Source organism: Phalaenopsis equestris, unplaced genomic scaffold (genome assembly GCF_001263595.1).
Source record: "Phalaenopsis equestris unplaced genomic scaffold, ASM126359v1 Scaffold000504, whole genome shotgun sequence".
Taxonomy (NCBI): Eukaryota; Viridiplantae; Streptophyta; class Magnoliopsida; order Asparagales; family Orchidaceae; genus Phalaenopsis; species Phalaenopsis equestris.
Window position 1 is genome coordinate 921,991 of NW_018164944.1, and position 72,089 is coordinate 994,079.

A 72,089-nucleotide genomic window follows, 5' to 3' on the forward strand; every position below is an offset into this window, starting at 1 on the left:
TCTCGAAGGTTATCAACAACTATAGCATAGGCATCAAGGATGTCAAATGATTCAATGGTGATGGTGGGAGTCATGCAACTTGCAATATTTTGAACTTTCTTCTCGAAGTGTCAACTACAACATTTGATCATGCCAAGTGATATTGTATATCTAAATCATAATCTATACAAAAATCCGAGCTAACATTTCCATTTTAAATTTAACTCCTTTGTATAAATATGTACTTTAAACTAGAAAGCTAGACATGCATACCACTCAATTCCTATATATTTATGTATCGAAGGCCTAAACTTTAATTTTTGCATACATATCACCTTACCTAGGCATAAAAAGTTGTATTTTCCCTTTTAAAAGTTAAAATGAAAGTATTTTTTTGGCGATACAAATCATATGTGTTGTATAAAAATTAAAAAAAAAACAAAGTTTAGGTGTTACATTTATAAATGAGTAAAAGCTCAAAATAGTCCCCCGCTATTACGAAGTATCAATCTCAGAATTTTAGGATACTCCAAATCAATCTGTGACTATTAAAAGTTGCTCGAAATAGTGTTAAATCATATTTTCTGTTAAATTTAAAGGCGGCCTACAAGAATTGAAGGATGTTTTTATCATTTATGTACGTATTTTTAAATATATCCAGCATAACTAGATTTAGGCTAAATTTTGCTTAATACCTAATTAATTGCTGCTCAAATATGATTAAAGCCAAATATCACAAAATCTGAAATCTCATTTCTCTATCATTTTTTGCTTTTAAATCTGATTAAATAATTTATTTTGCCTCATATATTATATTTTTCTTCTTCGATGAATTACTCTTTTCCGCAAACTTACTGTGTCGTATTTACCTCGCTGGACTTGAGCTTCTCTGGGCCAAACCGTCACAGTTCGAAGCCACCTCTCTTTCCAATGAACGATCACTAATGGGGATCTACAAGCACTCGGATGGAGATGAAGCCTTGTCGCCGACGCAAGCAACGCGGATGGAGCTGGAGACAAAGAATGTTCTGTTGACTGGAGAAGCGGTGAATGAGTACTCGCCTAGAGTTGCTTGCTTTGTCGATGATAAAACAGAAGGGGAGAAGCAAGGCTAGGATGGAGACAAAGCCTTGTCGTCGACGCAAGCAACACGGATGAAGACAGGGACAAAAACTGCTTCGTCTAGTGGAGAAGCAGTGAATGAGTATGCTCATTGAGTTTCTTGCTTCGTCAATGGTAAAATAGAAGGGTAGAAGCCGCACGAGTAGAAGAGCAACGAAGATTTAGGTTTAAGGCGAAACTCTTGCGTGTATGAATCCTCCAGTGAGAATCGACGAACCCTCCTTATGTTTAATTCATGAATTTTATAAATAGACGGAATTATCCTTCAATATGTGAAAGGAGCCGTTAAATGAAAAGAAAAAAATTATTTAGGAACAATTCAGAACAATTTTTAATAACAGAAACTAAATTGGAGAATTTTCAAACTCAACGGCTAAATTAAACACTTCTTAATAGTTGGTTGACTACTCTAAGCTCCGTCTAATGTCTAATGATACAAATGATTTGTGTCGTATAAATACAAAGGAATTTAGTGGTATGTACGTAAATGTCTCTTTACAGTATTGATTAGTGAACCTTTCACATTTCACCCCATACAAGTGCCATCTCTAAATTCTTAAAGCAATTGCTCTAGCTATCAATTTAAAGTCATTATTCAGATAATTTCTTGGTAGATTTCAACCCCCTTAATGCATAACTCTTTATTTCATATTAAAAGACATCTTAATCCTTTCAATGATGCATTTTTGTGCAATTAGAAATCACACAATTCCTAATGGAATAACTAATGATGATGCAATTGTTATATATCTTTTCAAATTTTGAAAAATGTTCTTAAATTCTTTTTCAATTAAAATTTAATATCTTTTTCTCATCAACTTAATAAAGACAAGGCCATTTGTAAGTATTTCTTTACAAATCTCTTATAATATTGAGCTAAATAAAAAAAAATTAAGAGCTTCTATGATATTGTTTGGTGGAAGTCATTGTAATATCACTATATATATATATATATATATTTCTTTTATTGTTAGATTGATCCGCTGGAATCGCCGATCAACTCCTTTGCACTAACCACCACTAGGTCTAGGTGCCGATGCGGTGTGTAAATAATTCGAGTACTACACCCTACACACGGGGGGATTCAAACCCGAGACATGAGGGGAACTTACGACCTTTAAAGAGGCTGCTCTGCCAACAGACATATATATATCCTCACCACTTATTATATAACCTAAGAAGATAACATTTTTCATATTGAAAGAAGATTTTAAAAATCTTAAAAATAATGAATTCTCTCTCAACAGTTCTAAAATTATTCGCAAATATTCAACATGATCTTCATCAACCTTAAATAGATCAAAATATCATCAATGAATATAATCATTAAATGATTAATATATAACTTAAAAATTTTGATTCATTAAATTAATAAAAAACTACATGTGTGTTTATTAATCTAAATGTAATTATTAAATCAGATCTGAAAAAGAACATAATAACACATTCCAATTGATAAAATAAATCAATATTTATTGGTAATAAATATTTAATTTTAATTTTCACTTTATTCAACTCTCATACATTCATCTTTATTCTCAATAAAATAAAATGCAGTTGCAGTATTAATTAAATTACTTTCACAGGCTGTGATGCGGTCCAAAAATTAAAAAAAAATCAATTTGTATCCATGTCGGGAAAGTCTGCCATGGAAGCTATATATTTATTGAGAAGTTTTATGAAGAAGTATAGAGAAAGGAGGATCAACATATGAATTTTGTTGATTTAAAAAACAATTATGATAAGATTCCAAGATACTTTGGAATGTTCTAAACAAAAAATGTGTTGATATTGCTTATATTCAAGTCATTAAAGATAAGTATACAAGGACAATTATTTGTGTTCGAACACAAGGAGAATTGATTAAGTATTTTTTTCTGTCTCAGTTGGATTACACCAGGGTCTACTTTAAGCTTATATCTTTTCCTTTTGTTATGGATGTTTTTAATGGATATTTATAGGACAATGTTTCTTAGTGGATAATTTTCGCTAGAGAGAGTTCATAAATAACTTGAATTATGGAGGTTAACTTTAGATACTAAAATTTTATAAGATGTAGTTTTAGTTTGAGTATATCTAGAAATGAATACATGGAATGTATATTCAGTATAAGTAAATCCAATAATGGGATTGCAATAATAAGTGATTAAATCATTAAAAAGAATGAATATTTCAGACATGTCAGGTCTATTATTCAAAGTGATGGTAATATAGATGGGGAAGTCATTAGTCGAATTCAAGTTAGATTGTTGAGGTGGACGAATGCATTGGGCCTATTGTGTGATATAAAAGTACCGCTTATTGGAAAATTTTATAAGATAGCGAAACCTGCAATTCTTTATGGTGCAGAATGTTGGCTTATAAAAGAGGTAAGTGTTTTTGAGATGAGAACGCTCAGGTGGATGAGTGGCTTTATACTTGAGAGACAAAATGAAAAAAATGAATATATTTGTGAAGAGTTGGAGTAGCTTCTGTAGTAGATAAGACTAGAGAGAGTTGCTTTAGATGGTTTGGTCACATTAAACATCAACCATCTCATGACCCGGTTAGGAGAATATATATTTTATATTCGACTTATAATAAGAAAAGTAGAGATAAACCTATAAAGACTTGGGCATGTTGTATAAAAAAATGATGTTAATTTATTAGAATTACATGAACATATGGCAATAGGGTAAAAAGAAAAAGGAATCATCTAGCTGACCCCACTTAGTGGGATGACAACTTCTTCTTGTTTTTTTGTTAATCTTGTTGAGAAAGAAGACAACATTCTTATCATAGAAAAAATAAAATGATTTCATAACTCTCTTCATCACATATCAAATAGTAGCAAATTATTGAGCAAACCACATTATTCTAAAAATTATAAAAAAATCATATTAAAAATCATATATGTATTATAATTAATCCTAACAATAATTTCTTACTTTAAATATCATGTCAATAACAATGTTTTTACAAATATCTTATCTCTAGAAAGCATTCTAAGATATATATAAAGTGAAATAAATGTAAAATTTATGAATGATCTTTAGTTTAAAATTAAAATTAAAAAAAAATACTTTTAAGATTAAAATTAAAAAAAATGTAAAATTTATGAATGATTTGCATACATACAACTTAATTCTTATGTATTTACGTATCTAACACCAAAACTTTTATTTTTCTCATGTATGCCGCCTTACTTATGTATAAAAATTAAAAAGAAGTATTTCATTTGATCTGATTTATATATTTAGGTGAAATAAATGTAAAAATAAAATTTTAGGGGTAAGATTATGTAAATACATAAGAGTTCGATGGTTTGTACGTAAATACCCCAAAATTTAGAGTAAATACCACTTATCCTCATTAAAATACAGGATGCATTATTAATTTATTACTTGTTTATTAGGCTTTATGTTTTAGCTTTTAAGATGCGGGTTGTTGCAGGAGATGGATTTAAGACCCTCAGAGAAATTTGGAGATTGTAAAGCTCTCTTAATGAGCAAGAGTTTGAAATCTCTGATATTTAATGATAATCATAGTTGACGCGAACTATGAAATAGAAGTACATGTCAAAGAAGCTAGCTATTCTTTATTTTTTTTTTTAATGAATTAAGGAAATTAAATTTTGATGTAAAACAAGATAATTTAAATTATTATGCTTGCATTTTGTACGTCATAAATTAAAGATATATCTATGACATCTTAGCTTTTAAAAGTTAATGTTATGAACTCAAATATCCGTATCCTATATTTTCAATAATAGACATGTCTCGTGCCCGTACCGTGCCATGTCCGTCCCCCAAGCAACAAAGTCATACATCACCCTATTTCACATAATATGACCTCTCATAGACTTTTCCTTATTTATGATAATATTATTAACATAAGCCGACAAAAATATCAAACATTACTATACTTTATTATGAATTACCTTACAATAACACATCTCCAAATGAGATGAGTAAGGGCCCGTTTGGGGCAGCTTATAAGTGCGGCTGCGCTTTTGAAAACACAGCCTAACCATTTGGTTTGCGCGTTTTTGAAAACGCTGTCTGCCGCATTTGGATTTTTTATGCGTTTGGATTTTTTACACTAAACGCAAGTCGTGGGTCGACCCCCGTAGTTGACCTGCGGGCCGCATTTCAGGATAAGTTGTTTATCCTGAAACGCACAAGCTGCCCCAGACAGACCCTAAGTCCACTTCAAAATAAACATAATATTATACAATCTTAAGATTTCATTAACATAAATATCATGAAATTATTTAAAATATGTGATTGCATAACAATATGGTAATTTCATCAGCAATATAAAATACTAATGACATGCTTAACATAGAGAAATTCTATAAACATTAAACCCAAGAATTATTTGCATCCTGTAACAAGCATTAAACCAAAACTATAAAATTAAAAGGTACATCAATAACAAAACAGCAAAATAACGTTTTAAGTAGAAACTTTGGAATGGAACTAACTGGAACAGCAGCATTTAGAAATAAAACACAGCTAAAGTACAAATATAAGGCAAAAAAGAGCCATTTATTTGCATTTAGTCACAGCCAAAACTCCACAAATGCTAACAGTTTTGATCCTTATTATGGGTTAACTTTCTCTATCTGCCAAGCATTATTAGACTGATCACTGCTACGACTTGAAGTGAATAGGAACCTCACATTTCTTTTCAAGTTCACATAATCAACCTGAATCAATTGCACAGGGAACCTAAGATTGTACTCAATAATTGTAAACTTGTAAAAGCTCGGATTGATGGTAAAAGCTACTTTAAAAAAAATATTTTCTTAGAAATCAAAACTCTATTTTTGCATTGTCATCAAGCCATCCTGAAAACGGACAAGAAGGGGCAAATGAACTAAAGTGGTTTAGAAGAGTTTATTAGGGGTCTGGGGCAGAAAACAATGGTAAGTGATTAAAGAGATGCAAAACTAATTCTACAGCAATAAATTAAGAAGGCAATGAAAAGATTAGTAGTGAAGGAAAGCTAACCTGCTCTGGGTTAAAAACCAGAAGACAAAATGAATCAAGTGGCCCGATAGAGGGATCAAGTTGATAATCTTCGCTAGATTCCTCGAGAACTGGAAGACGAGGAACAGGCCTCAAGTACTGCAACCTTGACTTGAGAGAGCTTGCAAACCAAGATTCCTTTCTTTGCTGCGTAAACAATGATGGTTTAAATATATAACTACTGGTGACTGAAGAACAGTCTGCAGATAAATAATAACTTTCTATATCAGCAGAGAAGTGGGAGATCAATGAATTGGATGGCATCCTGAGGACGGCAAGGGAGCATGAACAAAATATTCAGCTGTATAAAGAAATTTCAAACTGCAGTTCACAACAATAACTACAAGCCTTTATCCCATTAAGTGAGTCCGACTACATGAATCCTTTTCTTCATTGTCTTATTGAGTGTCATATTTTCATTTAATTCTAATAAATTAAGATCATTTTTTATACAATATGTCGAAGTTTTTTTAGGTCTACCTCTGCCTTTCTTAACTTAAGTTGAATCTAAAACAATTACTCTCCTGACCGGATCATTAGATGATCATTGCTTAATGTGACCAAACCATCTAAGCAACTCTCTCTAATCTTTTATGCCACTGAAGCTACTCCAACACTTTCACAGAAACATTCCGTTCGCATTTTGTCTCTAACTGTCAAGCCACTAATCCACCTAAGCATTCTCATCGCAGCAACACTTAACTTCGTTTTATGCTTCTCCTTTAAAGACCAACATTCAGCGTCATAAAGCATTGCAGAACTCACCACCATTTGATATTGGAGTTAACCCAAATCACAACCAAATGCCAAATCAAAGAAAGTACAAGACGACTCTTCAACCAAAAACAATACAAGAACATACAAACAGTAAGCAACAATGACGACTGTCAAATAAGAAAAAGAATACATCATAAAAGACAGAACGAGCCCCTCTAAAAGAGGGCAGCAGATCCGAAAGGCTGAAAGGAAGCTGCTATAAAGCTGGTCGGTAGCGAGAGCAAGTGGCCGTGGTGCTGGAGGAGCAACAGGTGGCGGCGATGTTGGAGGAGCAACAAGTGGTTGGCGGCCTGTAGGAAGGCCAAGCATGATTGTCGGCCTGCTGGAGGGAGCACGGAAGATGGATGGCCTGCTAGGAGGTGCAAGGTACGATGGACAACGATCTGGAAGAGGCTGATGGTGATCGGGACAATGCCCAGAAGAGGGAACAACAACCTGGAAGAAGTCAGTGGTGGTCAAGATAGCACCCGACAAAGTGGATAGCAACCTGGAAATAGTAGGATGGGTTGACGGTAGTAGGATAGCTGCTGGAGGTGGCGAACAGCAGCAGGGAAGGTGAACAAGGGGGATGGCGGTGATGAGACTGTGGCTAGATGGCAGGCGACAACAAGGAAGAGGAAGGACAATATAGGTAGTTGGGGGAAGATAAGTATCCCATGAGATCGAGTTACAATCAGAGCACCTCTGGAACCATTAGAAATGATCATCACCTCGGATGAGTTACAGTAGGAGCACCTTCTCGTTATTGGATACAACCCTTCAAAAGAAAGAACACTACAAAAGCAGCAAATTGAAATCTGAAATGATAAAAAACTATCCCTAAAGCACTCAAACAACACATATATAATAGTTGCTAGTAGTTAGGAAAGGAAGGAATAGGAATTGGAAAGAAATAAAAAATATAAATAGGAAAAGGGATAGAAGAGGCAAGCAATAGAATAGGAAGGAGATCCTCCCTTTGGAAGGGAGTGAAATAGGAAGGTGGGAGTGCGGAGGGGCGGTAATTCCCGCCATAATAGAAGGCTCGCCGGTCCAGCCTCTCTGTTGGGCCGATACCCATACGCTGGACGAACCGGTCCAGCTACAACTCCACATCACCATCTTATAAAATTTTCCTTTAAGTTTAAGTGGTACTTTTCTATCGCACGCACAATAGGCCTAATGCATTCCTGCATTCCTCCACTTCAACCAACCAACTTCAATTCTACTAATAACATCCCCATCTATATAGCCATCACTTGAACAATAGACCCTAAAATATCTAAAGTGTTCACACCATTTAATGATTTGATCACCTATAGTTATAACTCTGTCACTAAATCTACTACCACTAAAGTTACATTCCATGTATTCAATTTTAGATCTACTCAAACCAAGTCCTTTAGACTCCCATGTAGACCTCCATAATTCAAGTTTTTCTTGAACTCTTTCTTTATTCTCATCCACAATAAGGATATCGTCAAGGAAAAACATACACCGAAGTACATCCTCCTGAAAATGTCGAGTAAGAGCATTCATAACTAGAGCAAAAAGATATAGTCTTAAAGTCAATCCCTGATATAATTCAACTAGAATACAAAAATACTAGGTCAATCCTCCTTCTGTAAAACACAAGTAACAGTTCTAGTATAAATATCTTTATTGACTTGAATATAAGTCATATCAACCCCTTTTGTTTTTCTAGAACTTTCCAAAGAATTTCTCCTAGAACCCTCTTCTAAGCTTTTTCCAAAAAACTCATCTTGGAACCACAGTTCAAATAATAGGCAAAATTTCATGCTGATAACTGACAGAGGCATAAAATAGTAATGACTTCTGAACAAACAAACTAATTGAATACTAGTTATCTAAAATAAAAAGCCAAATCTTTAGATAAACCACACATTTTCCCTAAGGGGATAATCTAGGATGGTTGCTGCACCACCAAAGAAGAGGAAGATTTCCACTATAAAAATTTAGAGAATAGAAACAGCAGAACAAGATCTCCAACTTAACCTCAAAGTCATGTACTGCTTATGTATGTCTGCTGCTATCTTGGCTACAGTTGTACCGACTACGGATACTGATACCTTGAAGTTCTGCATACGAGATTATTCCTACATCTTAAATTTAGAGATTTTTCATGAAGGTTTCACTTTTGTTGGATATTTAGTGAACATTTACAACCATAAGCTCGCCTTACAGCCATACTTTTGCCTAAATCAGAGCATAGTTGATTTCCAGAAAAAAACACTTACTAGCTTTTGCATTTTAAATATATTAAGGTAAAATAACAAATTTCGGATTGTTAAGACAACAGTTCAACGCATGAATGGCACGAGCAACTTCCACACAAATTTTACAACCACAAAGAAATAACGATTACTACAAAGTATGTGATTAGCCATGAAAGGCAATTTATTTCTAATGTCTCCAAAGAACTTTTAAACTAGCTATAATCTTTCAAGAGTTCAAAGATAACAAAATCCCGATAGGGTATCAGCAATAACGAGGAAGGAGGTAATAAGAAGTTAGTTTAATGGTCACCTGTTGTTTGGCAAGATCTCTAGTAGAAGAGTCAATTACATCAATCCTCCCATTTATCCGAAACTGCTCCCATGACTCAGTAAAATACCAACATATCTGCAATATCCAAAGAAAAAAAAAGGAGAACCCTTCATCATCCTATCATCATCATTAGTATCATGTCACTATTTGGGGTCAGTTTGATGAATTTTTGCTTCTCATCCATTCCAATTGAGTGTGGTATAAAGCATTAAAACTATTTTGTAGAAACCTTTTTCATAATTCTGTCCATATTACCTTTGGTTTACATTTTCCTTCAACTCACCATTTTAAATTTATTTATCCTTCTTATGGGATATTTTATACACTTCAATATACATATGTAAATCACCTGATTACATTTTCCATAAACTTATCTTTAATTGATGTTATTCCTACAATTTCTCTAAAATAACCATATATTAATCCATAATTTCTTTTTGCTAATTTATCTAAATATTTTCATTTATTTCATAATTTGGCTATTAGTGATTCAATGACTTATTTATTAAAACAATCAAATGCTTACAACATAGATGAACTAATTATAGTTTATAGAATAAGGCATAAGGCTCCTTGATATTATCATTTACATATGATTCCTACTAAATCACTCTATTTTAACCAAGCAGACTTAATTGATTACAACAACAACAAGAAGCCTTTATCCAACTAAGTGGGGTCGGCTAACAATACTTAATTGCTTAATTAAAGTTAATTCATTATTTATCTCCCTAGTCTTCTATAAAAAACACTCAAGTATTTCAACAGATTAGATTATGCATAAATATCATTTTACCTTTTAATAATATTTATTGATAAAATTTAGTATCAAATCAAAAAAAAATATGTATCATATAGCAAACATTTGTTCCATTAATCCCAAGCCATTTATCTCCTGCAATGTTCACCATTTAAATTATTTCAACAGATGTCGCATTGAATAGCAATATGCCTTTTTGCAAAAAAAAAAAAAAAAAAAAAAAAAAATTAGAAAAACAATACAATAAAGTATTGACTACATCACTTTAAACATCGATTATAAGCATCTTTAAAACGAATAAAAAAAGTTACAAAGAGATTATTCTCAATTGCAGAAAATAGAGCATTTTATCACTCATAGCATCACGAGTTCTAGAAATCCTTGATGTATATGCTTGCACAACTATCAAAGCTTGTTGACCTTGGTAAATCAATTCATGCTTATGCAACTTTTGAATATCATTATGAGTTAGAGAAAAAAGATTAAACCTAAATATAATAAAAGAATTTTCTCAGTTCCTTTCAATTTAAAATAAATAATCTTTCTCGCCCGACAAATGACCTAACCCTGCATAAGGATTAAAATGTACGACCAACTTAGTTTGTTGGATGGGTGTTTTATATCTAACCACCAAATCTTGAGTTCAAGGCTTAGCATATACCTACATGTTGAGAAATTAGGACAAAGAAAAACAGTAACCGACACAAATCCAGAAGAACACCAAGATTCAAGATTTAACGAATTTAACGAGGTTCGGCAAAGATGCCTACGTCCTCGGGAGCAGAGCAGCAATTCCTTTCAATATTCAGAAAATGGTTACAGAATTCAGAGATACTTCATGAGTTTACAAACAGGTCTATTTATAGCCTCAAGAGTAAACCCTAAGTACAATATGTAATTATAACATTACCCATGTACCGTACCGCAGGGCGTTGCCCCCGCACCCCCAACCCACATAACGTAACTTCCCGATTTGGACAAATTCTTCCTCTCAGATCCGCTTCGTCCTCTCAGATCCGCTTCGTTCCAGCGTCTATCCCTATATGGTATATAAGTCATACCATAACAAATCTCCACCTTAGCGAATATCCAGCCCCTTAGGAGAAAAAGATACCTGAGAGTTACACTTGCACCGTTGTGGGTCGGGCCACCATGCTTCTCTAGCAATTGCACACATTCAACACGTCCAAACAATGCAAGAACTTGTTGATAGTAACTGGTTTGGTCAATATATCAGCTGCATTTTCATCAATATGAACATTCTGGAACAATATCTCACCAAAAACAATCAATTCTTTGATCTTGTGATATCTGACATAAATGTGTTTGGTTCTCGCATGGTATATCTGCTTCTTAGCCAGATAAATAACACTCTGACTGTCACAATGCAACTGAATTCCACCTTGTTCAACGTCCAGTTCCTTTACTAGCCCAGTAAGCCATAAGACTTCTTTAGCAGCTTCAGCTACTGCCATGTACTCAGCTTTAGTTGTAGATAATGTCACAATAGACTGAATTGTTGATTTCCAACATATATGACCTTCACCAAGAGTAAACACATACCCAGTTGTAGACCTTCTGTCATCCAAATCACCTGTATAGTCAAAATCAACATACCCCACAATTGAAGGATCATTCTGCTGACTGTCAAAAATAATATTATGTCCTACAGTACCCTTCAGATACCTGAAAATTCACTTAACTGCTCCCAATGTCGCCTTCCAGGTTCAGCCATGTATTTGCAGACTTGACTAACAACATGAGCCAAATCAGGACGAGTACATACCATTGCATATATCAAGCAACATATACCATTGCATATATCAAGCAACCAACTGCACTGACATATGGAACCTTTGCCATGTTTTTGATTTCTGTATCTGTTTTAGGACACTGTTCTGAAGAAAACTTAAAATGATTTGCCAAAGGAGTGCTTACAGGCTTTGCTTCGCTCCTCTCAAACTTGTCCAGCACTTTCTCAACATAGTCTCGTTGAGATAGACTTAATTGTCTTCAGCCTCTGTCTCGATGAATCTTTATTCCAAGAATCTTTTTCGTATGCCCCAAGTCTTTCATGTCAAATTCCTGACCCAATAAGCTTTCAAACCACCGACATCATTCAAATTTTTCGCAGCAATCAGTATATCATCAACATACAGTAACAGAAAAATAATAGAACGATCATCAAGGCTCTTCACATAAACACAACAATCATTCTCGCATCTCTTGTAGTCAATCTGAATCATGTAGGAGTCAAACCGCTTGTACCATTGTCTTGGAGACTGTTTCAACCCATACAGCGATTTCTCTAACCTGCAAACCAGATGCTCCTGTCCAGGTTGAGTGAACCCTTCTAGTTGTTTTATCTAAATCTGCTCCTCCAAATCACCATGCAAGAAAACAGTTTTAATATCCATCTACTGTAAATGCAAATCTCAAATCACTAATAATGCAAGCACTGTCCTGATTAAAGTATGTCTGACCACAAAAAAAAAGATTTCATCATACTATATCCCCTTCTGCTGTGAAAATCACTTTGCTACCAGTTGAGCCTTGAACTTTTCCCCTTCTTTTTCTGATATTGCTAGTTTCCTTTTGTACACTCACTTGCACCCAATAGTATTCTTTCCCTCAGGAAGCTGAACTAGCTCCCTTGTTCGATTTTTCTGCAAAGACTCCATCTCCTCAACCATTGCACTCATTCATTTCTCTTTCTCCTGACAAGTGATAACTCCTTGAAAAGTGGTTGGATCATCGTTCCTGATGAGAAGTGCACAAGAGACTAAGTTTTCATAACTTAATTTGCTAGGAGGTCTTATATCGATGCGTCTCTGTCTATCTATTGCTAGATTATAATTCTGTAAACATCCTCGGGAAAGATGCCTACGTCCTCGGGAGCAGAGCAACGATTCCTTTCAATATTCAGAAAAGAATTACAAAATTCAGGGATACCTCATGGGGTTACAAACAGGCCTATTTATAACCCATAAGTAAACCCTAAGTATAATATGTAATTACAACATTTTGTACCGTGCCGCAGGGCGTTGCCCCCACACCCCCAACCCACATAACGTAATTTGCCGATTTGGACAGATTCTTCCGCTCCGCTTTGCTCCGCTTCGTTCCAACGTCTGTCTCAATATGAATGAGTCATACCATAACAATATGCGTGTGTGAGTTCACAAAAAAAAAGGTAAAGAATTATGCATGCCATTACTTGGCCAAGCTTAGCTTAAGCCGAACAAAACACACCCTTAATATCACCGGTATATAGCACTAATATATAACTTCTTAATAAGATGTCACATAGCCAAATCTCTTCATAAAAATTCAAACTTGGATAAAATAAGATAGCTAATCCTATATGTTAGGCCCGTGCGTATTCTAGAGAAGTCAAACAAACATTCTTTGAATAAGCTAAAGATATGGCATGGCCGAGTCGATAACCTATAGAAGCACCACCAACAGTGCTCCCACATCAATGGAAGTATCTATTCATACTTATGCTAGATAAAAGCTGAATATTCACTTAGGTTAATAGTTAATATTTAATAAAACATCTATAGAAAAAAAAAAATCATACATCTTGGTAAGAATGAATTAGGCCCAAAATAAAGCATCTAACTTATGAAACACATTACCTCACCATAATGAAACTGATTAATCTCTTCAATCTGCTACGATGTTGGAAGTGGCATAGTTTCCAGTAGAAAACTTCCTTGTTAGTATGAATTGAAGTAGTGCTACAATGGAAACAAAGAACAACAGAAAAACAAAAAACCTTAATAAACAAATTACACAACAATTGGACCTTGCGAGTTCGGCTATCCGTATTAATCAAGATATTATCGCTGCCTTCCTGAAACCCTCTGCAACAAAATTGGAGGAATGAAGAAGTGCAAAACTCAACCAAGTCCTTAAACAAAGGAGGAAAAGCAAAACAACAAATGTCGCGATTAGGACCTGAATACCACTGTCCGATTTGCGGGCCTTCCATTAACGGAGACAGTAGCCTAGAGTAAAAATTTAAAAGATAAGTCGATAAGCTAAGAGAAAAGCTTTGGGGCTTAAACTCTAGGGTTTTGTAAGAAAGAACGAAGAAGGAACGAAGGGCGGGATGGGGATGCCGGAAGAGTACGAGTTGGAAGTAGGTAGAATGCTTGAGATGTGCATTAGAATCTAGGGCTGCAGCAAGCAGAGCTCTCCAGTGCTGCGCAGCCGTAGCAGCTGCTCCACCCGCGGCCATCTGTTGAGAATTCACTGGAAACTGAGCTTTGCTAGCTAAATTACTTCAATTGTAATACTAATATTAATTCATCAAATATAATATATTATTTTTAATATATATATATATATATATATATAAAATCTATAAAATCCCTTATTAAAATGCGCTTATAATTTTTTTTAAATATAAATCACTTAGTCTAAATTAACTTAGACCTAGACATCAACCTTCTTAAGCCTAACATAATGTAGACTTAGTTCAACTCTAGCCCAACCAAGACCTGGCCTAAGTCCAACCTAATATGGACTTAGTCAAACTTAAGTTCTCTTGAGTTTAACCTAACTTAGGCCCAAGTCAATTGAATTACTGGGTCAAGTCGACCTAACTCTGGTTCACCCAATTCTACTGAATCGTCGGGTCAAGTCGACCTAACTCGCGTTAACCCTATTCAACTGAATCGTCGAGTCAAATCGACCTAACTCGGGTCAACCCAATTCATCTGAATCACTGGATTAACCCGAGAACCTGACCTAACTCGGGTTAACCTAATTCAACTGAAGCACCGGGTCAACTGGACCTAACTCGAGTTCACCCAAATAGATCACCAAAATGATCATTGGTAAATAAATCACCAAAATGATGGTTATTTCATAGGAACACCTCAATGATTTCAAAGTTCTCACAAAATCATAGGCAAAGAGTGAGTCTCTCACATCCCAAATAGGTAACAACTCATTGACATACTAGGGCTACGAGACAACCAGATCAACTTATAAGATCCACATTATGCTTCTAGAGCTTAACCAGACCATAAGGGTAAAGGGTGAATCGTCGTATGACAAATGGGTGGTAGGCTATTCACAAATGAGGCCTACGAGACGACACTAACAAAGTCACAAAAAGGACGACATTACTCAAAAAGGCTCAACAAAGGAGAGATAGAGTATTCATAATTAGTTGGAGATGGTCGGGTTAGAATACTACAGATTCGTCATCCCAAGCTATTAAAACCCTAAGTCTACCTAGTCGTGAAGAAAATCAACCCAACACAACTAGATAACCCTTGTCAGCAATTCATAAATTGTGTCATCTAGGGGGATCTTGGTAACCCTAAGTTTAAAAGAAGGAAACTTTTAAGTCCTATGACCTTACAAATATAGAGCTCACAGAGATGGGAATTACACTTGCCAAAATGGCGAGGAAACCACCAGAAAGGGGAGAAAAAGAGAGGTTCAACTAGAAAGCTGAAAACACTCCCACAAAGGACTTATATCCCATTTAGGTCCTAGACGTGTTAGACAACTGCCTAAGTATAAAACTTATGCTTGGTCAGTCAGGTTGATGAAGCACGATGACTACTCTTTGGGACATGCAATATGATGCAATTATTTAGTCCTAAGCTTGAAAGCCCTATTAATATGCTTGGGATGTGTCCATGCCATGCAAACCATTTTTAAACCGACACAAATGCCATGCAGACAAGTAATGTGCAGGTTTTAAAATCTTAAAATATTTTAACCTTTTTTTTTTATTAGACTTAATGTTTATTAGGATTTTTGTAGAAAAGTTAATTTTAATGTTAGTGTCCTTATAGAGTCTAAGTTATAATGCAAGGTTCCTAAAAAACCACAATCAAATAATGATGAAAAGGAAAGCACACTGTGCAAGGAAAGTAAAGCAAGTTAAAATAAAATAATAACAGGCCAAGTGCTGCTGAGTCGACAACATATCCTAGAAAGTAAAAAAGGTTGTCATACTTCACATATACATGCATGATCCTAATGTTATACATAAAAAAAAATGTCTAACTATGTTACGACACACGAGCATCTACTCTTGGTTCCCGCCACATATTTTCATGCCTCAAGCACCTTAGAACCTGTGACCATATCTTATTTATGATACACTCTGTCCTAGGACTTTAAGAAGTGCAAAATAAAGTAAAAAAAAAGAGCCGACCTGTATGAAAATAAAGTTAGAATAAAGTTATCTACATGCAACATATTCAACTATGCTCGATGGGTGGAGAGCTAAACAGCACTTGCAAGCAAAAGGTTAGCTTTAAATCATTATAACTCCTCTCTATTGAACATGGTTCTCTGCAAAATGACCACCCCTAACATATTAGTGCGCAAGTCTCACACATAGTAAACACACAAAGCAACCCAGTAGTCATGGCTAGCTATGGCAACCAAACCAGCAGAGAACTGTAGTCAGGACATCGAAAAAACTGCCTAGCATACCATCTAGCATAGAGTCCTATCACAACATTTAATTGTGTTCATAGTATAGGGGTAAAGTCCTGGAGCATGATTTTTATGAGGTCGTCACACTGGCCTCATTCAATGATTCGAGGGATCTAAAAGACGTCACTAGGGATGATATTTTAAAAAGAGGTGACCTTACATTGAATTAAATTAAATAAGTTTTAAATTAGAGTGAATAATACATAGTAAAAAATATCCATTTTATACTTCAAAATAGAACAATTAAAAGCAGGTCTGTAACATACAAGTGTCGTACTTTAGAGCCCTTGGAACATTAGCACAGTCATACACAAGTTGATTTTAATATGAAAACTCACATTGCTTGATGAGCTATACTCATGAATAATGCTCGTTTAAGTATTACAACCAACAAACATGTCAATCATCCTAAATAGTAGGAATTGTTATCAAGACAAATGAGTGATGCACACACAACATGCAAAAAACCAAACACTTTGTGATTATTCGAATGAAGCATGAATAATCTCAATGAATGCCAAAATGTGAGTTACACATCATGCAAATATGAATGCAAGAATTTGACATGCATATGACATACAAAGTGGTAATACTTAGTACATGTTGCATATAAAGATGAATTATGTCAGCTCTGGTAACCTAAGTCGAATGCCATGTAATGAGCAGACAAATGCTACTGATTAGTTTGTATCGAGTATAAGATACCTCTAAAAAAATTACTCCTTACTCGAGAGACACCCAAATGAGCACATTCAAACATGCAATTAAAGTAACAAGACCCAAGACAGAAGGGCAAGTATCCAACATACAAAGTGTCAAACATATTTGGTAGTGTGATTCATGTCAAGTGAGAATCACCTACCTAGGTAGACACACATTATGCCTCACACAAGGTCAATGACTAAAAACTTGAATTGTACTAAGCACAACATGAAATACCTCTGACACTCTTAAATGGTGTCTTAGGGAGTGGAGTAGCGCGACTATCATGAAAGAGACATGTTCAATAGGTGACCTTATATGTAGACCACCTCCTCATGAAGTGTGCAAGCATCTATCCTCATGTATATAGTGAGTATGTGAGAAAGATATTTTCAGGTGTAGGTGCTCAAAGAGACCTTGCAAGTGAGAGTGTTCAAAGAGACACCCAAACATGTTAAACGCTAAAAAGCATGCAAGGCAAACAACAATGCAACATGCAATGAAATATGACAAGCATAATGCCTCAAAAGGGTTCTCATGCACATTTAAAGGGATGCAAAAGCAAACCAAACAAGCAACGCGATGAAAACAAGCATACAAGGGTGTATCGGTCTAGTGAAGTTAGTAGAGGATAGCCAACCAAATTGAAGCGATGGGTTGACAAATTGGTTCGGCCGATTGGACCCAAGGGGTTGGATGATCGGGTTGGGGCTTCCAATTAGACCAAAGGAGATTGTTTGATGAAGTCGAGGCTTTCGATCATACCAAAAGTGATTCATTGATCGAGTTGGGACAAAAATTGTGCCAAAAGAATTGGTCGATCAAGTCGTGGTGGTGATCAAACTAAGGTGCTCACACAATTAACATGCAATATGCAATACATGACAAATGACAATGAAAACAACATAGCTCACTACATTCGATGACACGTCAAACTCATCATATTTATCTCGCATAGGAACTAGGGTTTGCGTTGGAGAGGTGTACCAACATCCAATTGCTTCAGGCAACAAAATGCCCACCTATATTTGCCTAACGTAAAGTAGAGGGTCCCTCATGAGGAGGATTCCATACGATTAAGAAAATTAATACCAAAAGATTTTCATCATCTTCTTGGACGGTCGGCTTCGAATGTCCATCCATATGAAGCCACTAAGAGAAAGTCAAGATTAGTACAACCTCGTCTATTGTAGGATTTTGGATCTAAGGTTCAAAGAAAAATTGCTCGGATTCGTGAAGGGAATCACAAAGCACTTAACCTTTAGGCCTTTTATCTAAGCACAAAAACCCTAACCTATTTCCTCTAACAATCAAACCCAGCGGCACTAGGAAACGTAACCGCAAAGGATTCAAAAATTTTACCTCTATGATGGTTGATCTTAGCATTATCTTTGGTTGTCCATTCTCCGACGTTGCTCCAGTGAACTTTCTTCTACTCCTTCCTCAAAGAGCAGAGAAGCTCTCCTCTACAAAGAGATTCTAGAAAAGTTCCAAGCTCAGGTTTCCACTCCTTCCCCAAAGAGCGAAGAAACTCTCCTTCATCATATGAAAGGCGATGCTCTCCTTGCCTCCAACAATGGCTTCTTCAGGAACTTTCTCCAATAAAAAATCCCTCACACACTCAAGAAAAGTTGTGGAGGAAGAAAGAAATGAAAATGGTGAAGAGTTTCCCTTGGTGGAAAATGAAGAAGAAGAAGAAGAAGACGAAGAAGAAAAAGAAGAAGAAGAAGAAGAAGAAAAAGAAAAGGATGAACAGAGCTGTAGGAAGTGCAAACCCTTTCCTCACCTTTCTACCAAGCTCTTTAGTTCAAAAGAAACTGACCTCCAAGCTCTCTATAGCAAGAAGAAGAAGAAGAAGCTACCTTGCAAAGATCAACTCTCTCCTCTCTAATGACAACGAAGAAGATGGAAATATTGGAGTATGCGCTCTATAAGGAGCCAAACGAGACCAAAGGCCAACAACTCAAATTCTCCCCCCCCCCTCCCCCCCTTTTGCTAAAATGAGAAAGCTTCCCTAAAAGGGTTTCATAGTGGCTTCTGATCCTCCCCATGTATATATCACCATATCCAAGGCATATATGCACTTTTCAGCTGCCTAGGGAGGTGTGTCGAATGAGAATCTTGAGAAAAAATGGAGAGGAATATGGCCTAACTCCTAGGTGTCACGACCCTGGTGCCTAGATGTTGGGCTGACACACTGGCATTGGGTCTCAGTGCCTAAGTACTGGGCTTGCTACCTAGCCACTAGTCTCAGGCACCTACTTTATGCACTCTCAATTTCGGGCATTTCTGGGCTATTCCGGGCACCTACTTTTTATGGACTGGTCCTTGGGCACTGGGTTTGGTGCTTAGACACTTGGGGGCTGGTGCCTACTTTGCAGGATCTTAATTTTGAAAGCTTGGGAGACTGGCTTTTAGTAGACGGGTCTGGAGCGTGGGCGCTAGAGAGCTGGCGCCTAAGCGGCGATTTGGCCCAAAAAACATGATTTTCGCGAAAAATGTCCAACGGAGGGTTTTAGTGACCCAAATTCTTTGAGAGATTAATTATGACTAAAATAAAGTCCCCACACTTCAAAAATGAGCATTTTTATGGGCTTTAAATTGGAGATTTGATGCCAACAATGCCAAAAATTACCGCACGGGTTTGACGTTTAAACATTAATATTCCTTGAAATGCTCACGATAAGGTTTGACGAATTCATTTGACCACGAGAGTCTCCGAATAGGTATATTTATGTATTCAAACATTATAATGGACCTCAAACACTGCTCATATCATAAATAATGCCACCGAACGGTGGACTCTCGGACAAGGCTAAATCATTGCAGACTCTAGCATTGTGCCCCGAATCGTACTAAAAGGCACATATGAATATCTTGAGCTACGTGAGTATGAATAAATGGTAAATAGTTTTGGGTCATTCAAGTGGACACCCTACACATGTGACATCAATAATTAATGCTAATAAGCTTTAATGGATGTCTTGGAGTGGGGGTGGGGGGTGTACTTTGGCACCTTGGCGCCAAAACACTAGTGCCCGAAAGGATGGCCCTAAGGTACCAATGTCATTGTCTTGTGCTTATAGCTCCATTTGAACCTACAAGCTTCTTTCCTTGCCAATAAATGTTAGAGCATCTTCTGAGCTTTCACAAGTACTTGTATCTCACAATTTACATAACAATACCAAGAAAAACATAAAGAAGAACAATTTATATGAAAACTTGCCATTGTCTTGTGCTTATAGCTCCATTTGAACCTACAAGCTTCTTTCCTTGCCAATAAATGTTAGAGCATCTTCTGAGCTTTCACAAGTACTTGTATCTCACAATTTACATAACAATACTAAGAAAAACATAAAGAAGAACAAATTATATGAAAACTTTTAAACAGAATTAGACAATTTTTATTGCATAATTCTCACATATCAATAGGTTTTAGGTCTTGAACGTCCAACTTCTGCAGTTGAAATTATGTAATGAAGCTAGTAAGTCTCTCTGTGGGGTCCTAACCGATCTTTAGGAGAGCTTGAGAGTTCTTTGACAGCTTTTGTGTGCCGGTGAATTGGGCTATGAACATGCATTTGAACTATCTAAAGGAGGAGATGAATCCTACAAGTAGCTTATTGAACCAACACAAGTCTGATTCTTTCATTATCATAAAAACCAAACAACATATAAGGGCATTGTTTATCCTTGACAAACAAACAAATAACTCAAAAGAAGATACTTGATCAGTAGGATCTGACTTTCCTTTATACGATTTCAAGGAAGGAATCTTAAAATTTCTTGGTGCTTTAATTAACTTCCACAATCTCTTTCGAGTTTGTGTGCTCTAATGTTCTTTGTCTTCTTCTTCTTCTTCTTCTTCTTATAACCCATTCGTCTGAGGATTTGGAAGGTTCTACTTCGTGCTGTAGGTTTCTTCCCTTCTTTTTCTCCCTCTTCTTCTAGCTATTAACCAAGGGCTCATATATATTTTGCCCTTGGTAAATTCTATCTAGGTTGCTCTTGCTCGACGGTTCATGTCTTGATATCCCCCATCTATGTACCACCGACCCCAATGATGTCATATCCTCAGCTTGTTAATTTGTCGCGTCATGAACTCTACAGTATAATTAATTATTTCATTCTCTTCCTTATGCTGGAGGGATTCTCTTGCTGAGTTTGAGTATGAACTCCACACTTACTGTACTTTTCAAGATGTTGAATCCTTTTTAGGACGTAGGGTTTCATATTGTTCGTGAGTTCATACAACCTGATAAAAATCTTATCCTTAAGAGGAAGGTGTAATGATTATGATGGAAATATCTATGCTTCTCTCATAAAGAGAGAAGAGGGTTGAGGCAGAGGGAAGAGAAAAAGAGAGATCTTTTGGAGGTTCTGAAAAGGAAGTCCTCTTTAAGAGCCCCTATAACCACCTTTTATACTTGAGAGAAACAAAATATAAAATTGTATTCCATACAAATCAGTCAACAATGTCTTGGTGAAAGATTGAGATATGGATGTCAGTAGGTACCATAAGTGAGGATTGCCACATGCCTTTATGTGCAACGATGGTCTTCCTTGGTAATTTGGGCTGGTTTGACCACTTCAACATGAGGGCTAACTTTAACAAATTTGGAAGGTGGGGGTGAGCTCAGATCCAGAATAACTTAATTTTCAAGCACAAGCCTTTGAAGCCATTAAGTCTCATTATATAGTATCCCTAAAAAATTTTTGTTAGGGTATACGGTCGTATTTGGGTATAAAAAACTCTTTGAACTTTTTTACTCTTGAATAAACTATGAAATAAAAAAAAATGTATAAATTTGATGATAAAATAATAATCGTTCATACAAAATAAAATAGTCTTTGGAGGAAACAGCATTTATTAATCTTATTAGTCTTAAAAAAATCAGATTTGTCACAGATATCCACTCGAGTAAAAAAATATATATAATATCTACTATTGACAAAGTATACCTTGACTTTTCTAAGTTCCTTTAGTGCCATATAACTTGAAAATTATTATCAAGATTGCGAGATTAAATTTTGCCTTTATAAAATTTGTGCTATGATATTCATCAATCACCATTTTCATAAAAAGAAGAAGCTAATATTCTAAATGCATATAAAAATTCATTTTATAAGTGAGTATAAAAGATGGTGTATTGAGTCTAAAGATCATAAAAAAGAACATACTTTAACAACAAACTTGAAGGAAGAAAATCTAACGTATACTTCTTTCACAACATAAATCTCTTTCATTAGTATGAAGGCCAAGTTGTTCTAAGCTACAAGGTGGAGATATTAAAGATGAAATTGTCCATTAAATATGTACTAAGATACATGTACAACACTCATTACACCATTACCGAGTCTTTGATCGCTATATATAATTTAAATCTTTTCACCTTTTTACACATTCAAGAGCTCCAAGTACTCTTGGTATACTCTATCAAGCACTTCATGATCTTGCAAGAATAAATCACCATTTACTAAATCCAAATCCGAACCCAAGTAATGATTCACATCAACAAAATTAGCTTCTTCTCCATTGTCAGAACCATATATAATATTTTGATAATCTCCACTGCTGATCTCATCCCCACCATCCAATCTTCCATCAGTGCCTTGAGTTTCTTCATTGCTTTCTGTCACAATACTCATGACATAGTTGCTATACCGTGGTTCAATTCTAGTAGGCTTTGGTGCATAGATTTTACTCATTGTAGCTTTCTCATCAGTAGGTTTCTTTTCATTGATTTTGTTGTTATTATTATTATTATTCGTCATCTTCATGAAGTTGTGATTTTGCGAAGATTTAAGTCGTCTTGAGATTGTTTCTCTTATGACAAAGCCTTCATTCTTAAGCTTCTTGCTGAGATGGGTATTCCAGTAGTTCTTGATCTCGTTATCGGTGCGGCCGGGAAGACGGCCGGCGATGAGAGACCAACGATTTCCTAGCAAAGTATGAAGGCGGATGATGAGATCTTCTTCTTCAGGGCTGATGTTTCCACGCTTAATGTCGGGTCTAATATAGTTCATCCATCTTAATCTGCAACTCTTTCCACACCTAAGTAGTCCTGAATATTAGCATAAATGAAAGTTAGAAATATGATTCAAGATTTGAATAATCAAAGCCATCTGGCTATCAAAGGAGAAAAAATTGCATATGTTCAACTTGTTTATGGATGATGGTATAAATTCATGGAGGTCTTTATGTATTATTTTTTTTTGTTGCATGCATCTACACCATTAACCATATCATATGTAATATTATCTGTTATCAACAGTGGTTGTTGAACATTAAATTTGGTAGCACTAAATGCCACTACACATCCACATGTAAAATGATATGGTGCATAGACTTTTATTTGTATGTACTTTTTTTTATGTTAGGTTAGGTATGACTCATGTACCAGATAAGGGATAGATGTTGTAATAGAACGGAGCGAGCGAAAGCATCTGTCCAATTAGACAGAGTTTCGTTATAAGGGTTGGTGGTGCGGGGGCAACGCCCCCACGGTACGGTATAGAGATAATCTTGTAATTACATATTGTACGTCAGAGTTATATAAAAATATATATAGCCAGCGGAGCGGTATATATATATATATATATATATATATATGTTGTATTGTAACCTTAAAGGGGGTTTTATACTCATTTTCGTGAAATCTAAAGAAGCCGCCGCTCTGCCCCGAAGACATAGACAAAGTGCAGAACCTCATTAAATCTCTGTGTTTTCTTGTTGATTTTGATGATTCTTGTGCTTTCTTGGCCTTAATTTCTCAACACAGGCATCACATGATGAGTGTAGACTAGCGATATTTTATGTACAAAAAGAGTTTGGTAGGGTGGTGCATGTTCCTTCAAACTTACATACCACTTGTTGGTATGCTCCTAGATTTAAATGATTGACAGGAATTGATTAGTTCTGTAGGTTTAATACATGTCACCATTAGCACTACTGTTAAGCTTATTGCCTTTATCGAACCATATACTTTTGTTAGGTCAATGATAGTCGAGCACAAATCTCAATGATTATGTGGCGCGATTATCCGCTTGAATAGTTGACCAAAATGCCCTCAAATGAAATCATATTTATAGCTGTCCAATGCTATTCTCAAGAGCAATGTGGTTTTCTATCCAGCATTTATTTGCCTAGATGTCCAAATGACCTTCATTTGTCCTATATATTATAATAACCTCTTACAGAGTAAGATAAGAATCCATCTTTTATTTTACATCTCTCCTGATTTTAATTCAGCCTTATTATTTTTATCTTGAAGCTTATTCATTAATATAATAATCAGAAATTGTTCCTAAGAAACTTTTTCTCTTGATGTATTCATTCATTTGTTGCCATGCTTGATGTATTCTATATCTTTTGGGGAGTTTGACAACCACCATGCTGAAAATCAAATTTTAGCTTTCTAGATATCCTAAGAAAACTTATTTTCTATGTATGATAGCCATGGCTAAGCTATGAGAGCTTTATATTTATTTTAAAATATTAGTCTTTCTTTGTCAAAATTAAGTAAGGCTGCATGGTCTCCTCACAGTAATAATTTTGCAAGCGTGTGTATGATTATGAGAAAAAGAGAGGGTCAATTACATCTTTGAATATTATTTATGTTGTACATCAAAAAGGTTTCTGTACCGATCTTAATCAATCAATGACAAATTCAGATTCAACATATGTTTATTTGAAAAAATTGATGTATGTAAAAGTTAATTTTTTTATTAGTGTGAATATAGAACGATTATCAGTTAAGTTCCTCATAAAAATTTATGTGCACTATTCAATATATATTTAATTATAAAATTATTTATTATAGGCCATATCCCTATCTTCATCAAATGAAAAAATAAATGAGTTCATCTATATGTTCTTAAATATAATAACAAGTGACAGAAACTCATATTATTTGACAACGAGCTCGCACAGTGGCATATAACATCTAACTAATATTAAGCTGCATTTGTGTGAGAGAAAAATAAGCCTGTAAACTAAGAGAACATTGCATGTAGATCTAAGTTTGTATGCATGCGGATTCTATGTACAATCATGTTATACATCATTATACACAGATAATAGTGTAACATATCTGCATGCATGCAAACTCCATACCTAATATTTTATCGCATAAGCTATATACCTGCCCTTTTAGGGAGTGATTTCCAATTGCCTACACCATTGTTCTTAATATAGCTGGTGAGCAAAGCATCCTCTCGTGATGTCCATGGCCCTTGGTGTAGCCCCACCTTCGTGCAGCATGGAGTCCTTCCCATCTCTCTCTCTCTCTCTAGATTATAGTTTCTCAGACATGAAATCTTCAGCACCATTTATACAAAATGAAATCTGATCCACTTCAATGAGCTAGAATTGATGGCAACACTAGAAAGAACTATATTTTATTCTTCTGAATTTTCTCTGCAGCACAAGTACCAGTCAACAATGGTTGTTGACGGTCGGATGGAGCTGTAGATATCGGCTATACTTTTCTGTAATATGACACGTGGCTGAGAACGGGAGAGGAGATGGTGGCAGCAATATTCTGCGTGGAGCTGAAGGCGTTGACTCTTGTGCTGTTTTATGGTAAAAGTATATGTTATGCTGATATGGTTGGTTTACTTTTAAGATGTGATTATTGAAAATGAATTTTGATTTTGTTTTATAATAGATTGTGCGATTTTGGTCTGCCATGTAATTGTATGAGAAGAAAAGTTGGCTCAATGTAGATGGTAAATTATGACTACTTTTTATTAGTATAAGTTATAGTGATTTGATTTATGTTAAGCTTAATAATAGATAGATAAATAGATAGATAGATATATTTTCAACAAGAAAGGCCTGAGGCTATTATACGAGCCCCGGCCATCCAGATGCTCCTAACGATTCGAGTATCACACCCTCCACCAGGGGAAATCAAACTCCAGACCAAAGGGGACTTACAAACTGTTCTGAGTACGCGACACACACACACACATATATATATATCTATATATATATATATATATATACACACACACACACACACACACACATACTATCCTTGTGTAGCTTACTATATATAAATAAATTACTATAGTTATTATAGAATTTATTATATACTAAAGTAATTTATAATTATAATTATATATAGTTTATATTATATTATAATTTATATATAAATTATAACTATATTGTGTATAATAACTTATTAGTCATATCCTATTATTGTTCAATAATCTATAAAAATTTATTTTGGCATCTTGATCCCATGCAATGCTCCATTAAATTGGGTGTAACACAAACAATATCGTATAGTATTTATTTGGTAAAACAATAATTTTGAGTAGCAATTGGCTCAAAAGATAAATATTTAATTTTAAAAAAAAAATAACTTTTTTTTATTAAAATATAAGACATTTTAATTTTTAATTGAATAGCCATGATAGTTATAGTAAGTTTAAATCATTGTGTTCAAACATTTTTTATGTGAATCTTGCTTCAAGACAACTCAAAGAATGGAGTCTATATTTAATTTCAAACAACTAGAGTAAATTAACAACTAAAAAGGTGTTGGTGGCACTTCAACCCACAGATAAGATTTTGCACGTTTATCTCATCTGAGATGGAACATTGCTCTAGAGGACATTCACAAGCAAATTTTCTTCAAATGTTCATCTCAAACAGAAGAGTCGATTCATGTAAAAAGTGTAAACCAAATTAGCCTATCTTTATTGAATATAATGAAGTGGTAATAAAATTTGTAGCCATAATCTCATTCATCAAAATCTCAAATTTTTAATCAATTAACACTAATGCAACCATCACGTTGCCATTAAGATGTAGTGTATTCAAATCTTCAATTCAAGACATCGTCTATGAATATAATCTCTTAACCCCTTTAATATCCCGAGTTTAAGCTGATTGAATTACTTTGCCCAAGAGTACATCATCTAATAAAACTTGGCCAAAGCAAAAAGAGTTGAATCTTATTTATCAAATATAAGCATAATTTTTTTTTATATAAGGATTAAAATATACATTCATAGATATATGAATTGAGTTTCTATAAGATTTGCAATCTATGTGCATGTGAGGATGATTATATATTTTTAATAATTAATAATTGAATGAGCTAGCTCACATTTTATTGGTGAGAAAAGTGATGCCATGATACAAATCTACAAGGAAAAATAAGTGAAGTTTTCCTCTTCATGGTGGGCTAGAAGTCTTGTCCATCCGTATAAAATATTCAAAAAGTTAATCCAACATGATTGCTAGTAATCAAAGGAGCGAAATTAATGCCGTGCATGTGTGAAAAGTTCACATTTGATTTATGTGATCTTTGTCTTATCTCCACCTTATATTTTTTTTTGTAATAAGTAGTCTTATCTCTAATTCAAATGATGACATTGTACCAAGAAATTTCTCCAAATCTGAAATAGATGGGTGCATGAATCAAGACTTTGAAATGTGTGTTTTGATTATATTGATTTGTATCAGAATTGCTTGAGCATAATCTTGCTATGAATTAGATTAAACTAGGTCTGTTTGAGGCAGCTTATTTGGTGCAATAGAGTTTTAAAAACACGTCTGGACTGTTTGGGTAAACTACGTTTTGACAGCTTATGCGTTTTGTGCGGCGACAGCTTTCTTGCAGCGGTCTGGTTTTTCCAAAAAAAAAAAAAAAATTCCTAATAGCCACCGCACCTAGCTTATTAGCATATTATTTTTAATTAACTTATCAGCAGATTATTTAATAAGCTGCAGCTGCCCCAAACATACCCTAAATTTAGATGTATTTATGTATAAATGTCCTCGCCTATAAATTTATATGTTTGCATGTGTGAAGAAGTCATTGTTCTATATAAAATGATGTGCATGGAAATTATCTTAGGTTAATTAGGATAGTAATGAAACTTTGAGCAAAGATTAAGGGATGAACAGAATAACTACAAAAAAAAAATCTCAAACAAAATACAAATTTTATATTGTTGGATGAGACTCGTCTGTATCCATGGTTGTATACAGATCCAACATCACACTAAGCCTTAAAAAAGGGATACAGAGTAGATTGCGCTTCATCTATATAAAAATACAATTTTGATAATGTTAACAACTTCTAGGGGACAGAATCTTATTGTGAAGATGCAAAAATTTTTCTGTGCGGACTCTTGACGTAGCTCTACGTGCGGCGCAGGGTATTTCTGAGTTATTTTCATGTTATTTCTGGGTTATTTTTCAATAATCCCGAAATAACCCAAAAATAACACGCGGTCTTTATTTTTGGGTTATTTCTGGATTATTTCGGGATTATTGAAAATAACCCAGAAATGACCTGAAAATAACTCAAGAATAATCTGCACCGCACGTAGAGGTGCGTCAGGTGTCCGGACAGAAAATGCGCGCGTGAAGATGAGGGCTAGTAGAGTAGAATAAGACATTTATGCGGCTACTTCTTTTTTATCATTTGCTACAAGAGCTTCTTAATCTCTTTACCTTCTCTCTTCCTCATATCTTTTTTTATGAGTCATCAACTAAATTTATCATTTGAAACTGATCTCGAGGCATTTGACAATGATCTCAAGGGCATTTTTTGAGCAAAAAATATTCAAATTCAAATTAAATTATCCAGGGATCCGATTTCTACAACCTTATAGTCAAACTGACCGTCTAGACAAGACGAACATGATGATACCAAAATTGATCCAATTTGAGTACAATCAAGCCCGGATCAAGCCATTGAACAACATTTGGAGGCTTTGGGTGGTTGGTTGGTTGGAATGTCAAATCCAAATTTAAGTACATAAAGTCAAATCGAGCATCTTGACGAGAGGAATCCAATAAGCCTAAGCTTTCTTAATACTGAGGTCATTAAAGTCTCAAACTATTAAAAAACCTCAATGATTAGGTGGAATCAATATGAGTTGTTCAATAAGCTGATTATGGGAGTTATTTGTTGAATGACTAAAACTCCCCTCCCCTAATTCCCATAAATTGACCCATTCTCTTGACTTGAGGGAGAGAAGGAGAAGGGAAGCCTAATTCCAGCAATTTTCTGGACTTCAGACCGAGCGATATATTCAGACCTTCATAACCGCAGACCACCATCAACTATCACATGTCAACCACCGTCAATTGCTGTCGATTACCTTCAACTTACCACTGTTGGTGGACTTTGTTGTATAACAAAGTTCTCTTTTGAGAAATGAAGTACTCTTTTTAATAGCGAAGTATCCTATGGAGTAACAAAGTACTCTATTGAGTAACAAAGTATCTTATTGATTAATGAAGTATCCTATTAAGTAACTACTTATTTGATGGAGTAACAAACTATCATGTTACGTAATAAAGAACTATGTTGAGTAACAAAGTATCACAAATACTACACAATGATGTAACTCAAACATAGTAATAATCAGGCTATAACTCACGATGGAAAGTATTATCAATTGTTGTATTCAAAGTACAATAACTTTTTATGTATATTGTGTACAAAAAACTGTTTCTCAGTTGTAAGATAAGGGTTTAAATTTATACTTGTAAACTTATAGTGGATCATTTTGTTGAGTGACCCGTGGTTTTTTTCCTTTATGGGAATTTCAATTGCTATTCAATATCTGTGTATGACTTGGATTTTTGTATAATGTTGAGACGTTAAATTATTACTCTAATGTCATGATTTTTTTGGCACACGATAGTTTGGCGCCCTATTTGGGAAACAAATTCTCTTTAATAAAAGTTTATATTATATAAATGGCTAAAATGTGTAAAAAGCTTCATGTTTTAACACCCATCATTTTCGGACACAATCTCAAGGTACATGACGTCAAGCCTTTGATTTTTTCCGTAGCATGATGCATCCTATTGGTGAGAATGTATCTACTTTACCTTTTGAGAACTGCTTGCGAAGGATGGAGGAATCTCTAATGAGATTCTTTATTTTCTACGTGTTGCTCAACAACAAATATTAGAGTTAGGAGTTAAGGTTCATTTACCCTAAGATCAACCATCAATCAGAGATACACATGTAGAGGATGCTCAATCGACAACCCATCCTTATACTAGAGTTCTTCCTCAGCTAAAACACGGAGTTGATTTCTTGAATATTGCTAATTTCACTCATTCATCTCATGCAGCGTGCTCCTAGACTAACATTATCAGCTTAATTAACTATTGATGAAGCTATTCACAAACATCAAAGATAATTTGAATAACTTTCTAGGAAAGGCAATCACACGTTTGGAGAAGTTGTACAAATCTCCATAAAAGGAAGCAATCAAAGGCAATTGAAGAGAAATGCAATCAATCTAAGACATCTAATCACTCTAGTGAACACATCCAAAATTAATCTTTTAATGGAGATTAAAAATTCCAAATACCTTAAGTGGCCAAATCCATTAAAAATCTAAATGGTGGAGACCAATTTAATATTGTAATTTTTTTACATACAAAAGTGAATTCAACAGAAAGATTCTTGCACTTAAAGAAAGAAACTAAATGTTTGATACATCAAGGTCACCTGGGACATTACATACAAGAATGAGGTAAGGAGGATAAGAAAACAATTACTAAAATTATTAAATAAGAAGCACAACTACAACCTATCTTATCTCTATGAAAAAACTTGTTGCTTTTATCTTAACATCTAAGTTTATAATTTTATCTCTCACAATAAATTCACTTTTATTATTATTATTAGTAGCAAAAAAGTATTATCCAATTAATGTTTTATCAATGAATTTTTGTTATTTTAAGAGAATTTTCTTATGAATGAAAGTATTTATTATAAGACCCCATGAGAGCAAGTGATAAACACAATCTAAACTTATGCCCCTAGAAGAGAAGCTCATGAGGCACTCTCGATGGGAAGCTAGTAGTGGACATAGTTCTCACTAAAAAGACCCATTGAGGCTAAGTGGCTGACAAGCTCTTCATCCATACCCCTCAAAGGCACACCATATGGTGGCCTCAATAGGAAGCTAGTAGTGGACATGGCCCTCACTAGAAAAATCTCATAAGAGCAAGTGGTTAACACGGTCACCACTCAAAAAATCTTAGAAGACCGCAAGCCTCAAAAGATACAATTATATTAAAAATTTTCAGAAGGCTATAATCCTTAGAAGGTATGTACATTAACAAATCTTTGAAGGTAACAAGCCTTAGATGGTATAAATACATTCAAAAATCTTAGAAGGTTGTAAGATTCAAAAGGTACATGTACAATAAAATCTTAGAAGACAATAAGCCTTCTAAGATACATGTACAATTACATTGAAAAACCTCAATAAGCTACAAGTCTTAGAAGGTACAAATACATTTAAAATCACAGAAAGTTGTAAACTTTAGAAGGCTTTTTTGCACTTGAAAAAAAAAATCAAAGATCTATAAACCTTAGAAGGTTCTACTTACTCATGGGCTAAATATTTTACCTGAGAATTCAAAAAGGTATAAGTCTAAGATAAATTTGGTGTTATTGCATTCCTATTAGAGGAGAAATATTTCAATAAGGTGTATTAAATTCTTGAATCTTATCTTCTATGAAGGGTAAACTTTAAGGAATTAATGTTCATACATTAGCATTAATATGTGGAGGTTGTGGCAGCCTGAAGGCATGAATAACCTCAATGTGTGAAGGCAATAACAATCTAGCTCCAAAAAATACTTGGTAACTCTACTTTCACTTTGCAACTCGAGATTATACTATGATATAGCAAAAAATGAGACAGAAAGTATAATGAACTATCCAAATGTGTAAAAATTTTAAATATATATGTGCACTATCCAAAAGTGTAAAAATCTACAACAAATAGGTGCGCGAGATGTACAAACAAATACACTATCATAATCTAAAGCAAAGGAAAAACTATAACTGCAGACACTTTATCGCAAAGCACTAAGCTACAAGCTAAAGAATAGAAACCATTAATTTAACACAATGTATTCCTCTCCAGTGTGATATTGCAAGCCACTCCCAGCTTCTCCCCTTTCTGAGTGAGAAGCGAAACCTTTGGGATCTTGGCTGGAAGTCAGGTCATCGGTGTTAGCAACAATCAAATGGTGCATCATATGAATTCATTTTTAGAAGCCTTTATTGAATTCTCTTACACACTCGATCCACAACTCTATATTCTCTTCTTTAAGAGCCAATATTACACTTGAAAAACTACATGTTGATCGAAGTTAGCTTGTGTCTCTCGTAGTTCTTCTCATGTATTCATTAATTCTAAACTTTGTCAAAAGAGAAAAACCACCAAGAATGAAAATTCAATCCTAAACTTCGTTAATTGATTTCAATAATAATATTTTTATTGTGTTGATGTTATACACTCTTTTGTACAAGCTAAGGAGATAGTTGATCCTTACAATCTTGGTCTTCTAAGCTTTGAGGAAATGACCACCTAATCTTTAGAAATGTTTTTATTGTCTCCTTAGGATTCTTATAATTTTCTTAATTTTTTGGGGGATGGGATTCCCCTCACATCAACACCTCAAAGAGTAAAAAATATCATCTAAGAAGCGTAACAACAAGCATAAAGGACTTTGGGGGTTACACTACACCAACATAGAAGGATGTGCATTGATAGGCAAAAAGACTTTGAGGGTTACACTATAATAGCTTAGAAGGATTCAAAATAATAGGCCAAAAAAACTCTAGGAGGTGTGTTACACAAACATAGAAGAAGGCCAAATAATAGGCAAAAGAAACTCTAAGTGTTGTGTAACTCAAGCATAGAAGAAGGCACAATAACAGACCAAAAGACTCCAGACTCTTCAGAGCGGAAGTGTTTCCTCTCCCCTCTATGTTTGGCCTATTAACCATAGGCTCAAAAATTGTAGAAAAGGTCCCAAATTTGTGAAAGTTAAAATTCTACATTCGGGCACATGACAACCATCCAATCTTGTAATTGAGGATTGTCATGCATGATCTGCAGGTTCTCCTAGGAGAAATCCAGTTGATTCATTATGTCCCATAGTTTTTAAGTAAGGCATTGAGTGATTCACGGGTCATGCAGTGCGTAGTTTGATCTGCAGCTTGAATAGCTGACCCAGACTGTGTTGACCCTACAAGTGTCCCTGACCTAACCCAGCCGGACCTATTAGTCTAGAAAGCCACCCATGATGTGGGCACATTTAACCGCTCTGCTCTTCCATGCATCCAATTACTGTCGTCGTCGTCTGCAATCACCCACCTCCAACCTACCCAAATTTTTTTGAATTCTTTATCCTATTTTTATTTTTTGAATTATTTTTTAATGATACAAACTAAAATTCTTGAAATAAGGAGGAAAATGAAGCATCATCAGCTAATTTAATATTTTTCACAAATCTCGTGGCATTAGAAATGGATCTCGAGACATTTTTTAGTAAGAGATGTTATGATTCAAAGTAAAAATTATCCAAAACTCTGATTTCAACAAACTTACTATCAAATTAATGTTCTCAATAAGATGAACCCAATCATACCAAAATTGATCCAATTCGAGCTAATTAAGCTCTAATCAAACCATTGAATCGCATTTGGAGGCTTTGGAAAGTCAGTTTGATGGTAAAGTGAATTCCAAATTCGATGGATCCATAGTCAAATCAAATGTCACAATGAGAGGAATCCAACGAGCCTACAATTTTTTAATTCAGAGGCCTTTAACACCCTTAGATTATTAAAAGAACCTTTATAATCAAAGGGAATGAACATGGGTCGTTAGATCGAGTGGTTACTTGACTTATTAACTGACTTTCCAAAATACTCCTCTCCTGGAGTCCATAAATAAACCCTCTCTCTTCACATGAGGGAAATATGAAGAAGAAGAGAAGTGAAATTCCAGTGTTATTCTAGACCAAAGACCGAATGATAACTTCTGGTCTTCATAACTGCTTACCATCGATGAGCAATGTAGGCTGGTCATCAGCAACCATTGTCAAATGCCCCTTGCTCATCATCAATGGTGGACTATGTTAGGTAAAGACAATCTCAGTTAGGTAATAAATTTTTCTATCAAGAAAAGAATTTTATTGAGTAACGAAGTATTCTGTGGAGTAACAAATTACTATGTTGATTAAAGAAGTATCGTGTTGAGTAGGGGTGTAAACGAGCCGAACACGAGTTTACACCCCTACTCAACACGGTACTTCTTTAACAGCGAGCCATGCTCAGCTCGTGTTCGGCTCGTTTATATTTCGAGCTCAAAAAGTGTGTTCGAGTTCGGCTCATTTGTTTAACGAGTCGAACACGAGTTGTTCACGAACAAAGAGTCCTTTGAACAACCCTAATCATGTCGTCATAAGACAATAAGGATTTGAGCAAGATTTGAAAATTATTATTTATATTAAAACATCATTTGAATCTAATTTAATAATTTTTATTCTATTTTCTTAATCAATATTTTAATTGATTATAAATCTTTGTAGCCTTGTAGTCAATTAAATTTTTTTTAAATACTACTCCTCAAAGATATACATACAATTGATTAGTAGTTTTTCGAGCCAAAACAAGCCGAACACGAATAAACAAATATTTGTTCGTGTTGTTCTTGTTCGGCTCGTAACTTAGCGAACGAGCCAAACACGAGCTTCTTAACGAGCCGAAAACGAGCTGTTTGCGAACAACGAGCCGGTTTGACAGCCCTCACTATGTGTGTAACTCAGTTCGTGTTCGGCTCGTTAACTTATCGAACGAAATTAACGAGTCAAACACGAGCTTCTTAACGAGCCGAACACAAGTTGTTCACGAACAACGAGCTGTTCACGAACAACGAGCCGTTTTGACAGCCCTAGTGTTGAGTAACAAAGTATCATGAAATGATTTTTTGAGCAATGAAGGACTTTGTTGAGTAACGAAGTACCTTTTTGAGTAAGGAAATATATCAAATACAGTGCAATGATCTACCTTGAACACAATGTATTATACACATGAAAATAACTCTCGGTGGTAACTGCTATTGCACACTGTATTAAAAAAACAACAAATCTCTCTGTATATTGTGTACGAAAAAATATTATACTGGTGTAAATTTAAAACCCTTTTCGAGTTGTGCGATAAGTGTCTACTTTTATACTTGCAAACTAGTGGGTCATTTTGATTGGGCTTGGTCTTACGATTATTCCCTTATTGGGTTTTTCATGTAAAAAGTCGTGATGTCTTCTCTTGTAATTTATTAATGACCGAACATAGTTATGCCATTTTTAGTATTTATTGCAAACTTTAATGGTACCTCTATTTAAAAATTTATGATACTTTTCAATTTAAGATTTCATGATATCCTCTTTATAAGGCCTTACAATACCTACCTCTTACCACTTTATTGTAGTTACCATTTATAAACTTCATAAATGGGAGAAACTATTTAAAATAACTAGAAAATTTACTCTACACTAAATAAGGCCAAAACCATTGGCTTTGGAGGTTACTACTTATAAGTTAAATAAAGGACCTACAATATTCTTTTTTCTTTGGTTCCATGATTGAAAGTCTTAACATGACTATCCTTTGCCACTCAAAAACCTCCCTCCCATTTCAAACAACCCAACCACTAGCACCAACAACACATTTTCCTCATCTTTCACATTCCTTGTCAGCACTTTAATATATTCAGTCATTTCTTATCAGCATGATGATGGTATAAATCACTTGGGAATCTTTGAAATTATCATTAAGAAATTAATTATTTTCAAAACTACAAATAATTATGTATAGTTTGCTATTCTATTCATGACACATTCCATATTAAGTTGATGCTACTCAGTTTGATGCATTTGTTTGCTGAATTCAATTCCTGAGGAGCAACATTGACATCAAGCTTGAATCGCCTTAATTAAAAACAAAAGCAGATCTGTAAGGCTATCTCACCTTACTTGAAAATCCTTGAAGAACGAAAATAAATTTCAACACTTCTAGATACGTTGGACAATTTCTCTTCCACGGAGTTGAATTCGGCTTCACTTGAAAGTAATAACTTGGCGAAAAAAATGTGCGTGCATTTTGATATATTCTTCGTCAGAATTTTCTTTATGTTGAATCCAGGTTTGTCATGTGAGGTACGCCCAAGAATTGGAGCAGTAGTGACATTGATGGAGAAGTTGAGAGGATGGGAGAAAGAACTGGGGTATATTTTTTGGCTCTGTGATTCATTTTACGTGTTGTATCTTGGGGGTTACAAGAGAAAAAGAGAGATCTTCTTAAGGAGTTTGAGTCTAGAGAGAAGAGTTAAAAGCCCCTAATACATAGCATAGACTCCATATTTATGGAAGATAGAGTATCGAAAGGTAAAAAAAATATACATTTGTCTCTGCTTTAATAGGGGAATTACATGACATTATTTTCTTTTATAGTGTTTTTTCTTATTTTTAGTTGATTTTGGCATCTTTTAATGTACTTGAATCATCTGGTCGGTACGTTCTCGAGTCAGTTGACTGAGCTGGTGTCAGTCAGCTATTTTACCTAGATGTCGGTCAACCCTCGCTTAGAAAATCGATTGGCTTTTAGAATGGTAGTCAGTCTACTTTAAGGTGGCTGGTCGGCTTGCTTATTCCATGATTATTTTCGGAGATCATTGAGAATTTTTTGGGGAGTTGTTGAGAGAGCTTCATGTTGGAAGTGTTGATTGGTGTGAATGTCTGTTTTATGTTGGTAGGTCGCCAATTTCAGTCAACTAACAATTGGTCGGTTGGCGATTCTTCCGTCAGTTGGCTTTATGAGTACTTGTAGCTTTTCATTAAAGGGGAGTTCCTCGTTGATCTTTTTTAACCTAGTTCGTCACATTTGTGTATACTATTTTTTGGTGTACACTTTAAATGATGATACTTGGCTCTTTCGCGTCATGTTTGATCAATTGTTTTTTATCAAAAATCTATGGAGAAAATAAATATATTTATATTTAATTTTATACACATTCATACCACACAACTTGAATTGACAGGGTGACTCGACGAACATGACCCACGAGACAGGATTGTGTAAAACCCAACCATGTAAGCAATTTCAGCAGAGCCTGATGTTGCTTGCCCTGAGTCATGTCAACTCACCAATGAGGCCAGAAGATTAAGGTAGATCTTTAACTTAGCCAGTTTAGCCTAGGCGAACTAACAGCCTAGCCAATTAGGATTTGCAGAGCCTGTTGGCATGATGACCTTTTGTAGATCGCTTCTAAGAAAAACCAACTCTGTATGTCCTGGCAAGCATAGTACAATATAGTATGTAGAATTTTGCATCAAAGAAATATGGATTCAAGTCTGCATTAAATTCCATTGCACTTTATTCTTATTTTCAATCTAATTTTTTACTATGAAAAGGCGTGGTTTTAGAAATCGTATCAGACCGATCAGTTTGATCGGTTCAATCATGAATTGGTTCGCTCCAAGCTCAGAACCATTTTTTCATAGAATCAGAATTTAACTTGCCTAAACTGGGGTTAAACTAGAGAACCAGTAAATCGGTTTGATTTTTTAAAGAACGAATATGTTCAAATATTATCCAATTTTAGCCTTCTGATTTTAATCAAATGACAAAAAAAAAAGTATTTAAAGTAAAAAATTTGAGAAAATTTAATGACTTAAACTTTTTATTTAGAATATTGTTCAAAATATTCAAAAGTGTCATCTTAAATTAAAATAGTATTTGTTGAATAGATAAAAAGGATATTAATCTATCATTATTTTATTATTTAAAATATATTAAAATAATTTAAATTTTTATTATGTCATTTGGTTCAATTTAATTGAACAATTGGATCTTAAACTATTCCTTCCAGTTCGATGTTCGGTCCAATTTTAACAATCTAGCACCCTCTTCGATCCATTTTTCAATTCCTCACTCAAATATCAAAATTCATTATAAAATTCCAACCTATACTTTTCTTTATTTATCAAATTTTCAATTGTTTGATTATAACACGCGTAAATACATCAGTTCGGTAGTTCAAAAATATAGCGTAGGAGCTAGATTTTGTAAATAGCAATGCTTTAAGCTCTATGTATGTAATTATCCCTTCAATATATATTTCACGGTTGATATCATAATCAACATTCACTGAATTGGCATATGGCTCAATAAACTTGTAAAAGGCAACTTAACTTTTATGACTTTCATTCATTGGGGGCATATTATTTGAAGTTGGCCAAAATCAGGCCAAGCACCAATGAATGTTTAAAAATGCTATCTTTTTTTTTCCTAAATCTACTCAGTAAAAAAAGGAAAGGGTATATTTACTTGTGCCAAGGTTCATAATAATCATGGCACAAGATTGAACTAGCAAGTTACTCCTTGAAAGCAAGCTAAAATGCCCCTAAATTAAAATCTTGCAGGTGTAGCCAAAGCGTCCCTATGATGATTTCTTCTAAGAGAGCTAAAAGCTCCTAAACAGACGGTTAGTCAGTGCTTAGTGAAAGCTATACATTTTATTTTACTTAAATAGATATTATTGAGATATCTAACAAATTTGCTGACATTTAAAAAAAATTTGGTAGAACATTTTCTACGTACCATAGTTTGACTCGCCTATGAGAGCTCGACAACCCTGCCAGCTATATATGAAACCCTCTTTGATGAAGGGTCATTGTCTATAAAAATTGCCCTAGCTAATCTTAGTAGGTTGACAATATAGTTAGGCAAACAACATATATTTTAATTTATCCTATAGAGAAGAGTAAGGTTTTACCCTCACAAGCAAGCATAAAATGAGTTTTTTCATTCTCTTATTTATTTGTATTTGTCTTATGAAGATATAAGAGAATTAAATAAGGAAATGGATGCCCCTAAGACAATCTATTTAGTTAATAAGCTTCCAAATTAACCTATCAAGCCGATCTTGCTGAGCTACCGACTTAATGAACTAGCACGTTTTCATGTCGTCTGCAATTTGACTCTACTAAAATGTCAAGTAAAGGAGCTGCCAAATCAGTTCATAAAATTGACCCTGGTAAACTAGTTAGTTGACAATCCGATCGGTGCAAAGTGCCGAGTTCCAAGTGCCAAACTCCAAGTGTCGAACTTTAAGTGAGTAATTTCAAGTGCTAGTCATCAACTCTCAAAACTCAAGTTCCATACAACTACAAGGAATGATATGGTACGACTGTGAGATTTGATATGACGTTACGTCAAAGGCGAATGCACCATAAGCTATGAAAAGAGTTGTCGAAAATTTGAAAGGTGGCCAGACAAAGAAAGGAGAATTAACCATTCTCTCTCCCTCTCTTTCACCCTCTGTCCCTTCTTTTTCCATGTCCCCCTCTTTTTGTAAACGCAAGTAAGTTTTGTGGAATGACCAACAAACAATTCGAAATTCACCAAATTTGAGTACAAAATATTAAATTTTGAATATATTCAAGCCTGAATTTTAACATAAAAATACTAAAAAAAAAAGATAATTATATTCAAAATAGATTAAATAACAAAATAACTAATATTGAAGATATTTACAAAATATGAAAAATAGTACCTATAACATTACAAACCAAGATAAATAGTTTATAAAAATAAACAACATTAATGCCATTATTCATAATTTGGAAGCAAAGTGAAGAATCCCAAGGAGTTGAGTTTTAGTACACACTCAAGAAAAAAGAAGGCATTTTACATGCATGCCACAAAATTCTAATATATTCACATATCCAACACCTAAACTTTCATATTTACAAACATGACACTCACATCCTTGATATCACATCAAAAATACCACTATAAACTAACTTTATGAAAGTGAATGCACATTTTTTATGTTTAGTTATTAATACAAAAGTGTTATAAATGTTAATATCAAACTTTAGGTGTTAGATATGTAAATGCATAAGAATTGTGTGGCAAGTATGTAAAATTCTCGTGAAAACTGAATTTTTTTTTTCCTACAAATGGTGTAGCATCAAAATTTTTCCTAATATCATTCATCTTAGTATTATTTTTTACTTAAAATCAGTTTGGCTGTGAAATTCTAATATGATCTGATATGCATTAATGCTTATATAATCACCATATACATATATATATATATATATATATATATATATAATTCAGAAATTCGCGGCAGTAGATTAACGTATTATCGTCTTAGGTTTGTGCGAGAATTCTGCACACACTCAGATGAAAAAGAAAAAAACAGTGACAACTCCAGAAATTTTTACGTGAAAAGCCCGTAAAGGAAAAAACGACGGGGCATGCCCCAGTTGCGAAAATCCACTAGTGATTGATGATTACAGAAATCTCTTATCCCAAAGACGGGAAAGGGAAATTATATTTTTCAGATTACAACGTTGACTGACGGTGTCTGGTTGGCGGTGATCGATGACGTTTGGCGGAGGTCGACGATGGAGGTCGGCGGTGCGCTGTGGTCGACGACGGAGGTCGGCGGTGTTCGACGACGATCAATGGTAATGCTGAACTGCAACTTCTCCTCAAGATCCAGGCTCTCTCTCCAGACTTTAGTCCCCCCCCTCATGAGAGGGATGGAGCTCTATTTATAGTGTTCTGGGTGCAATTAATGTATGAATATGAATCATTTTGATCGGACGATCCGAAGATCTTCCCTCGATCATACAGCGTTTACTGGATATTTGAGTGCCTTAATGTTGTCAAAATTGAGTGATTTTGAGTTCGTTGGATTCCTCCGGTCGAGCCTACTTATTCGATTATAAACTTGTCATATTCGACAACCCTTTGATCTTCCAAATGTGTCCGAAAATCATCTAAATGTGGTTCAATGGCTTAATATAGGCTTGATTTGACTCAGATTGGACAAGTTTTCATATCATTAGGTCTGTCTCATCAAGCTGGTCAGTTTGACTATAAATTTGCTGAAATCGGAGTTTTGGATGACTTTTATCAAGATTTGAATGTTTTCTGCTTAAAAATATCATCTCGAGATTCGTGTCATGCCTCGAGATTCGTGTTGAATGGTGAAAATTTGTTGGTCGTGTATCATATGAGTTGGGCTTAGGCTGGAAAAAGATAAAATAATAAATGTAAATTCAGAATATTACATTAGTTATGAAGTAAATAATCATGAATTTAAAGATCGGTAGCATTACTTTTCAAAAAGTGAAATTTTTAATTGAAAGGTAAATGGTTTTAGGACGCAATTCATGGAATCACAGCCCTCCAATACAAATCAGAAGGTGGGGGAAATTTTTGACATTATGACACTAAATTTTAAGTCTTCTACAACTTGGACTTGGTTGTCCTTCATGAATAATTGATGTGAGGCTTGCAAAGCTAAAGACAAAAAATTCAATTCATCTCATGGCAGAGATCAAAATGAAAGTAAAGTATTTTTATTTCAATTCAAAGTGAAATCAAAAGCAATTCAATATCGATTGGTAGAGAAAAGGAGAAAAAGGAGGGTTGGTGAAAGAAAGAAGAAGAACTAAGAAGGAAGAAGAGAAGATGTTACCATATAAAAAGTAAGGAAAAAATAAAAAATAATAGAGAGAGAGAGAGAGAGAGAGAGAGAGAGAGAGAGAGAGAGAGAGAGAATCATGAATAATGGATCCTTACATCTTATAGATCACATCTTATTTATAATAACTCTAAAGTGGTGTTTGGTAGCATCATTTAAAGAGAATTTAACATAAATCCAATCAAACGTTAAAAAAAAAATGAAAATTAAATTCAGTGGTCTACTAATATGAGTTATTGAACTTATTGAATATGACATTCATGGATTCTGTGGGAAATCCACTAGGATCCACCGGTTGTCCATAAGCATTCACCTTTATGACTAAGGATCTTGATGTAGAATTCAACGCTAGGTTATATAAATTCCTAGAGATAATAGCTACTTGAGATTTTAAAATGATTAACACATTTGTATCATGGACACTAGCTATGTTTCTAGAGTTTACTCCCTTCGACAACCATTGAGAATTATCTTTAATCGATGTATTTGCCTCCTCAAATGGCTTTGACATAAGTGATCGTTTGGTGTTGCATTTGTAATGGACCTAAGAGATCTCATAAGCCCATTATAGAAGGTTTAAATGATTAGTTAGTCGGGTAAGACGTGGTGAATGCATTTCTTAAAGAGCTCCTTAAATTTCTCCCAGACTTCATAAATAAATTCTCCATCTAATTGGTTAAATGAAGTAATATTATTCTTAGTTTGTGTCATTTTGGATGGAGGAAATTATTTTGCTAAGAATCTTTGGGCAAGTTCATTCCATATGTTGATAGGCCCTGGTGCTAAGGAAATGAGCCACATTTTAGACTTATCTGAAAGGGATGAATGGCAAAGCCTCAGCCTAACGGTGTTGTTGGAGGCACTGTTATAATAAAATGTAGCATAAAGTTCAAGGAAGCTTGCTAAATGGAGGCTAGGATCATCCGTAGGTAATCCTTCAAATTGTTTATTTTGCATCATCTGAATAATGACAGGTTTAAGTTAAAAGGAATTGACTTCTACAATATGAGTATTGATACAAGTGAATTTATTCTACTGAAGGGTTAGCAATTTTCTTAAGGGGTCTAGGCAAGCCATGGGGTCTTTTTGTGTGGTGATCTTTCTGGGGTAGGTTTACCATCTCTTCAAATCCCTTTTTGAGCCTTTTTTAATTTTTTTATTTTTTTGACTATTTATTTTTAGTTCAAGGTCATAGTGTACTATTTCTGATGTTCCAGTATTATACATACAATACTAAAAAGTTCTAGAAAAGTGGCCCTAAACTAACATAGTAGAGCAAATAAACAACAAACTACTAACAGCAGAAAAACTAAGCAGATCGATGTGTTGAAATTACAAAGTAAGCAAATCACACAATTTTTAAAGAAATTGGAATGCAATAAACACAGGTACAAAAAAATAACAGTAAAACAGGAAGCACAAATAAGATTTTTTTATGTGTTTTTGTCTAAATATGAAATAACAAATTTGCTATAAAAATACGACACTATAGTTTTCAAGGCTAGACCCTATTAGTTTCGCTAAAATTTTTCTCAATTAAAATTTAACGTCATTTCCCGGCCATGACGCCAAATGCTTGATACATCTAATTGCTATGAAGCTCTGGCGAATTACACAAGTATACATGTCATATAAGTCTTATACATAATTGATTTTGTGCATCTATCCCATAAGAAATGAGTTAATCTCCAAGACGGAAAAGTTTGAGCCTACTAATTTTAAATCTAGCCTGAAGGTTTGATTGTTAATAATTTTGTGAAAGTTGCTAACTTGATTGTTTAAAATTAGAAATCCTAATCCATAGTTATGAGGTGACTCAAGCAAGTGAGGAAATCTCCCTTGATTTGGATGTTCACACCTCTGAGTCAATTCCTTCGCGGTACACTCATCACCACTCAGTGTATATTGCCTGCTAGTGTTTTTATTTTGCATGCATGCTTGATAGCGAGGCAGGCCTGATAGGCTAGTGAACTGGTGTTGGTCATGATGTGTTAACAAGCATTGTCTGCCAGGTAGTTCTCAGCGAGCAATGCGAGTAATTGCATTGGGATCGACATAAACATTGTCTGTATGTTTACCATGTTTCTGTATGTGCAATAGTATATTAGGTCAATCTTTTTTCCAGGGAGTCATGCCTAAAATACACACACACGTGCAATAAGGAGGAGCATATAATGATTATGTACTAACCCTTTCTTGCAAGTGTCGGTTAGCTCCTCCCGTCAAGCATGGCTCTATGCGTTACATGTTAACCCGTGCTAAAATTTTTTGTAGGTTGAGTCCTTTATTTTCTCTTTCATATATATTTGATAGATTCATATGAATGAGTCTGTATCAGAACCAAGGTACAGACACGGGCTCTGAGGCGTAAGACGCATCAAGCCACGTGACAAGAGACTAGAAGCAACATACTCACGTCTCATACATAAAGTTTGAATTTATATTTTTGTATAGAATTAGGACCAGGTATGTTTATGCGGTGTCTGGTCGCTTTTCCTGCTTTTCTTGAATACATTACCGACCCAGCGACACCGACCTTTTTATATTTTATTTGGCACACTTTTATTTTTTTACTGCATGCTTATGTGCTTAAATTACAGTTACACTCTTTTTCATGTGTTGCTTGTCTTGGAATGTCACAAAAATTATAATTTAGACTCTTTCTAAAGACCCTAAAATTATAATTTTTTTACATAAAATCCTAATAAAAAAACTAGGATAATCTAAATTTAAGTAGTAAAATTGTCAGGATTTTAAAACTTATCAATGCTTTCCTGCATGGCTCTTGGGCAAGATTTAAAATAATTTGGCATTGCATGGACATAGCCCAAGTAATGTTAATAGGGTCTCCACAATATCTAAGACCTACTCTAGATAACTGCATCATTTACATATACCCGAGAAGGAGTCCTCACACTTCTCCATACCGACTGGCCTAATATATCTTTTACATAGAAGGTTGTCTAGGACACAAAGATTGTTAGAAGGCTTCTCAATCCAAATTGAGTGTAAGTCCTTTGTTGAGAATGTTTCGAGTTTTGTGGTTGAACCTCCCTTTCTCCTCTTTTCCAGCAGCATTCTCGCCATTGCGGTGGGTATAAGTCCCACATCTTAGAGATTCACCTACTAGTCAGAGGATAGAGGTTCATTCCTTTAACTTTAGGGCTACTGAGGTCTCCACAGATGATGCAACTCACATATTACTGGCCAGAGATCTCTGGAAGTGTTGGGTCGATTACCTTCATGATCATGTAGACTTAGGGACTTAATAGCTTGAGATGATAGGTTCGTGGTACCCTGACCCGTTACCTCTACCTATTTAGGGATTAGACATTCCTTCCTTTGACTACCCCCGTCAAGTCCCATTGTTCCCTTGAATTTTTGTCGATGTCATTTGGCGGTCCTCACTTAGTTGATAGGTTGTTGCTCGTTTGGGATACGAAGAGAATTCACAGGGAAGATGACTCCCCGAGTTGGATCAATTTGGTGATTCTATTGATGAGTTTAAATTAGTTCTTCTTTAAGCTTAATAGATATTTCTCTCCCTAGTCAATATGTGGTGTAAATATAATGTGTGGAATCCGCACATACAGAGTGTTGATATTTGGTAGTATTGCGATGGTATTGTAAAGATATTCACCATAATACCATCACGATATCACCAGATCTGTACCCATCCACATCTATTTTATCAACACTTAATATTCTTTTCCATTATGTGAGGTCACCTAGTCTGATGAAAAGACTCCTTGAACCCAATTGGACAAGTCTTCTTTAGACTCTGCTGGCAAGTTTTCCCTGAGTCAAACATAACAAGTTTGCCTCAATTCTCTAGTGTTGGGTGAGTCTGCCCCCTTGAGTTTGCATTCATAAAATGCAATAAGAAAATAACAAAAAGTAGCACATAAATTTAGAATTTCAATTAGGTCTTCGCCCAAATTATCATAAACAAATACCCAGAGTTTACATTTGATCAACAAAGCAAATAAAATGGAAAATATAATGAAAGACAACAATCAATGTATCAAAGGATCAAAATAGGAGCTTAGTAGTATCCACCATAAGAGCGAATATTAGGTTATGTACAGTCCATGCTTTCCGTAAACACTGACCACAGAGAACAAATAGACAAAAAAAAAACCACATAAATGAATCATTCCCGCAGGCAGTGCACAGCCAAATCTTCCCAACAGGTAAGCATTTGGCAGCAGAAGCCCAGAATAGCAAGGTGACTTCCATATTGTTAGTTGGATTGCATCTCAGCCCTGTCAAAAACCACAGCTCCATCCAAAATGATGTAGGGCATAAGAATGTGTTGTCTAGTCCAACCAAAGCACCCAAAATAAAACCAATGTATTTCCTGTAATCTCTCTTCTGTAAGACTATAGTAGGACATAGGAGGCACAATTATGGCATCTGATCCAATTGTGAAAGAGGCTTGCATATACATGTAGGACTGACCAAACAGTTCATTGTTCTCAAACAGCTCCTGTTCAATTTGTTCTCTAAGTTAACGAGACGAACAAGAACATTTTTTTTTTTTTTTTCTCGATATATAAACAAGCTGAACACGAACAAAGACTGATTTGTTTGTTCATGTTTGGCTCGTTTTGACTCGAAATATCAACGAACCAAACACGAATGGTGATATTTTTTTAACAAGCCGAACACGTGCTGAGACTGGGCTCGCTCGTGTTTGGCTCGTTTACACCCCTATATACCATGGATTCTCATTCCAAGTTTAAGGTATTGAAATGTTATAGATTTGAAATATTTTAAATTTATTTAATTATACAAAAAAAATATATTTTTTATTTTTGATTTGAGATAAAAAAAAATGGATGTTATGGATAATTTATTTCAAAACATATAGTTGAAAATATAAATATTATTTATAATTGAATAATTTGATTTTGGATTAATTGAATAATTAAAGAAAACACAAGATGGGTAGGATTGTTTATGACGTAAATTAGAAAGAGGGAATAAATTAAGCAGAAAATTATAATATTAAAAGCATTACAGCTCATAATAGACATGAAATCCAGCTTGAAGTGATCCAGGGTAGCAGTTAGTTAAATAGTGACGAGGAACAACCAGAACATATATGCTTCGTAAAATATTTGTAATATGAAATTATTTGTGACATCTTAACAACTTAATAATTTTGTTCATTAGTTTACATAATTAACAAATAAACATTATTTATTTTTATTTTTATATTCAAAATTAATGAAAAAAATCACATGCAAATGAAGCTGTCTTTCTATTTATTTTAGGGCCATAGAAGGACCCAGTCGAGTCCCGTAAAGCTCTGTTCAAGCGTGAGCTTATTTATAAAATTTATGCTCGAGTCGAGATCGTATTTAAAATTTGAGCTTTTCAGGTGGCGTTTATACCACGAGCTTTTGTGTTTAATTATGATGAAGCTTAGTTTTTTTGTCGTTCAATCTGTTTGGGTTCGCTTGTTTTAAATGATGATGATCGAGTAATTATTGAGCGTATTAACAAGGAGTGTTTTTGAGCTATTTAATTTCTATGCAAATGACTTTTATCGAGCAAATTAAAATTAGTGTTATTATGTTATTTATTTCTAAAAAAATGAGTCTTATTGATCAAACTAAAGAGTAGTATGATTGGACTATTTATTTTCTAATCAAATGAACTCTAACGAGTCTATTAAAAAGTTAATCATTTAACTTACCAAAATAAACGAGTTATTAAATGAATGACCCGCTAAATGAATTATTAAAATAAATATATAAAAGAAACAAAATAAGTTTATTTTATTTTTATGCATTATGAATTAAAAATTTTATTTAAATTGAAATTTAATTGAGTTTATTCATCAAATTTAGATTAAGCTTTAACCAGTCTTAATGATAAGTTTTAAATACAGTTTTAGTTACAATATAATTATGCTACATTAAAATGTAATGAGAGTAGGCTTAAGCAGCAACCATTTGCTCAACTAATCATTCGCTTAAGAGGGGGCAAAAAAGGTAAACTTACATTATATAAATTATTGTTATGGTATGACTCGTATACCATATAAGTGACGGATGCTGGAACGAAGCGGAGCGGAGCCGAAGAATCTGTCCAATCGGCAGAGTTTCGTTACGTGGGTTGAAGGTGCGGGGGCAACGCTCCGCGGTACGGTACGGTACAGGGGTAATTTTGTAATTACATGTCGTATTTCATGGTTATATATATAGGCTCTATTGTAACCCTAAAGGGTTTTGTATTCTATTCTGCACTCTTCTTTGAGATTAAAAGGAAAGCCGCCGCTCTGACGAATCTCGTTAAATCTTTGTGTGTTCTTCTGGATTTGCCTCGATTCCTGTTTTTTTTTCTCCCTAATTTCTCAACAACTATAATGTAACTTTCCATTAATGGAATTATAATTTCTAAAATTAGTTCCCAAGTTGACTGAAAATCCATCTACATTTTTACTTCACTCTAACTTAGGGCTAGTCGGACTTAAAATCTTTAATCATTAAAAGACTATTTAGGATCATTTTATATTTTATTTAATTTTTATATTAACTTATCTATTCTTTTGTTTAAAATAAAGTATATTTAGTATATTATAACATATTTAATTATTTTTAAAAACAGTCAAAAATACTTTTATAAGTTAAGAACATCAAGTATGTCATCAAATGCAACTAATTATGAAATTAATACTTTATCAAAAGAAAAGTTATTGCATTTTGCATCAGAACTCTAAATAGGGTCTGCCACGTGTAAAAACAGACCCACTTATACATTTATATAAAATATATATTGAATTATTATTCAAATATATCTTTGCCTATTTTTTAATTTTATTTTTAAAAATATATTTAATCAGAGAAATCTTTGCATATTTTTATTTTACTTTTTAAAAATAAATCATCGTGAGGTGTTTTGAGCGCTTTTAAAAATAACCACACCCAAATAAATTTAAATTCAAATTAAAAAAAAAGATAAAAATAAATTAAAAATAAAAAATAAAAATGATCCCTATTATTCACTACTAATAAATAAAAAATTTTCAAATATTTTGTCTTTGGAATTAATTTTGCTTTTTATTTTTATTTATTTTTTATGTTACTTTGTTAATGCCTTGATTCAAAATAAAACAAACTTATTTTTTATATTTTTTTAAATATAATTTTATATATTTTAAAAAATAATAAAAAATAATAAAAGTTCATTAAATAAATATTAAATATTTTCCTTCAAAAAAAAAAAAAAAAAAAACATTTATGAGTCATCAAAAGCCCTGAGAACAACATCTCACCAAAACCATAAATAAAAGGCTGAAGCATCTCTCGTCTCCATCCTCCCATTGCCACCAAACACCCTAATGAAATGTTCACATCTCCGGTGGGCGCAAAGCCTCGCTCCATCGCACCATCTTTATCAAGCCCAATCAAAGCCAACTATATGCAGCTTCCCTCCAAACATTCAAGCGTACCATGCAACATAAATGCGACAGCCCAATCATCCAAATGGGGGCCCATATTAATTTCTCTGCATTCATTTGTACTCTTCTTTCTATACCTTCATAATCATATGAATTTTTTTATATATGGATTATTAGAATATTAGCTTGCTGAGTTAGGACTAGATTAGAGTAATCAATGCCAACCTAACTAAGTGCTGTATGAGTTGGACCGGACATGAACGGATTCTGAATTCATTATTGTGATTTTTGGGTGAGGTTAAGCGAGCTTTATGGGATGATTTGTGACATTCCTTTTGAAAAGGTTAGGACAGGAAGAGTCTTGTCTCTAGCATTTTTCGGTTAAGTGGGTTCAATTTTTATGGGAATTATCTTGAAGTGAAGTAAGAAGTAGGTGGTTAGGTTTGTTGATGATCTGATTTCGAGCCTCATTAGAGTCGGCTTAGAATCGGATTAAAAAAAAATTTTTTTGATCTAAAATTTTGGCTCAAAGCTCGACACGTTGATTTCGATCCAACCTCGAATCAAGCAATTAATGTTATTCGAGCTAAATTCGCTAAAAGCATAGCACTAACATTATTAGGTTTGTTAAGAGTTGAGGTTAGCTCGGAAAAAAATTGATCTGTAATTTTGACTCGTAGTACGGCTCTTTTATTTCGATTTGGGACAAAATTTGAATCAGTTTTGGAGCGATTAACGATCTTTAAGCTAAATTCACAGCCCTAGATATATGATCTGAATCAAATGGACTGAGCTGAAATCAATTTGGCGTGTGTATGAATTTGTTTCAAAATGTACATTTATCATTCTTCAGTGAAATTAATTTTGATGGCACGTCTTTCAAATATAATATCTAAATCAACATGTGGAAGTGGTGAATCCAGATCTGTCTATTCATGCCCAAGAGATAGAGCATAGTGACTGAAAGAGAGAAAGAGGCAGAGAAAGAGTAGGGTGAATATGGTGTTCCTAGAACTATTACTCCCATTTTATTTCACTAAAGGTTTGTGTTACAAGAAAGGGGAATAAAAACCCACTTATTTATAGATGATACGAGGACAGAGTATAAAATTACATATTTGGTCTTGCTTTACATAGAATGGCAAGGGGTATTTCAGTTTTTTTATTTGGATCATTGGATTGTCTCGAGATCCGTGAAGACCATTTTTGGGTAAGAGGAATGTTCTTTCGTTAGTGTCATGATACAAATCACATATTTTATATTTTAATTTTTATTGTTATTGTAAAAAAAAATCGATAAACAACTCTGTTTAATATTGCTATGACTAATGTTATGCATGATTTTAAAAAGTTAATATAATTTAATAATAATCAAATGAATCAAAATTTTCATGATGCATGAAAAGATAATTTGATTATCAAAATGTAAAAAAAAAATTTTATATTACATGTTCTCAAATGAAAGTTTATTTACATATTTTTTATATATTCAAATATCAATGCTTAAATCATTGCAAAAATTAATAAAACCTATTCCCCGTTTAGATATGAAAACTATTTCTGTAACATCTCAATCAAAATTGTTACATGCAAGCAGTTTTGAAGCATCAAGAAAGTAGTTCCCCAATTTATTAATAATAGAGGTTTAGTTTTGTTATTTAATATGATCCAACCAGAAAATAATAAGTTGATCATACCAAAAATCTAAGTTGTTGCATTGTCAGCTTTTATTTTTGTACATGTACTAAATACTTTTTTACTTTTTAAATTTTTTTTAGAAAAAAAAATTACACATATATATCACATATTTGTTATGTATTTATATATCTAATATAATAATAACAGACATTTATCCCACTAAGGGTATGTTTGGGGCAGATGCAGTTTATTGAATAATCTGCTGATAAGCTCATTAAAAATAATCCGTCGATAAGTTAGGTGCGGTAGCTATTACAAATTTTTATTTTTTTTGGAAAAGACAGACTGTAGCCAGAAAGCTGTCACTGCACCTAGACAGATGCGGTGTGAAAACGTTGTTTTAAGCTTTTTGAAAACGCATAAGCTGTCAAAATGCAGTTTACCCAAACAGACAATGTGCGTTTTCAAAACCTCACCGCTCTAAATAAATTGTCCCAAACGGACCCTAAGTGGGGTCAGCTACATAAATCTTTTTTCTCCATTTTGTCCTATTGAGTGTCATATTTTCATTTAATTCTATTAGATTAAGATAATTATTTATACAATATGTCCAAGTCCTTTTAGGTCTACCTCCATATTTCTTAACATCAGTTGAAGTTACAACATCTACTCTAATAAATGAATCAATAGATAGTCATCTATAAACTGCAACCAGTCGATGGTTGTAATAGGTCCCATAGCCCAAGAGCAACCACCTCCCTCCGCCACTGTCATCGCCTCCGAAGTGCAGGCGATGGCCGCGTATATCATTAGTCATCCACCTCAACCACCATCAGATTTTATATTGATTTTATTTTCTTATAAATGTTAATTCTTGCATCTAACTTATGCCCAACCAAATTCTAAAATATTTCAAATATATTATATATCAATTACACTCTATTTTATTTAAATCATGTTTCTTTTGCAACAGTTCAAACAAAATTAACATTTAGTGTATTTTAAATTTATTAGATTCAGACGATTTTAAAATACACTTCAAATTAGTTGTTAGAGATGCAATCCTTGTCAGCCATTATGTCGCTGCCAGTCCCCCGCCACAGCAGTAGATTACCGCCATCCGCCACCAGCGAGCACACACACTGGCCACCATTGGCTCCCAAGGATCTTACATTTTTTCCTTTTTTTTCAAGCTACCAATTCAAATATATATATATATATATATATATCCTCCAATGAAGAACAAAATTAGAGAGAGTCGTCTTAGATGATTTGATCACATTAAACGTCTACCATGATGATCAGATTAAGAGGGCAGATGTTTTAAATTCAACTTATGTTAAGAAAGGCAGAGGTAGACCTAAAAAGACTTGGCCATATTGTATAAGAAATGAACTTAATTTACATATGACCCTCAATAGGAATCGATGGAGAAAAAGGATTTATTTAGCCGACCCCACTTAATGGGATAAAGGCTTGTTGTTGTTGTGTAGATATATAACAAGAGACGGAGAAAGAGAGATGGAAATAGGACCATTTCAATAAATTTCATAAAAATCCACTGGGCCAAATAAATTCAACAACAATATCCATCATTAATGAACACAATCAAACAGGCCAAAAAAAAATCAATTTATGAACAGATCAAAGAATAAATTATTTATATATAATCAAATCTAAAAAAGGCATACAAACAATACAGATCCACCCAATTTTGCATCCGCAGATTCTTGTCATGGCAGCAAGATGAGCAGACCAACATACCCATGAGGGTCAGGTCATTCAGAACAGAAAGAAGAGACCATTACAGAACAGAAAGCTTCCCAGAAAACTGAACAGAACAAACAACAAAACATTTCAGCATCTGGCCAGCTTCAGTATCCTCTTCTTCAAAGCAGCTAACTTTGATCCTCTGACCAATGAGAAATCAACTGAGGACAAGTTATGTTCTTTACAGAGGAATTATATCTACAAGACCTCGAATAATTACATGCGAACCGGCAATCCGAAGTTCTGGAACGATCTGATCCTCCCATCGCATCCGGCGGTCACTATTACTCGGCCCCAGGAATGAGAGCTGCTGCTTTGCCAGCAAGTTTTCAGAAACTTGAGCTGGGATTTACTGTGATTGGAGGAGTTGGGCATGGAAGATGGGAGCTGCTCTTCAGGCCAGGTTGCAGAACCCTTGGGAGTGATCTCTGAAAGGAACTGAGGCCAAAGGTTGAAACTGTTCCCTAGAGAGTTGGCAAAGAATGTGAAGTTTCTTTCTGTAATATCAATGCTGCATTCCAGTGCAGAGACAGGTTCTGCATTGTTGCACAACTGTAGGTTTTTTGATGAGAAACCCTGCCACGGTACGGCGACCAAGACATAGTCAGAGGTAAAACGCTCGGAGGACCAAGAGCTTCTCACGTGCTTGGATGAGGGGATGTGATCCTGGTTTGAGTGGTTCCATACGCATACATTCGAGTCTTCACTCGCAGATACAATATGCTGCCCATCAGGCGTGAACATGGCCGATATCTGGCTTCTTGCATTGCGAAGGCCTGCGAGAAGAGGAAGAAAGTACGAGTTTTCAGATAAAATGAACTTGAACTCATGCAGCTTCAGGAATAGTTTCTTAAGAAAAACTAAAAGTTGTGCTCAAAACCTTTGAATTTAGAGACCACATCAAAGCCATCAATGATTCGCACCGTTGAATCAGCAGAAGTAACCATTAGCCTGAGATGGTTGTTGGGACAAAACTGAAGAAAGAAAAAAATGGTTTAAAATCATCGAAAATTTTTAGAGGGAAACAATTCAAGTTCAGTAAGTTATTCAGTAAAAGAAGGCTACCTGAAGGCCAGTTATCCTCTTCTCTTTTGATTTTGTCCTGCCCTGAAAAGTAACCTCAGCATCCAACTGAAGATGATTGTCTGAATCATGACAGAAGAGATGAAAATAAGAATTTTGCTGCAATAGCTTTTAGTATGGTATAATATGCTGATAAGACAAAGAAGCAGCTGGAGGAATATTGACTGCACAAACCATAAACTAATTATCTTATATATTAATTATATTAAGAAAAAAAAACTGTTTTCCTAATTGGATCCCAGGCAAATATATACAAGAATGATTACAATGTATTGACTACATTTAGTTTCTTTTTTTTTTCTTTTACAGAATAAACAAGCAGCACCAATATAATGGAATCTCAACCTGACAACTGTATAATGATCTATAATTATATAATTTATCTCCACTAATACAAGGAGAAAACAATAAATGTTTTAGAAAGTAAAGACGTTTCTAAAGCACCTGATGCATTATAAAAGCGGCAATCACCCATCATGGAGCCAACAACTACTACCTGCAAGAAGCAATGGAAGAGTTAACTCTTTGAAAATTCGCTGGAGATCAACAAGAAAACATCAATGGTAGCCGATTACCTTGCCATCAGGGCGATAACAAACTGCGGTTATTATTTGTCTAGCATCAGTCCAATCCACAACTCGACATGTTGAGATTTCCCAGATGCGAGCTTTCCCGTCTATAGAACCGCTAATGAAATATCTGTCGTCGGACGGATCAAATTGAATTGTAGTCACTGCATAATGCCATCAAAACAAGGAATTCAGTTCCATTATATGATTAAAAAGGGAGGTAAGAAACCAACAAGTAAATAATACACTAATGCATAAAGCCACAAACCATAGTTATTGTGAGGGAAGACTTTGAGACATCCATCGCACCCCAATTTCCATAAACGAACAGTTTCATCAACAGATGATGATAGTAAATCCTGCACAAATCGATTCTTCGCAATCAGAAATGTACAATAGAAATTATTTGCTGTAAATGCACTAAAGTTGAGAGAATATGCAGACTTACCAAACCCTTAGACCATGCCAGATCTAATACCTCGCCATTATGGCCATGGAACTCATATAATGGTTTCTCAGATATTTGGAAGGTCTCTCGAGGAATGACAACACAAGCCAGATCTGTTGTCCTTCGCATACTCTTAGAGTTGATACTTTTTTTCTTACTAATATGGATAGGTGAAAGGTCCGAATTATCATTCATGCTAAAATAAATACAAGAAGGTTCATCAAAAGGAATGTCATTTGCATTGCTACTTTGGCATTCCATCACCTTCCATACTCTGACAACTCCATCTTCACCCCCACTTGCAAGGTACTCTCCATCAGGGCTAAATTTCATGGTCAGAATGGCACCATGATGGGCCACAAAATTCTGTCCCATGAAAACTGCAGATAGCTCTTTGGTTTGCTTTCTATATGATCTTACCCGAACTCTTCGAAATCTGTTATCCCAACCCTGATCATAATCAGAGATGTTTGAATCAGCATCATAGGATTGCTTATCTGCAATGCAAGCAAAAGATCGCAATCTCCTCAACCACCCAATCCTTCTCCTCCTAGCTGTTTTCTCACAATTACTGCTCAAAGTAGATGGGCCAAGTCTTCTCTCAAATTTATCAAGTGTCGCCATTTGATTTGAGCCAAACTCCAGAAGATTTCCTACAGTGCCTTTCTGGCCGACTTCACCTGCAGAAAACACCCTACCATCATGTATCTTCTTGATTCCATATGCAAAATGCACATCAGAAGAGCTATCTTCAGAAGTGCTTCGAACCTCATCAAAACAGGGAAAGGCTAGAGAGCCATTCTCTGATTCTGAACCCCTTAGCACAACACCACAGTCCATGGATAACCTATCAAGGTCCACTGTAACTGACTCGTCCACCATTATCTCATTATCTACATCAACGGAATCGGGCCGCGCTCTTGCAACTTGACCCAAACCCATCCACTTCATGAACATCGTTCGACGGTGTTGAATGCTACTTGGACTCCTAATCCAAACCTCATAAAGAGGATCTCTGTTGAACAAATTGTTAGAATTCTCCTCATGACATGAATCGAACAGTGATGATAACTCTTCTCTGGAGTCGAAGAACTGATCCACATCCTCTTCCTCACTGAAGCAGCCCTGGGCCATCATAACCAATTGAGACCTTGTCAGAATACTGGATCAAGTAGCAGCTCTGGTTATAAACTGGAACAAGCGCCCTAAATTCCCTCCGAAGCAAGAGGAACAAGACAGAACAACAAAAAAGAAATATTTTTACAAGCAAGTGACAAATACAAAGTTTGCGTCCCAATCGGTGGCCAATGAATCTAGCCCCGAAAGATCCGGACTTTACCCAAAGCGCCGAATAAAAACTTCTAAAAATGCCGACTTTCTCAGAACCATCATAAAAACCTCAATCAACAACACTGATTAACGCCATAGAGGCATCAATCACGAAAAATAAACAATACCCATCAAAGAAGATCCCAAGAAAAACGGGGGAAAAAAAAAAGAAAGAAAGAACTAAAACCTAACCGAAACAAAGACAAGAGCATGGGAATCCGAGAAGAAGACCGGGGGCACTCACCTGGGCATCGGCCATGAAATGCCAAACCGAAGGCGTCAAAAGAAAGCAGCGTATCCGCAACTCTTCTTCTTCTTTCTCCTGTTTCCTTCCTCCCCCTATCTGAAACCACGGCTAAAATATTCAATAAATAGTTGAATAAAAATGGTAAAAGCAGTGGATCAAAGTAAGAATTTCTAACGGGGAAAGCGTTGGGTCCTCCATCATGTGGTGGGTGATGGGCGAGGTTAGGGCGCCACTGAGCTCTCCTTATCTCACTTTGTTCTCTTTCACTACAGTACAACACACTCTTTGCTTTCTCTCTCCTCTCACATAGCCCGCCGACAAATCTCATTCAGCAAATGTCCTAATGTTAAAAAAATTGATCTTTAATTTTCCATACACGAAAAATATCTTTTTTAAATGACTAACAGAATAAAAATTTAACTTTTAATTAATTTTCTTTTGAAAAAGCTGCTAGCTCTTTTTTTTTTTTTATTGGCCGAAAAAGCTTCTGGTGTCTTCATGGAGGATCCGTCCATGGAGTAGCTGGGTTTTGAAAGCTGGGTCAGATAAAGATCATAGATGTTCCATTATCACGACTCACGAGTGCTGAATGCCTGCATGGCTGCATCTACTATTTTAGCATTTACCCACGCAGGGTTTACGTTTTTACCTTATTGGAGACTATTTGCAATAAAAAAAGATTATTTTCCTCCCAGGAAGAGAAATTTTGCTTTAATTTTTAAATTATGAATCACGCATTTTGAAGCTACCCAGACAATTTATTTTTTAAGGGGATTTACATACACAGCACACAAATTCGATTATTTACATGTCTACCCCTAAAAGTTTACATTTTTAATGCCCAAAGCTTTCATAAATTATCAAGATCAATTTGTTACCTCCTTCGCTGTACCTGTCCGTCTCACCCAGTTCTCCGTAACTGCCTGGAGAAATATTTGTATACATAAGACGTACGCAGCGTTGTGTATATCAGGTAGGTTACAGAGAGGGTATTGAGGATTATATTTATGTTATACTCCTTATAACTTCCATGTAACCTACCTGTAACTTAGACAAATATGAAACAGAAGCATGAAACTTACTAGTTACATGTAGGTTACAGGGAGGTTACAGACAGTATAACGCCGATATAACCCCCAATATCCTCCATGTAACCTAACAAACGTACGCAGCTCTGCATACGTCTTACGTACACAAATATTTCTCCACTGCCTGAGGCCTCCCGACTCCTGTTGCTTTATCTTCTTAGTTGATATTCATACTTCAAACTCAAGTTTCTTTATTTCATGATAATTAGACAGTTCTAATTTTAATAATTCGGGAAATTGTAGGTATTAAATATGTAAATAAGTGAATTTTAGGTGTAATATATGTATGTAAATCTCCCCATTTAGGCAATAGAGTGCCGAAGTTTTAGGTGTTCAATATGTAAATAAGCAATTTTTGGATGCTTCATATGCAAATCCCCTCGATTTATTATTTATTATTATTATTATTATTTTTTGATATTATTATTTTTCGGTGTTCCAGCACTGATGGAATTGGATAAAAACTCACTGCCCACATGAGAGAATTTGTCTTCAGCAGCATAAACTTGATTATTAAAATATGGTAGATATACATTTGGTGAAATTTAATAAAAATTTCATGTCATTTAATGGTGTGTTTGGGGCAGCTTATTTGCTACGGCGGCATTTTGAAAGCGCCGCCGTCCTAATTATTTTACGCGTCTGGATAGCTTATCCCGAAACGTCGTTCTCTGATCCTTAATAGACGGGGATTGACCAACTGCACATGGCTTTTCATGAACGAGGATTTTGATGTTCACTTTTACTGTGCATATACAATTCTATTTAAAATAGAACTACATAAGATAGAAATAAAAAAAAAATGTTAAAATAAATAAATATTAAATTTGATTATACATAATATATTTAAACCAAAATATAAAGTTTAATTGAACTAGAAATGCACATCCAGATGGAGTCTAACCTTATCAAGCAATACTTATTAATCAACTTGTACCCTTCATGCATTTTTTGACATCACTAACCATCTTTTGTGGGTCAACCCGATGATCTTTCAATAAAGGAAAAAAAGGAAGAAAAAAAGGAAGAAAGAAATTAGAACAAAAGGTCCGCAAACTTTAGATGGCTGATCTTCATGACTGAATTTTAAATATAGATATAATTAAAAAAAGTATATGAAAAGTGGGGATTGAGGGTGACTTCAAGAAAGTGAAATGACACTTTCCCAAGAGATTTTTTTTTTTTTCAATATTATTCGTGTCGTGACTTTGGATGATCAAATAATTAAAAAGTGTGATCGATTCAGATATCTGATGGTGATATAGATGGAGATGTTAATAGTAGAATTCAAGTTCGTTGATTGAAGTGGAGGAATGCTTTAGGTTTTTTGTGTGATAGAAAAATATTGCTTAGACTGAAAGGAAAGTGTTATAAGATGGTGTTGAGACTTGAAATGTTTTATTGTGTTGAATCTTTTACCTTTAAAAGAGAAGCATAATACTAAGTTGAGTGTTGTCGAGATGAGAATCATTAGGTGGCATTAGGTGGATGAGTGGATGAGTGGCTTTACACTTTGAGACAAAATGCGAAATGAATATATTTGTGATAAGGTTGGCGTAGCTCCCGCGACGGACGAAATTAGAGAGTCGTCTTAGATGGTTTGGTCACATTAAACGTCGACCATCTGATGATCTGATTAGGAGAGTAGATGTTTAAGATTCGACTTATGTTAAGAAAGACAGAGTTAGTCATATGAAGAGTTTGGCTTATTGTACAAATAATGATCATAATTTATTAGAACTAGATGAAAATATGACACTAAATAGGACGCAACGAAGAAAAAGGATTCATGTAACCAGCCACACGTAGTGAGATTAAGGCTTTGTTGTTGTTGTTGTTGTTGTTGTATTGTTCATGTCAGGACTGATTCAAAAATATAAGTTTAGATATTAAATTTTTTTTTATGCTCTCATAATACCATTAGATCAAGATGCATCTGTACGGTACAAAAATCAAATTTTTATTATTTTCAAGAGAAATATGAGATAAGATTTTATCCTTGGACGTCAAGAATCCTAAAGCTACACACCATAGGTTAAAATTTTCAAGATATTGAAGAATTGAAGCTCGAATGTTTACGTAGTTAATGTCTTATTCAAGAATTGAAGAAACGAAGATGAACTATTCGACTTTACTAAAATATTTTTTTCCCCTATCAAGATACAACATAAAGCTTAATTCTACTTGAACGTTTATTATTAAAAGTATTTTGGAGCAATTACTTTGAATGCTTGCTCACAATATAATAATATAAATATAATCCAAACAAAATTAAAGCTATTTTAAAATTGAATCGCAGAAGACCATCCGGCAAACAAGAAATTTGACTAGCAAACTCATTATTTTGAATTTTAGAGATTGAAACTAGGTATGGATAGGTATGCCCCAAAAATTAGTTCCCATTACTCATACCCAACACACAATCAACATTGTCTCTTCCCATTCAACATTGTCTCTTCCCATGAAACCTTCTCATTCATGGAAAAGTAATATGGTTACAAACATATTAAAATGATACTTGAAGATGAGAATTATATTGCTTTCAAAACTCCAATATGAATAAAATATTTTGTGGCCATGCCTCTTAGAGTTAAGAATGTTGGTGTCACATACTAGCAGACTGAGACTAAGATTTTTGAAAAACTCACTCACAACAAAGCTAAATGCTATATTGCTGACTAAGTCATCAAAAGCAAAAAAATAATCATTTATCAGATTTGGTAATTATATTTGAGTGGTTACATAATTATAATCATAAAATGAACCCATTGAAGTGTACCTTAGGGGTAATTTCAAGAAAACTCTTTGGATTTTTGAGGTGGCGTCGTAGAATTGAAATAGATCCTCAAAACATTAAATCCATTCTAACAATGTTGCCCCCCAAAAACACAACTCAATTAAAATCATTTTATGGAAGACTGATGTATCTTAAATACTTTATTTGTAATATTTTCAAAAAGGTGTCTGTCATTTACTGTCATAACCAAGAAATACGTTAAGTTCCATTGGGATGGGAAGTGTGAAAATGCTTTTGAACTAATTAATAAGTATTTGATGACACTGTCGTTATGTAACAACCCCTATCTTGCGTAGATCATTAATACTTTAAACCATGACAGTAGATGACTCCCTTGAAGCTATGTTAGCCCAAAGTAACTAACAACAAGAAGTGAGTGCACAATATTATTTAATTCATCAACATATGGATATTAAATATTCTCTAATTGAGAGGGATTATTCATCCCTAATTTGTACAATTAAAAAATTAAGACACTATTTGGTTTACTATATGGTCAAACAAATTTCAAGGCTAAATTATTTACAATATTTAATGACTTAATCGGCTTTATCTGAAAAGTTACCCTGATGGTTGATGCACCTATTATAATTTAATTTAGCAATTGCTCCCTTGCATGTAGTGAAAAGTCAAGCACTAGTTGACTTATTAGCAGCACACATGATTCAGACTGACTCACATCTAAATAATGATCTTCCCAATGAAAGGTCATGAGTTTAGATGAACAAACTAATTATTATTAGGAGATGTATTTTGATAGTTTGGCATCTTTAGAAAATGTTGAAGCGCATTATGCAATCTTATTTAGTGTTTTATATTGTTTGGTATGGAAATCTTTCTCTTGTATATGATAAGTGCAAATAAAAGTACAACTATTAGGTGCATCACAATGAAATGTCACACACAGAACCATATTGTGTTTGCTTAGCCCATGCAACTCATTGAAAATTGAAGCTATACATATGTCTCCACATTATAAAACAGTTGGGGCATTTACATACATAATGTGCAATTCGTATGTATTTACATATCTAACACTTAAAGTTTACTTCTATTTATTTGCCTCCCAAATCTTAAGCATAACTACTTCATTAGAGGCACACAAATAGTAGTATAATGATGATTACAAAATCAAACATATATGCAAATAGCAATAATAACGTTTTAAATAACAAACTTTACTAATATTTTGATAGTTAAAAGGACACATTAACAGAATTATCACATAATTATAAGTAAATATATAAAAATCCCTAAATATTTCATAAACAAATAAAAAATACATCAGAGCTATAATGATGATTCCAGATAAATCTTGACCTGAATGGAGAAATCTTGAAAATTCTTTCTAACCATCTCTTCATACACACATAATAAACACAAATTGTCATGGATTATTGGTTTGTTTTGTTGTGAAAAACGACGGCAATAAAGCAAAAAACTGGATCGAGAAAAATTGCAAAACAGAAAACATAATAGAACACACAGATTTGCGTGGTTCGACAAATTGCCTACGTCCATCAGAGCCGTAGAGGATTTTAATAGTTTTGAGGATTACACCGTCGATCACCTCGACGATTATAAGAAACTCTCTTTCTCTCTTCCTCTCTCTCTCTTCTCCTCACCTCTCCTTCATCTCCTCTTCTTCTCTCTCTTCCTCTCTCTCTCAAAGTCATGTGAAGGAAGATAAAATAACACAAGCCAAAGAAAAGAAAAGCTTTTCCTTAATGCTTCAGCTGAAGAATAGTTTTGGGAGAGTGCCTTGGCAGGCTTTTGCTTAGCCCTTATATAAGAAGCAAAAAAGCTAAATACGGAGATCCTTAAACTCGCTTCCGCGTGAGAGATGGCGGGACTGCATGAGTAGGGAGGCAGGAGAGCTGTTCGCGAGCAGGGAAGATGAGCGGGCGACCAAACATGGAAGGCACGGGTAAGCTTCTGATGGAAAGAACTTAATGAAGCAATTAAGTTCTAATAACTTCCAAATAAACAGAAACTGCCTCTAGGAAAGAAGTGGACCAGGCTCCACACTTCTTAACAATTCTCCCACTTGCAGTTTGGGACACTAGCTGCTTCAACCGCTGGTTGTACTGAATTTTTCCTCAAATGTGATATCATCCACATCTACAACTCAAAGCCCCAGTTTTCATGCTAGAAGACCAGCTGAAGTCGAATACAACTTCAGTTTCACAAAAGTAACACCCTCAGTTGATATATCAGCATCAACATAGCATTGTACCTCCAAGTTCCTTCCTAAGTTACTCTTGTATCTGCGAACAACTCCCACTGCATAGGCAATATCTTGCCTCAGTTGAAAGCTCTTTTCAACAAGTCCAGCCTTTTACCTCTTACTGCAATCAAGCACAGATTTCACCCGGGACACTCACTTGTTGGTCAATGCCTTCTTCGTTGGTGGAAGTTTTGTCAGCTCCCAAGTCTGATTCCTTGGCAGGGAATCTGTCTCCTCCTTCTTAGCCAGCTCCCACTTGCTCGATTTTTTATCTTGCAAGATTTCTTCATAGCTTTGTAGTTCCCCATACTGTCTGATTTTTCTGTCTTTGGCGCTCTACCACTTTTCAAGAAATTGACATTTTCTACTTCCCTATACTGCACCACTGACTCATGTGTCCACACCTGCGTAAATTTGTAGTCATATATAGTGTATCAATTTTATTATCCCGAGCCAGCACTAATGATCCTTTGGTAACCTTCCAGGTACTATCTGAGAACACTACTGAATGACCACCCTCATTGAGCTGCCCAACATAATTGAGGTTTTTGTTCAATTCAGGAAAGTGTCTGATTTTTTGCAAAGTTCATTTGCTCTTGTTAGGGAGTGCAATATCAACATCTCCCATCTCTACCATGTTCAGAGTTTTTCCATCAGTCAGATGTACCTTCCCAAATTCTCATGTAACATAGTTTCACATCAATTTCCGGTGGGGAGATGTATGGAAGAAAACCCCTGAATCCAGTATCCAGTCATCAACAGAACTTTGAATTAACAACAATAACGCATCATGTATTTCTTAAGTTACAACATTAGCACCATCATTCTCCTTCTTCTTATGATTCTTGCATTACTTTTTATGTGGCCAACCTTACCACAATTCTAGCAGGTTGTCTGCTGACCAGACTTTGATTTTGATCTTCCTCTGTTTGAGTTTTTGTCCTATGATCTCTCTCTGGAATCAACAATCAGTGCTGAACTCGAACCCAAGGTCTCATCTGAATCTTTCCTGCGCACCCCCTCAGCCAAAATCAAATCACGAATTTCATTATATTTCAGTTTGGATTTACCTGCAGAACTACTAAATGTCATCTTCATGGCTTCTCAGCTATTTGATAATAAAGCCAACAATATCAGCACACATATCTCATCATTAAAATCAATTTCAATAAATGAAAATTGAATTGTGATAGTATTGAACTCATTCAGGTGTTGAGAAACAGACGCACCTTCCGTCATCTTCAAGTTGAATAATTTTTTCATCAAGTGCAATTAGTTATTCGTCGATGGATTTTCACACATACCTGATAAAGCCTCCATGAGATATGCAGTAGTCTTCTCTTTAATGATGTTATGGGCACAATCGTATAACCCCCAGAACCTATCAATCCAACAAAATCCATTTCTCCTCGTCCATCTTTTCCGGCTTATTTCCCAACAATGGCAGGTAAAGTTTCTTCTTAGGTAGTCATCTATCTGTATCCTCCAGTAAACAAAATCTGCGTAATTGAACTTCTCGATCCTCGATGCCATCACTTCGTCTCTGCTTATCTTTGTTCCTTAGATATGAACCAAGGATTTGATACCAGTTGTTTTGAAAAATGATGACAATAAAGCAAAAAACCTGATCGAGAAAAATTGCAAAACAGAAAACACAATGGAACACACAAATTTATGTGATTTGACAAAATTCTCACGTCTACCGAAGCTACAGAGGATTTTATTAGTTTCGAGAATTTACACTGCTGATCACATCGACGATTACAAGAAACTCTCTTTCTCCTCTGCTCTTCTTGTCACTCTTCCTCTCTCTCTCAAAGCCACGTGAAGGAAGTTAAAATAACACAAGCCAAAGAAAAGGAAAACCAAAAGAAAAGCTTTTTCTTTTCTTTTCTTTAATGCTTCAGCCAAAGAGGAGTTTTGGGAGAGTGTATTGGTAGGCTTTTGCTTGACCCTTATATAAGAAGCAAAAAAGCTAAATAAGGAGATCCTAAAACTCATTTTCGCGTGAGAGATGGCCGGACCGCATGAGAAGGAGGCGAGAGCTATTCGCGAGCAGGGAAGATGAGCGGGAGACCAAACATGGAAGGCACGGGTAAGCTTATGATGAAAATAACGTAATGAAACAATTAAGTTCTAATAACTTCCAAATAAACAGAAACTACCTCTAGGAAAGAAGTGGACCGGGCTCCACACTTCTTAACATGTTTTCATCAAGACATTGACAGAAATGACCAACACCATCTGTTCAGTTTCATGGGCACCAATAAAATCTTATTTATCCCTTGAGTTATATATAGAATGCATTGTAAATTCTAACTTTAATATATTTGGGCTTTACGAAGGACACTACTGGTTGTGGATTTCTAGCTTGAGCTCATGCATGATAACACAACAAATGATGCTTCGTTCCTACAACCAACTAATACAAACAAATATCATATTGGCAATTTTACTCAAGTGCATTGCTAAAATAAAAATTAAATATTGGATGTGCATCAAAAGAAGCAAAAAATCACAAAAATAAGCATTACAATCAGAAGGGACATAATAACACTCCTATGTCTATAAATCCATGAGCTCGCGCCATCATTTTGAAAAAAAAAATTTAAAACTAAACCTATCATTTTAAAGTAATAAGATGTAGGTAGGGGTGTAAACAAGCCGGCTCGTTTATATTTCGAGCTCAAAAACTGTGTTCATGTTCGGCTTGTTTGCTTAACGAGCCGAACACGAGCTGTTCACGAACAAAGAGAGTCATTTTAAAAATCCTAATCATATAGCCATAAGAGAATAAGGGTTTGAACAAGATTTAAAAATTATTATTTATATTAAAACATCATTTAAATCTAATTTAATAATTTTTATTCTATTTTCTTAATCAATATTTTAATTGATTATAAATCTTTGTAGCCTTGTAGTCAATTAGATTTTTTTAAAATACTACTTTATATATATAATGTTTATTTATTTATTTATTTATTTATAAACTTGATGAGTAGTATTTCGAGCCAAAACGAGCCGAACACGAACGAACACATCTTAGTTCGTGTTCGGCTCGTTAACTTATCGAAAGAAATTAACGAGCCGAACACGAGCTGTTCACGAACAACGAGCCGTTTTGACAACCCTAGATGTAGGGGAGATGAAAACTAATTTTAAAACTTATATTTTTGCTATGCAGTACGTCTTATGAGAACCCTACAACTTGATCGATACATGCGAGTACTATATAAGTATTATTCCACATGGAAGAACAAAAAATTAATAGATGAAAGATTTTATGAACAACATGATCATAAAAGGAAACATATTAGCGCATCCCAACCAACAAGTATAATTCTCTAAGCCAATGGATCATAAGTAACCCTAAATCGGCCTAAAGATCAACACATCTCAGCCAACGAATTATAATTAACGCTAATTCAGGAAAAAAATAAGTTTATGACAAAAAAAACAAGTGTAAATATTAACCTAAATTAGAAAAAAATTATAGTTCAGACAAAAGATAGATCATTTGATTAGCGTATAAATGGATAAAACAATATTGAGAAGTCTTGGAGAGAGGTGGGTTGGCGACAGGCTTGGTGCTCGCTGGAACTGAGAAGCCTTGGAAATTTAAAAAAATGCACAAGAGAAAGGTGAAGTGTATTGGGATCATGTTAACTCAAAGCAATTAGTCTCTGTGTTATTGCATTAAAGAGAGATGGAGGAAGGAAGCGACATTATTGGCAAATTATGGGGTGGGAGATGAAGGCGAGTGAAGATCGGCAGAGTGGGAGACAGAGGCGAGCGAAGTGTTAAGTGGTAATGTGGGTTGGTTGTTTTGAAGAAGAGTGTTGTTTTGGATAGTTAAAATGTAACTATTTGAGTCCGGTGTTTAGTATGTAATTGTTGGTCGCCATGCAGCAGGGTGCGGTTTAATTTAGGGTAATATAGTGTGTAGAAATTAGGCATTTTAATTTGAAGAAAATGGGGTCAAATTGATCCTATTGATTCCTACAGTTTGGATAATCGAGCTAACCACGAGTAATGTACCACCCTGAAAGGAAATACACTACTTGATAATAAGCTCAATTAAATAAACTATAAAAATAAATGACTTCTGTTTGATCTGCAAGTTTGCATGATGACCGACAGATTCCTCTATTCGATAAGGGAATCAAATAGGGTTTATTTTAAATTTGGGTTCTTTTAAGTTCCCTATAAGGGCAAGTCCCTATAGTTAATTACATCTTAAGCGAACAGATCATTTACCAAAACTCTCGATAATAATCAGGAATCTTTTGTTTTCATGAGTTCGAAAGGAAGGGTTTTCAATGTACATGAGTGTGAAACTTTCAATAGGGATTAGTTCAAAGGTGAAAGATTTTGTTTTAAGAATCAAACGAAGAAAAGTAAGGGAGATTAAAGATCTAAAATAGGTTCTTGGTAAACCCCCAAACTATCCTAATGTTTGGCTGAATTTAAGATGATATTAATTTAAGTTAACTCTTGCCAGTTTTATTAATTAGGGCTTATATTTGTGTAATGATGGTTCACGCAAAAAGCCTAGAAAGATGGGAGGTTTTACGTCGAGTGACTACCTCAGAATCCTAAAACAAGTTAGGATATGTTGCATATCGGGACCATGCAGGAGCCTAAAGAAAGAGAGGTTTTATGCCATAAAAGACAGCCTTGGAATCCTAAGGATTGTGATTAAACTAAAGAAAGGGTCTTGAACGAGCTGCCCACGAAGTCTGCTTCAAGTTCCTTGTTGAAGTGTCTTCAAGCCTTCAGGTCCTCCAATCTTATTATTAAAAATTTTATTTGTTTTGATAATTTTATAGTGAATTAATTAAAGGGTAGTGGAGGTATTATTCAAGCTTAAGTCAAGGCTAAGTTCACTTAAGCTAAGTAATTCCCTAGTGTTATGATTTCTAGGTTCTCCCTAATCTAAACAATTTTTATTCCTTCATTATTTGTTCTTAAAACATGCATTCTATGTTTGATAAAAATAGTAAAATAACATGTATTGAGATGCATAAAATAACAAATAGAAACAATGTTTTATCAAATTTTTAATAAATTTTAATTATATAATTAGTGGTAACCTAGTCAAGATGTCTATGGCTCCGTCATCCCGGGTTGTCGGATGCCCTAGTTTATTTAGTCTGAAAGGTGACTACCTACCAGGACCAGAAGATATTTGTCAACATCCACAAAATGCATCGTCCAAGGAATCTTCATAAACTAGAACAAAAATGGGGTTTAAGTTGCGTTATATGATCTTTGTGATTAAGTTTTAATTGATCCTTGAGTTACTTTATCGATTTTAGGGTTGAAATATTTTATTTACATCTTATTGTCGGATTTTAAGTATTTTATTTTAGTTATTTTTGTTCATTTGTTATTACTTATGTGAAGTTGACGACTTCAAAGCTGACTTAACCTCAAAGCAATGCTTTTAATATATTTTACATAAATTTTACCCCTCTCAATGTGTTTTATTTTATTTCTTAATTATTGTTCAAGTTGAGGGGTTTAGGTTTAACTTAGGTTTAAGGTTATACCTAAAAGGTTCTTCTATGTTCAACCTATGAGTTAGATTCTAACCTAATGTTTAGGGTAGGTTTAACTTAAGGCTAAGATGATTCAAGTTTGTTTAGCCTAAAGATCAGGGTTGGATTAGGGTTAACTAACCTAAGGTTTAGGTTAACTAATCATATTGGTTTATAGTTAACTATCCTAAGGTTTAGGTTAATTAATCCTATTGGTTTGGGGTTAACTAACCTAAGGTTTAGGTTAACTAATCTTTTTGGTTTAGAGTTAACTTACCTAAGGTTTAGGCTTGTCTAATCTTATGTATTAGAGTTAACTAACCTACGATTTATGTTAACTAATCATGTTAGTTTATGGTTAACTAACCTAAGGTTTAGGTTAATTAATCCTATTAGTTTAGGGTTAACTATCCTAAGGTCCTAAGGTTTAGGTTAACTAAGGTTTAGGTTAACTAATCCTATTAGTTTAAGTTTAACTAACATAAAGTTTAGGTTAACTAATCCTGTTGGTTTAGGTTTAACTAACCTAAGGTTTAGGTTAACTAATCCTATTGGTTTAGGGTTAACTAACCTAAGATTTAGGTTAACTAATTCTATTGGTTTGAGGTTAACTAACTTAAGGTTTAGGCTTGTCTAATCCTATTGGTTTATGGTTAACCAATCTAAGATTTAGGCTTGGCTAATCCTATGAATTAGGGTTAACTAATTTAAGGTTTATGTTAACTAATCTTGTCGATTTATGGTTAACTAACCTAAGGTTTAGGTTAATTAATCCTATTAGTTTAGGGTTAACTAACCTAAGGTTTAAGTTAACTAATCGTAGTGTTTAGACTGGCTAAGCTTAGTGGTTAGGATCACTAATCCTAATGGTCTAAGTTAAGGCTAACCTAAGATTAAGGTTTAGTTTAGGATGAACCTAATATGTAGGTTAAACTAAACTAAAGTTCATGTTGACTAACCCTAAAATCCAAGAAGTTTAGTCTGAATTAAATGATAGGATGACTTAAATCTCAAGTTTAAAATGGTCCAACTATTCAAATCGGACTTAGCTAAAGGTTAAGTTTTCCCATGATAGACTCGGTCTAAAGACTGGCTAGCCTAAAGCCCTAAATGACTGACTTAATGTAAATGACTAAAATTTGACTTAATGGGTGATTGACTCAATCCTTGGGTTGGCTGATCAGCTTTGTAATCAGGTTGAACATGTCTTAAAGAGAATTGGCTAAGTTGGACTTAGGTTGAGCTTGGGTTAAGTAAACTTAGCCTAAATTAAACTTGAACCCTAATTAACATGTTTTAATTATAAAAAATATTTTAAACATGATTTTAAAATTTGTAAACCTCTGTTCATGGTCAAACGTTCAATCAGAGAGAATTTTACAATTTTTATAACTTTTAATTTACATATATATGTCGTTTTATTCAAAAATCAAAATACAAATATAGAGACATTAAAATGTCTTGAAAAAATCAAAGAAGCTTTCCCCAAGGTCATTTAATATCTCCGCCAAATTTTATATTTTTTCTCATTTACATTTTAATTTTTATGATTTAAATACTCCAAAAATTTAAAAATATTTAGTTGATGAAAAATTATTATTTTAGTTTTGAAAATTTCTCCTCATTTTTCTGAGTTCATTCGATTTATTTTTTTGAATTTTTTTATAAAATATTATGTAATTTTAAAGCTTAATTATAATTTTTGGAATAAAATAATAATAAAAAATAAATTTGCAACATATCTTCCTCCGACACCCACGAAGCGGAACCTCGACGCACGAATAGAGGAGAACCGACGGCCGAAATTTCTCGGAGCCCTTTCTCCGCCGATTCTCAACCAAATTTCGCGTTCTTGGGCTCGTTTTGTTCCGCTCGAAGAGTAGATCACATCCACAAGGGCACTTAAGTGTTTTGTGGTCTATTTTTTTATTTGGAAGGGAGGAAATATCGAGATTATCGTTTCAATTTAAGAGATATACCTGAGTCTAAGAGGTTTGTCCTTAATTATGTTTGAATAAGTAGACCTTCTTGAGGCTATCTAATTCCTCTTGACGTCAATTTGATGTTGTTTTTACGTCGGATTGGAGATCCGCCGGAATTTAGCTCGGTTTCGACTTTTCCGGCGACGTCGGCGTTTTTTCGGCGAGGGAAGAGAAAGGGATTTGCTGTTGTGTGTAATGAAGATGAAATGGAGTGCAGGGGGTAGTATGGAGGGCTGTTGTTGTGTACAGAAGAGGAAATATAGGCTTTTTATATGGGAACAAGAGAGGTGTGTGTGAGAGAGAGAGGAGAGAGGGAGATGGAGGTGAGAGAGGCGCATGCCATGCAGAGATATTATATATATATATATATATATATATATATGTGTGTGTGTGTGTGTGAATAGATGTATGTGAGAAATACTTTGGAGAGAGAAAAATGAAGCATTTAATGGAAGGGATTGAAGCATGCGTAGGCTATAGGATAATATATTATATTAATAGTAATATAATAATAATAATAATAACATCATTCCCGCATAAACATTTCTCCTATGCAAAATCAACGTTCCGGTCATGCTCGCGCGGTCCACTTCGTCATTCGGGGTCATTCAGACCACTTTTTTTACGTCAAGTAAAAAAAAAACGCGTCAAATTTAATTTTCGTCGAACTTTTGGTTCGCGATCGACAGTTTTGGAAATTGATCATGAACCAATTAAATTGATTTGGATTCATTTGAAGATTGATATCAGGGTTGTTTGAAATGATTTTGAAGGATTTGAGAATTTTTGGACCATGAGTGACAGTTTGGTAATTTTGGCCGACTTTGGTCAAAGTGGTTGAAAAGTTGATTTAAAGACTCGAGGTGGTCCAGGAAGAAATTTGGAGTCAAACGACAGTATCCGGGGTCATTTTCAATTATTGTGAAAGGTTTTATGATCCCCGAAGCATTTTTTTTAAATATTCGTTATTTTATTGTCGATGTGTCAAAAGTTGTTCGAAAGTATGTCAATATTACAGTCAAAATTCTCAGGAAGACATAAGAAATAATTTGGTGTAATTTTTTAAACTTATTAGTGACTCTAGGAGATTTTGAAAATTTTGATATTTTGGGGATCCAGTGACATTTTGGTAATTTTTGGAAAATCTGAGTATTTTTGCAATTTTTGGGTTTCAAATGATCTAAATGATAATATCAAATGGTTTGAAGTGGATTTTATGATTTAATAGCAGTTTTAGGGAATTTTGAAGAATTAGAATATTTAAGTCGGGTTTTTAGGGGAGACTGGGTTTAACTAATTTTGGTCAGCTTCATTAGTGTAATGATTGCAATATTGTGATATGAAAATGCAATATCTATGATGATCATGAAAATTATGAATGATGATGCAATGTATTAAAGTCCAAAAAAGGTGTAGAGCAGTGCAAGACTTTCCTATGGTCCAAAGGTCCTATAGGAATTCTCATCAAGGTTCCCTTATGTAATCTCTAATCTTTGTATTAAAGATTATTGATCACATATAGAATCAACATAGAGAACAGAGATTTGATTGAAATGTCTGAGGAGTACAATTTCTAAGATGCTAAGATAGTCATTAGGAATGTCCTAAGACTAGATCCTAGTCACTAAAAGAAAAACCCAAAACCCTCACCCAAATGTGAGGTCAACAGTAATATAAAAAGCTATAAGGGGTTGGTATGTAAGCTTATCGCCTATGTAGCACTGGCACTTCTAAAAATGAGTCATACTCATTTCAAACAAGTATCAAACACCAACACTTGCCTAACATGCCTCGATACTTGTCTCACACTACAAAATAAGTGTTTGAGTTTTTTTTCGAACCTACAAACATCTGAGACATGCGTCAACATTGCATCAAACATGAGTTCAACACTATTTAGGAAAAAAAACATAAAAAATATAACAAATTATAAATTTATTTATAGCTCTAATTATACCTTATAGTTGAAGATGCCTCCTCTCTGATCGTATTGAAGCTCCCTCCATGATTCATCAAAATTGAATACCGAAGATGCATCTAATGTTGTCGAAGCCAATCAATAGTAATTCCCCCTTCATTCGTTGAAGTTGAGCATCAAAGGTCCATCATGCATTCATCAAAGCTGAGCATTGTTGTTCCTTTTCGTACATGGAAGCCAAACTTACACCCACTAATGTGAAAGTCGTTAACTTTTTTGTCGCAACTTGAGCAGAAATCAAATACCTTG

The 72,089-nt window shown here is 34.5% G+C and overlaps 3 protein-coding genes across 7 annotated transcripts; all 3 read right to left on the reverse strand.

The window, feature by feature from the left end:
* Positions 1 to 5,463: 5,463 nt before the first annotated feature.
* Positions 5,464 to 14,492, reverse strand: LOC110028239 (pyridoxine/pyridoxamine 5'-phosphate oxidase 2). Of its 3 annotated transcripts, none has more exons than XM_020729999.1 (7): positions 14,336 to 14,492; positions 14,161 to 14,210; positions 14,009 to 14,066; positions 13,839 to 13,871; positions 9,417 to 9,512; positions 6,096 to 6,260; positions 5,470 to 5,791 (listed from the first exon to the last, which is right to left on the reverse strand). In XM_020729999.1, the coding sequence occupies exons 1-7, from the start codon at positions 14,441 to 14,443 to the stop codon at positions 5,687 to 5,689; spliced, it is 615 nt and encodes a 204-aa protein (XP_020585658.1). In that variant the 5' UTR covers positions 14,444 to 14,492; the 3' UTR covers positions 5,470 to 5,686. The 3 variants fall into 3 exon arrangements, with proteins under 3 accessions (XP_020585660.1, XP_020585658.1, XP_020585659.1); XM_020730000.1 differs by lacking the exon at positions 5,470 to 5,791 and adding an exon at positions 5,891 to 5,932; XM_020730001.1 differs by lacking the exon at positions 9,417 to 9,512 and having other exon boundaries at positions 5,464 to 5,791.
* An 8,278-nt stretch (positions 14,493 to 22,770) lies between these two features.
* On the reverse strand, positions 22,771 to 25,659 carry LOC110028206 (myb-related protein 308-like). Its single transcript, XM_020729960.1, has 3 exons — positions 25,518 to 25,659; positions 24,242 to 24,358; positions 22,771 to 23,438 (listed from the first exon to the last, which is right to left on the reverse strand). The coding sequence occupies exons 1-3, from the start codon at positions 25,648 to 25,650 to the stop codon at positions 22,771 to 22,773; spliced, it is 918 nt and encodes a 305-aa protein (XP_020585619.1). The 5' UTR covers positions 25,651 to 25,659.
* A 26,697-nt stretch (positions 25,660 to 52,356) lies between these two features.
* On the reverse strand, positions 52,357 to 56,559 carry LOC110028234 (uncharacterized WD repeat-containing protein C3H5.08c-like). 3 transcript variants are annotated; one of them, XM_020729993.1, is made up of 9 exons: positions 56,404 to 56,559; positions 56,226 to 56,324; positions 54,653 to 55,777; positions 54,473 to 54,563; positions 54,211 to 54,368; positions 54,080 to 54,131; positions 53,618 to 53,697; positions 53,433 to 53,526; positions 52,357 to 53,328 (listed from the first exon to the last, which is right to left on the reverse strand). In XM_020729993.1, exons 1-9 carry the CDS (start codon positions 56,554 to 56,556, stop codon positions 52,769 to 52,771), a joined length of 2,412 nt encoding a protein of 803 aa, XP_020585652.1. In that variant the 5' UTR covers positions 56,557 to 56,559; the 3' UTR covers positions 52,357 to 52,768. The 3 variants fall into 3 exon arrangements, with proteins under 3 accessions (XP_020585652.1, XP_020585654.1, XP_020585653.1); XM_020729995.1 differs by lacking the exon at positions 56,404 to 56,559 and having other exon boundaries at positions 52,360 to 53,328; positions 54,653 to 55,857; positions 56,226 to 56,310; XM_020729994.1 differs by lacking the exon at positions 56,404 to 56,559 and having other exon boundaries at positions 52,360 to 53,328; positions 54,653 to 55,814; positions 56,226 to 56,308.
* Positions 56,560 to 72,089: the final 15,530 nt, after the last annotated feature.

Excerpts from the sequence above, each read along its gene's own strand:
- LOC110028234 (XM_020729993.1), bottom strand. The coding sequence starts at position 56,556 with ATGAGATTTGTCGGCGGGCTATGTGAGAGGAGAGAGAAAGCAAAGAGT. Across the intron at positions 53,698-54,079 it reads CCGCTTTTATAATGCATCAG|ACAATCATCTTCAGTTGGAT; the intron begins GTGCTTTAGAAA and ends GTCATGATTCAG. Across the intron at positions 53,329-53,432 it reads TGTGGTCTCTAAATTCAAAG|GCCTTCGCAATGCAAGAAGC; the intron begins GTTTTGAGCACA and ends CTCTTCTCGCAG.
- LOC110028239 (XM_020729999.1), bottom strand. The coding sequence starts at position 14,443 with ATGGCCGCGGGTGGAGCAGCTGCTACGGCTGCGCAGCACTGGAGAGCT. Across the intron at positions 14,211-14,335 it reads ATTCTACCTACTTCCAACTC|GCTACTGTCTCCGTTAATGG; the intron begins GTACTCTTCCGG and ends TTTTTACTCTAG. Across the intron at positions 13,872-14,008 it reads CGGATAGCCGAACTCGCAAG|ATTGAAGAGATTAATCAGTT; the intron begins GTCCAATTGTTG and ends ACATCGTAGCAG.
- LOC110028206 (XM_020729960.1), bottom strand. The coding sequence starts at position 25,650 with ATGGGAAGGACTCCATGCTGCACGAAGGTGGGGCTACACCAAGGGCCA. Across the intron at positions 24,359-25,517 it reads ATCACTCCCTAAAAGGGCAG|TATATGGTTCGATAAAGGCA; the intron begins GTATATAGCTTA and ends ACCTAACAAAAG. Across the intron at positions 23,439-24,241 it reads TAGGAGCATACCAACAAGTG|GACTACTTAGGTGTGGAAAG; the intron begins GTATGTAAGTTT and ends GCTAATATTCAG.